Source organism: Cucumis sativus, chromosome 3, assembly GCF_000004075.3.
Source record: "Cucumis sativus cultivar 9930 chromosome 3, Cucumber_9930_V3, whole genome shotgun sequence".
Classification (NCBI taxonomy): domain Eukaryota; kingdom Viridiplantae; phylum Streptophyta; class Magnoliopsida; order Cucurbitales; family Cucurbitaceae; genus Cucumis; species Cucumis sativus.
In genome coordinates this window covers 30,431,772-30,500,037 of record NC_026657.2, presented here as the reverse complement: position 1 = coordinate 30,500,037, position 68,266 = coordinate 30,431,772, and the positions used below count along the sequence as shown (strand labels likewise).

At 34.6% G+C, this 68,266-nt stretch overlaps 11 protein-coding genes across 14 annotated transcripts; 4 read left to right on the top strand and 7 right to left on the bottom strand.

The window, feature by feature from the left end:
- Window positions 1-484: 484 nt before the first annotated feature.
- LOC101208938 (ribosome production factor 2 homolog) lies at window positions 485-2,912 on the top strand. The gene is made up of 6 exons (XM_004137824.3): window positions 485-725; window positions 858-1,061; window positions 1,595-1,840; window positions 1,921-2,163; window positions 2,248-2,313; window positions 2,513-2,912. Exons 1-6 carry the CDS (start codon window positions 657-659, stop codon window positions 2,651-2,653), a joined length of 969 nt encoding a protein of 322 aa, XP_004137872.1. The 5' UTR covers window positions 485-656; the 3' UTR covers window positions 2,654-2,912.
- Window positions 2,913-4,483: 1,571 nt separating this feature from the next.
- Window positions 4,484-8,151, bottom strand: LOC101208693 (heat stress transcription factor A-3). 2 transcript variants are annotated; one of them, XM_031882400.1, is made up of 3 exons: window positions 7,162-8,151; window positions 5,292-6,322; window positions 4,484-4,938 (listed from the first exon to the last, which is right to left on the bottom strand). In XM_031882400.1, exons 1-3 carry the CDS (start codon window positions 7,732-7,734, stop codon window positions 4,878-4,880), a joined length of 1,665 nt encoding a protein of 554 aa, XP_031738260.1. In that variant the 5' UTR covers window positions 7,735-8,151; the 3' UTR covers window positions 4,484-4,877. The 2 variants fall into 2 exon arrangements, with proteins under 2 accessions (XP_031738260.1, XP_011651989.1); XM_011653687.2 differs by lacking the exon at window positions 4,484-4,938 and having other exon boundaries at window positions 5,051-6,322; window positions 7,162-8,150.
- A 2,447-nt stretch (window positions 8,152-10,598) lies between these two features.
- Window positions 10,599-20,055, bottom strand: LOC101208452 (serine/threonine-protein kinase CTR1). Its single transcript, XM_004137822.3, has 15 exons — window positions 19,257-20,055; window positions 17,976-18,277; window positions 17,755-17,896; window positions 17,414-17,517; window positions 16,554-16,774; window positions 15,121-15,564; window positions 14,939-14,979; window positions 14,344-14,412; window positions 14,152-14,252; window positions 13,936-14,017; window positions 13,715-13,813; window positions 13,058-13,126; window positions 12,831-12,962; window positions 11,347-11,441; window positions 10,599-11,262 (listed from the first exon to the last, which is right to left on the bottom strand). Exons 1-15 carry the CDS (start codon window positions 19,857-19,859, stop codon window positions 11,154-11,156), a joined length of 2,613 nt encoding a protein of 870 aa, XP_004137870.1. The 5' UTR covers window positions 19,860-20,055; the 3' UTR covers window positions 10,599-11,153.
- Window positions 20,056-24,009: 3,954 nt separating this feature from the next.
- Window positions 24,010-35,037, bottom strand: LOC101222935 (transcriptional activator DEMETER). Its single transcript, XM_011653686.2, has 20 exons — window positions 34,421-35,037; window positions 33,376-34,008; window positions 31,250-32,938; window positions 30,761-31,153; window positions 29,719-29,809; window positions 28,264-29,623; window positions 28,096-28,175; window positions 27,882-27,966; window positions 27,708-27,799; window positions 27,260-27,328; window positions 27,101-27,137; window positions 26,937-27,019; window positions 26,192-26,665; window positions 25,968-26,004; window positions 25,798-25,861; window positions 25,522-25,661; window positions 25,356-25,421; window positions 25,162-25,276; window positions 25,057-25,095; window positions 24,010-24,737 (listed from the first exon to the last, which is right to left on the bottom strand). The coding sequence occupies exons 2-20, from the start codon at window positions 33,896-33,898 to the stop codon at window positions 24,619-24,621; spliced, it is 5,556 nt and encodes a 1,851-aa protein (XP_011651988.1). The 5' UTR covers window positions 33,899-34,008; window positions 34,421-35,037; the 3' UTR covers window positions 24,010-24,618.
- A 4,290-nt stretch (window positions 35,038-39,327) lies between these two features.
- Window positions 39,328-45,055, bottom strand: LOC101207322 (delta(14)-sterol reductase). 2 transcript variants are annotated; one of them, XM_004137819.2, is made up of 13 exons: window positions 44,727-45,055; window positions 44,506-44,623; window positions 44,312-44,382; window positions 44,111-44,167; window positions 43,079-43,170; window positions 42,123-42,170; window positions 41,715-41,835; window positions 41,580-41,626; window positions 40,802-40,883; window positions 40,409-40,485; window positions 40,196-40,315; window positions 39,835-39,909; window positions 39,328-39,750 (listed from the first exon to the last, which is right to left on the bottom strand). In XM_004137819.2, exons 1-13 carry the CDS (start codon window positions 44,772-44,774, stop codon window positions 39,597-39,599), a joined length of 1,110 nt encoding a protein of 369 aa, XP_004137867.1. In that variant the 5' UTR covers window positions 44,775-45,055; the 3' UTR covers window positions 39,328-39,596. The 2 variants fall into 2 exon arrangements, with proteins under 2 accessions (XP_004137867.1, XP_011651987.1); XM_011653685.1 differs by lacking the exon at window positions 44,727-45,055 and having other exon boundaries at window positions 44,489-44,623.
- A 294-nt stretch (window positions 45,056-45,349) lies between these two features.
- On the top strand, window positions 45,350-50,049 carry LOC101207572 (histone deacetylase HDT1). 2 transcript variants are annotated; one of them, XM_031882491.1, is made up of 10 exons: window positions 45,350-45,620; window positions 46,447-46,517; window positions 46,594-46,805; window positions 47,224-47,237; window positions 47,333-47,377; window positions 47,459-47,640; window positions 48,756-48,881; window positions 49,039-49,129; window positions 49,370-49,508; window positions 49,579-49,720. In XM_031882491.1, the coding sequence occupies exons 1-10, from the start codon at window positions 45,608-45,610 to the stop codon at window positions 49,592-49,594; spliced, it is 909 nt and encodes a 302-aa protein (XP_031738351.1). In that variant the 5' UTR covers window positions 45,350-45,607; the 3' UTR covers window positions 49,595-49,720. The 2 variants fall into 2 exon arrangements, with proteins under 2 accessions (XP_031738351.1, XP_004137868.1); XM_004137820.3 differs by having other exon boundaries at window positions 45,352-45,620; window positions 49,601-50,049.
- Window positions 50,050-51,978: 1,929 nt separating this feature from the next.
- Window positions 51,979-53,105, top strand: LOC101207816 (peroxiredoxin-2E-2, chloroplastic). Its single transcript, XM_004137821.3, has one exon. It carries the CDS (start codon window positions 52,079-52,081, stop codon window positions 52,766-52,768), a length of 690 nt encoding a protein of 229 aa, XP_004137869.1. The 5' UTR covers window positions 51,979-52,078; the 3' UTR covers window positions 52,769-53,105.
- A 363-nt stretch (window positions 53,106-53,468) lies between these two features.
- LOC101206598 (glucomannan 4-beta-mannosyltransferase 9) lies at window positions 53,469-57,092 on the bottom strand. The gene is made up of 9 exons (XM_004137816.3): window positions 56,436-57,092; window positions 56,251-56,349; window positions 55,910-56,162; window positions 55,203-55,313; window positions 54,980-55,116; window positions 54,756-54,869; window positions 54,465-54,664; window positions 54,169-54,363; window positions 53,469-54,006 (listed from the first exon to the last, which is right to left on the bottom strand). The coding sequence occupies exons 1-9, from the start codon at window positions 56,763-56,765 to the stop codon at window positions 53,847-53,849; spliced, it is 1,599 nt and encodes a 532-aa protein (XP_004137864.1). The 5' UTR covers window positions 56,766-57,092; the 3' UTR covers window positions 53,469-53,846.
- A 186-nt stretch (window positions 57,093-57,278) lies between these two features.
- LOC101207081 lies at window positions 57,279-58,268 on the bottom strand. The gene has a single exon (XM_004137818.3). The coding sequence runs from the start codon at window positions 57,988-57,990 to the stop codon at window positions 57,556-57,558; it is 435 nt and encodes a 144-aa protein (XP_004137866.1). The 5' UTR covers window positions 57,991-58,268; the 3' UTR covers window positions 57,279-57,555.
- A 2,066-nt stretch (window positions 58,269-60,334) lies between these two features.
- Window positions 60,335-62,020, top strand: LOC105435128. Its single transcript, XM_011654548.1, has one exon. It carries the CDS (start codon window positions 60,335-60,337, stop codon window positions 62,018-62,020), a length of 1,686 nt encoding a protein of 561 aa, XP_011652850.1.
- A 937-nt stretch (window positions 62,021-62,957) lies between these two features.
- Window positions 62,958-66,096, bottom strand: LOC101222700 (iridoid oxidase). Its single transcript, XM_004137957.3, has 2 exons — window positions 65,032-66,096; window positions 62,958-63,828 (listed from the first exon to the last, which is right to left on the bottom strand). Exons 1-2 carry the CDS (start codon window positions 65,968-65,970, stop codon window positions 63,196-63,198), a joined length of 1,572 nt encoding a protein of 523 aa, XP_004138005.1. The 5' UTR covers window positions 65,971-66,096; the 3' UTR covers window positions 62,958-63,195.
- Window positions 66,097-68,266: the final 2,170 nt, after the last annotated feature.

Below are 68,266 nucleotides of genomic sequence, written 5' to 3'. Positions count from 1 at the left end.
AATTTAAAAAAAAAAAAAACTTTTAGATTTAGTAAAATTCCTCTTTTTCCAAGTTCTTATCTGCTGCGGTGGTGACTATGGGGAGCAATGGAGCACTTAAATGAAGAAATTGAGAAGTGGCGGCGTGGCGGGCAATAGGTAAAGCTTTTTATGCTCTTTATTCCATTGGCCCATTTATTTACTTATCAATATATATATATATTTATTTATTTATTTATATGAATCCCTTTTTATTTTATTTTTTATTATTGATAAAATAAAATATTAAATATTTTCAACTATTTACATCAATTTCTCTCTAATTTTCTATTTCTTTCGTTTTTAGGATAGTTTTAGATTTCTCATTCAACTCTACCTTGAAAACATGTAAATATCACTAAATCAAATTATTTGAGAAAATAAAAGGTAGAAAAGAGAAAAAGATGTGGGTGACAAAAATGTATTTTTTACAATAATTTAAATAGGAGGATTACGTGGCTTTATGAGTTTTGGCAAACCCCCACTTGATCCCAAAACCCTAACGTTAAAGACGCCCATCCTTCAAAGCCCTACAAAATCGGCGTCGGCTTGCATTCGCCGGAAGTGTATCGATTTTCCTCTGCTACTTCAGCAACCAAACCCTAAATCTCATCTCCTTCATCCCCTTGTCCTCCACCATGTTGCAGATTAGAACTCCCAAGAATCGGAAAGTCAAGCGAGAGCTTGAGAAACGTGCTCCCAAACTTGTAAGTGCTTCCAGTCCCCTGTAAAGCGTTTATGTTTGTTGATTAAACGCATTTCATAGAAGTGTATGTGGGTTTTGGATTATTATCTGTTTTGTGCATTGATGGATTTGGTTATCGATTTGGATATTGTAGGTTGAGACGGGGAAGAAGACGCTGATACTTCATGGAACTAAAACGAGTGGCGTGCTGAATGAAGTACTGACGGAACTTTATCACCTGAAGAAAGAGAGTGCCGTGAAGTATTCTCGTAAGAATGATGGAATTAAACCATTTGAAAGTGGCGGTGATGCGTCTTTAGAATTCTTCTCTCTCAAGACTGACTGTAGTATTATCCTGGTGAGTAAAGTTATGAATGCTTAATAATCTAGGTGTATTTGGTTGTTTATTTCGCTTAATTTATTGGAGCACTGCAGTGAGTACCTCTTTATGGTTTGTATTTGATAGTTCAACTTAGTTTTCCCATCGGATGCACTTTGTTTACCTTGCAATCACAACGAACCATTTGATATAAAATTAATTAGAGCCATGTAACGCTTCGCTTTAGGTTTGATTCATTTGGATGAGTGCTTCTAGTTTTCTTTAAATGGGTTTTAGATATCTCAAATGATCGAAGAACTAAGCAGTTCTCAAACGGATGAACCCATGTAGATAAACATAGTCATGATTTGCATTCTTTTGGGTAAGTTAAGTCACTAAGAGTTTCGAGAACGTCAGTTCAGGAGGTACACTGCTTTGTTTATATGCAAACACCGCTACGGTTGGGTTCTAGCTTTGTTTATCTTTTCCTTTGTTATTATGAAATAGTAAACAGCTTCTTACTTCTATGTCTCCAGTTGTTTATTGATGTAATTATTGCACCTTTTTTGCAGTATGGTTCTCACTCAAAGAAACGACCCAATAACCTTGTTATAGCAAGAACCTACAATCAGCACATCTATGACATGGTTGAGGTTGGGATTGAGAATTTCAAGTCAATGCATTCTTTCGCGTACGATAAGAAACTATCTCCACGGGTGGGATCAAAGCCTTTCATTACTTTCATTGGGGAAGGATTTGAGAATGTGGAAGAGCTAAAGCATTTAAAGGAAGTCTTGCTTGATTTCTTCCGAGGAGAGGTAAAAACCCTGCAGCTTTAGTTGACTTGAGTGTAACTGTTCAGGGTGTAGATATAAAAGATATCTATGGTATTTTGCAGGTTGTAGAGAATTTAAATCTTTCAGGATTGGACCGTGTATATGTATGTACAGCCATCTCACCGAATAAAGTATTTCTCACTCATTGTGCATTGCGATTGAAGAAATCAGGTTCAGTAGTTCCAAGAATGGAACTAGTTGAAGTTGGTCCTTCAATGGATATGGTGATTCGTCGCCACCGACTTCCTACTGATGGGCTAAGGAAAGAAGCCATGAAAACAGCCAAGGATAAGGCTAAGAAGAAGGTTTAATGAACTATCTTTTTAATGAATACACTTCAATTTTTTCATTAAGCTGTTTGTCCTAATTTTGATGTTTACTTCTCCCAGGAGAAAAATGTTAGCAAAGATATTATTCAGGGCAAGATTGGAAGGATATATATTCCTGATCAAAAGGTGTGTGCACATCTCTCCCTCTCTCTGTCTGTCTATCTGTTTTCTTGTTAGAGAATCATGACTGTCAAAGATACCGCAGGGACTGGAAGTGGTTCATGTTATTGAACTCTTCCCTTGCCATGTTTATCACCGAAGTAGCGTTTTCATCACAAATTGTATGTCATTCAAATAATTTGCTTTACTCAAATTTGACTCATAGGTTGGAGATATGGCTATAGTCGACAAATCAAAGGGAGTGAAGAGAGAACGGCGGGAAGCAAAAATGAAAAATAGAGATGATGGGCCAGCCTCTAAAAAACCAAAGGAAGATTCTGAAAAACCAAAGGAAGATTCGGAATAGTTCAATTAGTGTAACACTATTTGATTCAATCCTCCTCTTGTTAACTTGTGTTATGAGTGAAATGCATAGTATTAGCATGACAATTATGTGGAGAGAGCAGACAAATTATTTACTTGGTTTTATACAATTTTGTTTTTTGGCCCTCAATCTGATTCTTTGCATGTTAAGCCTACCTTTTTATCATCTTAACTAGGACACAAAGTTGTAGAAACAGATTGTTCCTTCAAGATTAATTGTGGTAAAGATAATTAAATGTGTATTATTTCTGTTTTTTTTTTTTTGTCACACTACTAAGCTCGGCATGGTTTGAAAAACTAGATTTGTATTTATGTGTATGATTGTGTTAGGGATTGTGTTAGGGATGCGTAGTAAGCCGATCTCTGCCCTTGATTTGAATTGATGGGTACAAAGCACACCTAGATCCCAGTAATTTCTTTGGGACAGAGGAAGTCACATGTCTTGACTTCTTTATTTAATTTACGCTACCCGTGGTTTGAATCTCTCCAACTCAGATGTACTGAATTTTTTTCATATATGAAACAAACATCAAAACCCAAAGCATCTAAAGATGATTACAAAACGGGCATCAATTGTTGATCAATGAAAATCGATAAGCTAAAGTTCTTGTCTAGTTTTGCACCAATAAAAGACGTGGATAAATACCATGTCAAAGAAAGAACTAAAAGATGAAAAGAGTCTCAAAGTCGCCTATTACGTTTGCTCCATGAAGTCCAAAAGAAAGTCCAAGAAGAAGAGTCAGCCAAATAACCTTCTTGCAACATTAGAAAATTGAGGATGTCTGAAATTCATTGGACAAAGCAGTAGATCAAGTAAAAATCTTCTAAACGAAATCCTAGAATTGTTGAGTGTAAGGACAATGAATAAAAAGATGGGCAAGATTCAACATTAGCACAACACATCAAGAAGGAGAAAGAGACATAAGGCATATGACATTGGAGATGACCAATAGTGTTTATAGATTTATGACTAAGTTCCCAAATAAATTTTTTAATAGCAGATAAAGCTACTCATTTCTGAGTTTCATCATCAGTCAAATTACAACAAAAATATCAAGAGTACGAGAGAGAGACAAAACAAATCAGAAAAAATCACAAAAAGAATACCACAATATGTCATCGATCTTTTCAGAAAGAGATAGTGTCACTCATACCAAGGCAATGTTGAAGGAAATTGGTAAAAGTAGCACACTTTTGATTTTTGTTTTCAAGAACAACACATTTTTTAAAACTTGTAAAACTGTTTTTCTTAGTCAATCTCGAGTGAGATCGACCATCGATATTTCCCTAAAATATTAAAAAATTTCAACTTTTGATTGTTTTGGGTTTTTCTTGTGCATGTCACTACACAATTGAATCGAGATTCTTCAAAAAAAAATTATCATTTCAAAAAAGTTATTCAAACATTCCCAAATCTTAACTATTTTTTTTGCTACTTTTGTCCATTTCCTCAAATATTTCATTTAAATTGTTATTTTTTCTTTCCCTAATTGTCTACCAAGATGAATAGAAAAATCAAGAATAATCAATAAGTGAAAAATTTTAACATTTTAGAAAAATCACGATGGTCAATCTCGTCCGAGATTGACAGAAAAAAATAGTTTTACAAGTTTTAGAAAAATATGCTACTTTTGTAAACAAAAATCAAAAGTGTGCTATTTTCGCCAATGTTGTAACGTAGGTTGTGTTTGGACTAATTTTCAAGGATTAACAAATAAAGATTTATATTTTTTGTTTTTTAAAAAATTATCTACGGAAACTGATATTTCCTGACGGTTTTTCAAAATTATGAGATTTTATAATACAGCAAATGGAAGTATGAAAAGGCAAACATTTACCTTAAAGAAAGAAAAAATTATGTTAATCACAGTTGAGCTTTAAACAAAAAAATAATCGACTTGATAACATATGTCTAAACTTGTTCTGCCAACGGAAATTCAATCGAAAAGGATTTAGAATGGTAATTTTGACAAACTAAACCAGCCAGCAGACCATTAGACCATACGAACCCTCACTTCTTGAGGCTTCAAGCTCTTCTCACTCCATGATGCCATTACGGCTTCTTCACTCAACCATCCCCCCAGAGCTCCTCAAATCCAAGACCCCATTGCCGATTTAATTCCTCCATTTCTTGCAATGGTTGCCAAGTTCTCTTCCACGACAAAACCATCAAAGCTGGAAAAGAAAATCACAGTGGATCAAGGCTCTTACTTCCAATCTTCCATGAACTCCGGCTTCTTGTTGAATAGATGTCCAATGATTTCATGCCTGCAACTTAATGTATATGTTAGCAACAGAAATTACTATAACATTGCAGGTGAAAGGCAAACACAACCCAACCTATATAACTACCTGCATTTTGTATATGGAAGTTGGAGAATGAAATAAAGGAAGATCCTGAATTTTAAGATAGAATGGAAGTGAATAATCAATTCATTTTCTAAGTAAATAAATGACTCGATCCATAGTTCTTTCAACTAGATATATAACTAGGATTCATAGTGGCTGCATGCAGCAGTAGTAGGTAATCAAGTCTCTACGATTATTTATCATCTGATTCATCTGCATTTTTGGGATAAGCTTGATTGTCTGGATCGTCAAATGGGAAACCAGAAGCTAACCACTTATCTGTGCTCGAATCTCCGGCCTGCTGGGAGTCGAAATCCCAAATTGGTGATTGTTCGCTGGAGATTTGCAAAAATGGATCCTCGAAGCATTCTGGATTGCTCCACAATTTGGTGCTTGAACCGGATGGACTGACATCGGCATTCAAATATGCATCCCAAATTTTTTCTGGTTTAATGACGCCTCGAGTTCCATGATGTGAGGACTGAAGAATACCCTCTGCCAAAGAGAGAAAATAGTCGGGATTGGATTCCTCTGGGGGACTCTCAATAGCCTTTCCCTTGAAATGTTGATCATCCATTGATTTGTTTGAAGCCTCCACCCTCAGCTCCTCTGTTGGCTTTACTACTCCATGATGGAATACAAATTCCTCAGACGCAATTACATCGCTTGATGAAGCGTTCTTAAATTGAAAATTAGGCATGCCTTCTGGAATTGATCCCAATTCTCCAAATACTCCCTGCAGAAGGTAAGCAAAAGGTCCTTCAAGCAGACTTGGATTCAAATCCGGTGTGGTTGAAGATCTGGCTAGATTTTCCCAATCAGGTTGGTATTTAACAATCTGCCCTTCCACGGAAGGTGTAAAACCATCTTCATGTTTATGCTGCTTAACAAATCTCCGTTTCGTTCTTGAGGAATCAATATCTTTCTGTTCCTTCTTTTTCTGCAAGCAAACTAAGAATTCTGGATTCTGAAGCAACTTTGCCAAGAAAGAAATCATCTGCTTCTGCCTCTGCTCTGCTGACTGGAGGCGTTGGTTCACCGTATTCACATGCTGAGCAGTTCCCTTCTGTTGCTGCTGCAATTCCACAACCTCCTGCATTAACATGCTCCTCTCTTTCTTTAACCTTCCAATCTCATCTTTTAATCCAGACTTCCCTCCTCCAGTAGATGGCCCTATTAAACTTCCAATCTGCTGAGAATGAGATGATTTCCGCCTCTGAATGTTCTTTAGTAAGTGTTTCTTCCCACGTTGAAAATCTTCATTCGCAAACTCCCACTTGTCCGTATCGATCTTGCGGAATCCCTGAATTCAATTCCCAAGAGTTATTCAAATCATTGAAGACAAAATCAGGAGTATAGCAACGTACCTAAGATGTTCCTATTAACAAACATCAGCATACATCGACTTACGTATTTAAACAAAAATTAACACACAACACAATAGGTAGTCGAAAGTTTTCTTTTATAGGGGAAGCTCCATCACCTTTGTAATCTCTGATCAGTAAGAAAACTAATAAATTTGTTTCTGCTGACATAGACAGAAAGGTAAGTAAACATAGTAACACAGTCAATTTGACCTGATTCTACGTGGTGAAGATGGAAGTCCTCAATCCCCTTCAAACACTAGGGAAGTATTTCCTCAGGCCTGCAATATCAAGCAGGAAAGAGTGGCCTAGCAACTCTTACATTACTTAAGAACAAATTGTACAAAATCGATGACAAGGTACATAAAATAACACTAATTATACACAATAGTTTAAAACTGACATAAATACACCAATCCCATTACAGAGAAGCAACCAGTAAAAATATGAATGGAAAGATCTTATACAGAAGCGTGAGGAGTAAAGTTCGATACATCCCAAGAAATATTCCAAAAGTACAAAAATGAGTCAATTACATTGAGATTGAGGGGGGAAACCCCATCCCCGTCTCCCAGCAACGGTCTTTGTCAAGGAATTACAGAGAGAAGAAAATAACAAATCAAAAAATTGAAAAAGAAAACAAACCTAGAGGCAAAAAAACAAGCATAAAAGTACAAAGAAATCAAGATAATTACAAAAAGAGCAGAAAACAAAAGGTGGAACAAAAAATTTACATACAGACCACAGTAGCCATTAGAGGCTGTACTGCAATACCCACATAAGTATTTAGCTGTCTGACAAAACTGGAGAAGTTGTTGTGCTTGAAATTAGAAGGAAGAATCACTTTAGAAAACTCCACGGGATCCCAAACCACAAAGCTCTGCCCTGCCGAACCCCAAGATACAATAGAATCAAGCACAGGATCCTCAACAATATCGAAAGTCTTCCACAGAAATGGCGGAACAAACTGACCATGAAGGGATTCTAGCGGTTGAGGCACATCACTCTCCATACACGGCACCACAAATGGATCCAAAGTTCTTTTATCTGGTTCAAGCATTACGTCGAACATGTGGTGTGCAGCAGAAGATGGCATTGGGTTTTCACCCAAAAATCCCCCTGTAGATGGAGACGAAGAAAAACCAATACTAACCATTGAAAGCCCTGCTGCCGCGTCTTCAAGAAAAGACCCACAAGGAGAAAACGATTCAGAACCCATTAAAGGCCGCGAAAAGGGCAATAACATAGATTCAGGGTCCGAAGAAAACCCAGCAGCATCAAACTCCGATTGACCAGAAGAAGAAGATACGGCAATAGGAGTAACTGAATCACCCTCCTTAATGGGTTTCATCTGTCAAACTCAAACCCCAATACACACAGTTCCGAAATTTGAAAAAGTAAAGAAAACCCAGTTATGAATTCGTGTAAATGGAGCAGAGTATATATAAGACAGCAAAAAAGGAGTATACGCCGACAAAGTGTGGGATAAAAATCTGGGGAAAGAAATTCAAAGGCGGTGGAGACAGTGACTATGAATGGAGTCGTAGCTCTACAGTGAAGTTGTTGCTCGTGCCGGGACCCCATTAAGAAATTGCCAAAAAGTGGAAGGATTTGGGTTCTCTACAAATTGGAAGGGAAGGAATAGCAAAAGAAGAACCGACCTTCGTTTACGAGATCGTTTTCGCAGAAGCTGCGGTGTTTGGGAAGGCCGGTATTGTGGTTGGGGGAAACTGGCCACACCTAACGGGAGGATCTTTCAACGCGGGATTTTACATATTTTTTGACCGTACGGTTTTAGTCTGAAAGCGACCGTTTTGGACCGGGCCTTGCTTAAGGAGGAAGTTAGCACTAAATCTCCACTCACCAATAGGATTTTTAAGGTCTCTCTCAATTAGATTTTTAATATACAATACTACTTGGAATTAAAAAAGAAAAAAACAACAACAACAACACTTATTCAAATAACTTAATTATATTTAATATAAAAGTATTCATTTATTTTATTTTAATTGATTAAATGTTAATATCATAAATTAAAGGATGCTAATTTGACTGATGACTACATCATTTGTTCTCTTTTATTTAGTTGAGTAATAATCACTTTGATTCTACATCCAAAATGGGATCCTTTTTAAAAATGACGTAAAATTTAATATATAAAAAATAGGGTGGGTGCAAAACTATTTTGAAAAATAGGTGATTTTAGGTACACGACTTCTATGCAGTGGATCCTACATATTATATTTTTTTCTTATTTTTATATTTATACTACACTAAGCTCCACATTATTTTATTTTCTCATTATTTCTATACGTGGGTCCCACACACTTCACTTTTTCTCATTATTTATATATACATACACACATATAATATAATATATACATTAAACACTCAAATTCTAAAAATATCTTTCTTTATTAAATTAATTTATTTTTTTATTTTTTCTTTATATATATTTAAATATCACAATCTTCAATCTTCAATTTTTCTTATTAAATTCATTTTTCTAATTTAATTTAATTCTTTTCTAATCAAAATTATACATATATTTTTTCCAATTTTCAATTTTTTAGAAAAATCCCATATATTAACAAAACATGTTATTAAAAATATATTAAACAAATTAAAATAGTAATAATAATAATTGAGATAAGTTAAAATTACTAAAAGAAATAATAATAATAACACTTGAAGCCACTAACGCACATTGGTAATTGAATAAAAAAAAATTCATGTTTATGGCAAAAAGAAAAAAACAAAAATTGGTTAGATTACAAATTAAATTTAGAATCTTAATGGATAATTTTCAATTGCAAATTTATTGTTATTATTATTTTTAGAGTAAGTTTCAACTTCTTTCAATTATTATTATTTTTTTATTTGTTTAATGTATTTTTTAATAACATATTTGGTTAATATATGTGTTTTTTTAAAAAAATTAAAAATGGAAAAAAAGATGTGTAATTTTGATTAAGAAAAAATTAAATTACAGTAGAAAAATGAATTTAATAAGAAAAATTGAAGATTGAAAATTGTGATATTTAAATGTATATAAAGAAAAAAAATTAATTTAATAAAAAAAGATATTTTTAGAATTTGAATGTTTAATATATATATATATTATATTATATGTGAGTATGTATATATAAATAATGAGAAAAAGTGAAATGTGCGGGACCCACATATATAAATAATGAGAAAATAAAAAAGTAGGGCCCAGTGTAGTATAAATATAAAAATAAGAAAAAAATCGCGGATCAAAGCAGCTAAAAGAATGATCGAAATGAGTTCAAATGGAAAAAAAAATATGTTGATAAATAAATTCCAATTTGTTGACTATTACTTATTAAATCTTGCTCTAGAATCTGCATGGAAGTCGTATACGGTACATGACTTCACCTTAAATCATCTATTTTTAAAAATAATTTTGCATCTATCCTATTTTTGATATATGTTTCAAATTTTACATTATTTTTAAAAAAGATCATTCAAAATGGGCACATTTAATATATATATTTAGCGATAAATTAAGGATTATGCATATCCAAATAAATACATTAGTGATTCCAAATATTTATGTAAGACCTTCAAAAACTCAAATATTTGATATTTATATCCTTGAAAGTCTATATACGATCCAAATGAGTCCAAAATGATTTGAATTTTTGCTATAAATAGAGAAGCAATTACTTTAATCCTATTTTTCTCATATCAAGATCATTAGGCAATATTTTTTTTACCACAGATATTTTGTTTCATGATCTCAATTGTCCACTTTTATTCACAAGTAGAATGATTCCAAATGTAAAATTGAGCAGTTCTTTCCATGTCTGTTCTTGATATTTAGAAAATGACACTCGATTGTATTGTTATGATGATCTTTAATCATCATGAATATATGATTGGTTTTAGTACCAATTGAGCTGTCTCATTGTGTATTTTCTATAGCTTTCTCGTGACCACATAGTTTGTATGATCAAATCTTAAATAAATAAAATAACACGTACCTGACCCAACTGAAGTTTTTCATTTAGAAATAAAGGCAAATTGATACCAAGTTTCACTATTATTTTAAAGAAAATTCCACCCTGATATGATTGGTTAAGCCTTATTTTTTGTCAAAACCCTAACACTTTCTAATATAAACTCCCCGGCCTCTTAAAGAGAAGAAGAAAAAAAATGAACCCTCCCCTTTTTTGGGCCTTTCACTTCCCATTTTCAGGACCTAAAATAATAGACTCAGTGAATATTAATTGAATGTTTGAAGTGGCTGTTAAATAACAATGGTATTTTCCTAGCAAACACCAAGTCTGACTGAAGACATGATTGCATCCAGCCACGACTAATCACTAGTATGTACAAAATTAGTTCCTGGTCCAGTCCTCAACAAAGGTAAGACCAATAGATATACAAACAAATAATCTGTGAAGTGAAATAGGGTGACATGGAGTTGAAGCTTCTTCATCACCATATCAAAAAGGTAGAAACTTCCTTGATTGTGGACTATGAAGTGATCCACATTTTTATAATCTCTCTACATTTTGATGATTATGAACTGAGAATAAATTTGATGGGATCGTCTAGCAGTTGAAGTTTTCCAACACTTCCCCATCCCTTCACGAAAACTTGAGCGAAGCAAGGTACAAGGATCTTAGCTTGAAAATTGTAACAACTAGCAATGGAGTATGGTTTTAAACCCGCCAGACATCTCCTGAAGGATACCGTACCTAGCCCTCTAAAACGTCAGGCATTCCTACATTACACAGATTGTCACATAACTGAGAGTGTGTCTGTACGACTTTGTTGAGGTGGTGCTTGTTTAGTCATTGGTTTCAAGGTTTCCATTATGCTGGAAAAAGATGGACGTTTCCACGGCTCACTGCAATTTTATCAGTTAGAAGTACTAATTGAGAAACAAAAATTCAAAAGAGCCCAAGATTAGAACTAAGTTAGAATAACTCACTCGGCCCAGCAAGCCACTATTAAGGAAGCCAATTTGGGATTTACATCACGTGGGATGTCAAGCCTTTTGCCCTTAAATCCAACAGCTGCGACAACCTATTCAACAAAGAACTATTATTACAAATCTAGCTACACATATGCAAATCCTACACATCATACAAGCGAAAGGTGCAGGAAGAAAAGAAGAAAAAAGAACAAATCATTGAAGTTCTTTTATGAATTTTATTATGTTACAGAGATGCTCCTGGTAGGATTCAGTAACTGAGCTCCCACCAAATCCCTTCTCTACTAATTTAGGAAAAGATTCTGCAGTCATGTTTTAAGACTTCTTTCTTGTCTTTTTCCTTCATCTAATTCTCGTGATTTATATAAATTACTAAGGCTGTTAACATTGGTAGTCAACTGGTTTTCTTTTTCTAAAAGGAAACGTTGCAAAACACTTGAGAACGGCTATTCCATCCTGATTTTTGGCTTGTATACTAACATATTCTGGTGTTCGTAGAAAATTGCAATGGGCGGTCTCTTTGTGCAAGCAAAATGAAGCCAGGTCTTAGTCTCTTTCAGTCTGACCGTCCCATTGGACAAAAAGATTTCCTCAAACCTCCAATCCCTCTTCTTATTCTTCTTCTCCTTTGTGTGTGCGAGTGTATTTCATTACATTGACTAAGTTTTATTTATTGAGAGAGAGAGCAATTTATATTTTTGTTAAATCACCAATTGAACCAAAAAAATGATCCAAAAAGTTCATGAGTTATGGTGAATTCAATCATATAAACATTTAATACTCCACTCACTTATGGGTTTGAATATTTGTAGAAAATTCAACAATTAAAAATCAAAATTAATTGGAAAGTAAATAACATTACAATTGTATGTACACATGAACTTTTGCTTAGATACTGTGTTAAATCACCGACTAACCCAAAAGCCTAAGTTAATGGGATATTGTTAGGATACTAACAATAATTTAGACTGAAAGGACTGTATAAATGGCTTAAACAGAGGCGGTACTCTGGTTTACTTTATTTATATATAAAGCCAAATGATCCAGATTCACAAGATGAAAAGAAATAACAAGAAACAACAAGGAAAAATGCAGAAAAGATCATACCAGCCTCTTGGTTTTAAGAGACCCTGGTGGCTGCTGTAGCCCTACCTCCTAAAAGTTAAAAATACCCTAGCTACTCCAACCTAATAATCCTATTTATAGACTCACATATTCCTCAGCCCAGTGGGCCCTACCACTCAGAACGTCCTTCCAATCATTTCTCCATAATAATTCCCTGTGCAGTTACTTTTCTACCCTTCCTCCTATAAGTATGGATAATTGGGGGTCTTACAGATATCAACACTTTAACAATTTCAAACTAGGAAGATTGATCTAGAAGACTTACCAACGATTAAAAGTTAAAGAGAACATTTGCTTTTAATAACAATGCAACTTTCTTATCTTGACAGCATTACTATAAGAAGGGAGAAAAAAACCTGAGCTGGGTTTAGATTACACCATGGCTGTTGCAAAGTTGCCAACTCCCACAAAATCACTCCAAAGCTATAAACATCTGACTTTTCATTTGATGGTTCATCACGTAGTACTTCTGGTGCCATCCATTCAGGCTAATAAATTGAATAGTTAAAAGTTACAAATTTTAAGGACATCTTGCATGCATAGTAACAGTGGGTGATATGTTCATAAAAAGCCAAGGACTTACCGTTCCAGCTGCAGATTTGGATGAAAGAAATGTGCGTGCCTTTAAACGGGAGAGACCAAAATCACAAACCTGAACAGAGATAAAGTGAGCTCTGTTTTATCTAAATTTTAATCGTAAAGAAAGTGTGTCCTTTCAGGTTAAAAATGTTTCTTTTCAATATATATAATCACCAGAAAAAAAATCTCAAATGATTCCTTCTGGACTTCAACTTTGAGCCCTGTTTTGTCAAGCATATTATCATATAGCATGACACTTTATTTTGTTATCAATGTTGAAAATCGATGTTCCCCCTCCCTCCTTGAAGTTTAAAAGTTGGAACTTGTGCTTACAAGTTTTGGAACATTCACTATCATTTATTACCATGTTTGAAAGCTGAAAAGTAAATTCCAGATAATTACCCTTGAAGGTTGAAACATGTTATTTATATATAATATTCCAACAATTCAGTTCAAGTCGTGTTGCTTAGGAGTTGCAAGTTTATCAACAGTGATAACAAGCAGATGACATACTGTGAGAGTCTAAAGTACAGTTTTGAAAGACCAAAAAGAAAAGTGAGGGTTCATGCCAGCAAAAAGTCGACTTAACAAGAGATAAAAGCAGTAAAATAGTGTCCCCTAGAAGAAACCTTTTAAAGCTGGAAGTCTAGAACTTATCTACCTTTACTGTATACTTCTTGTCAACTAAAAGATTTGGTGATTTTAAATCACGATGAACAATTGGAGGATCACGTCTGTGGAGATAGTTCATTCCCTTTGCCTGTACGAAAACAAATTATCAAGTTCTTTAACAAAAGATAGACAACATCAAAATTGGATAACAACCCAGCAAAAGATAAAACCCCGGGGTTGACAGTCGGTGAGTCATTAAAATATACATACCACATCAAAAGCCATATTTATCCGACGTGTTTCATCTATGTCTTTGACACCTGACTTGTGCAAAAGCCTATACAAGCTACCTCTGCAAATAAAACCAATTCTTCAACTTTCGATCATTTTCTATCTGTTTTCTTTTATACCTAGCACAAAGTTTGCAAAATATTTGGGCTAACTTTTTCAAAATTAATTAGAAGAAAGAAGATGGTAAAAGAAAACCTCGATAGATATTCGGTTACAATGGACAGGTTTGGTGGCTTGGTCACCGCACCCATAAACAGTACAATATTAGGATGTCGTAGAGATTTCATGATAGCAACCTATCATGCAAAAATAAAGAAACAAAACCAGAGTCAACAAAATAAGATGTCCCCTAGATCACATATAATTGAGATTTTCGCCACTGAGTACCTCTCTCAGAAACTCATTAACACGTTCAGGATGGAAGTCCTGTTCTGTGAGGATCTTCACAGCAACTTCCTGACACGCCCATGATAAATTCTTAGAAATAATGGTGGGGAAGACAATGTACTGATATTAAAAAGATAATGAAAAAGCGCCATTTGAATTGAGGCATAAAGACAAAATCTTCAATTACTCAATAACTGCAAAAGTATAGCTAGATAAGTAGGACAAGACAGGGTTTCCATTCACATCCAGAGGAACTGCAACATATAAAAATGTTCCCTACAATGACGCATAATCACATTGCATCATAATAATATCTTCTAATACAATGGGAAAAGGCAAGTGCATTGACGGGAAAGTAAGATAGGAATCATACTATAAGAATTTGTACAAGAGATGTTCATGTATCAAGTAAAATATAAGAATAATCTGGTGGTTATATGTCTCCAATATCAGACTCACAAAAGAGTTAAACGTCACATTAAACAAGAATTGTGTGCATCACAACATTGACTCAAAATAAAGTAAAAGCCACATGCTCGCATAATAGACTGATTTCGTAAAATAACAATCATCAACCATTTCTTGCATGACTCACCGATCCATGCCAATCAGCACGATGCACAGTTCCAAAGGAACCTGAAATTCCAATAATATGCTCAGAATGGCCTTATAAGTTTAACTGAAATGAATTCTACAGACAGATTTACATCATTGCATTACGAGCCAATTATCATATTTAAAAATCCATATTCTTTTTCAAATTTGCAGGACCTATACCTGCTCCTATTCTTTCTTTTAAAACAAGATCACCCCATGGAATGTCCAAATCCTCCGCACCAAGGGGAAGTGTATTACTTCGATTGCTTGGTATTAGCTGACCTCCCGCTGCAAACCTTACATCCATAGTAGAATCCATCCTTGGCTGGGACATATCCAAAAGTGACTGCATGCTTCCACGGTTATTATGTGGAATGTACTTCAGTGGGATTGAATCCTCAACCAGGACAGTTGGTTGAATAACACTATGAGAATTATCACGTGGTTTATACAGTTGGAAATCTCTGTCATGGGAGTTAGGCTGTGAAGTTTTTGGATGCAGTAAAATGGATTTTTCATCACTATCACCAGTGACAAGCATTTGGTTGCTTCTGTTTGTGAATTTCCTATCAAACTGCTTTGGATACAATGGAAGTGCGCCATCTTCTCCATCCACAGTAATTTCTGTGATGATAACTAACAAACCTTGTCAGCGAAAACAAATAATACAAAGGGAATGCTTGCAAGATTAAGCATGATGGAAATTTCGAGAAATGTAAATGCAAGGCATAACAAGAATTATACAATCTGATGATATTGAATACTAACTGCAGCCTTTGTAAATCCTTTCTTAGCTACAAATCTACCATATTGGAAGATCCATAACAAGAAAAAATTTCCCAGCTACCTCAACCTCCACCTTACTATAGCTTTTCACATCGCACAAGTCTATTTCTTATCATTTCCCGTGTTCGTCAGCCAACTTTTCACAAAATATCAAAGCATGGGGTGCAAAATTACTGGACTTTCTAAAATTGAAGTTTGATTAGATGGTTAAAAATGTATACAGCTCTGCCTGGTTGCACCACCCTTTTCCCTTAGATACCAAATCAGTACTCAAAGCAAGTGCTTACTAACTAAGACAACCAAAATCATAAACTTGAGGTTACTAATATCAGAAATACATTTGAACAGTTTTCCATCAAAAAATTCACCTACAACTACAAAAAAACTAGAGAGCAATACTTGGATACAGCCCATGTTGCACCCACTTCCATACATCCCTTTCAATAACAAAGAGAAAAAAAAAAACATTTTTAAAAAGTGAAAAGAAAAAAAAAAAGAAAAGGTGCACAGGCTGACTTGTGATTGGGCATGCAGGTGAACTGCACAAAAATGGACGCGCCCACGTATTTTGCAAAACTAAATGCTGAAAACAGCCAAAGTAATGCCACTGCATAATGTCATCCATAGATGAACTGACAGATCCTAAGCACCCATGTCATCTATTGATGAACAGACAGATCCTAAGCACCCAATGTAATTTTCAGGAACATTAGAAAATAGCTCAGTTTATAACTTACAACATTGCTGCAAAGAGGAAATTGCAAAATGAAATAATAAAATATGATTTGCAAATTCCTAAATTAATGTCTCAAGAACCCAATAATTACCTGAATGATTACATGAAGAAGCTTCATCGAAAACAACATTGAGCAACTGGCAATCTGAAAAGTACTGTTTAGCCAGTAACCTGAAATCGGTGGCAGGCTCTACTGGATTTAGACGTGGAAATCGCAATGGTGAGGAGATCAAAATGGAGGATGGACCATTGAGTAAAGAATCAGGCTCATATAAGCAACCAGGATTGCCAATTAAATCAACCAGATACTCCCTAAAAAGAAATTAACCACGGCACATATAACTGTATTAATACAATGAGGAACAATAATCAGTTCTACAACCCTTCCTCCAACATCCATACCCACAAAAGATCTAAATAGATGCAAAAAATTATTACTAAAAGTTTGAATCAGCAAGGGAAAATGAGAGCCAGTCAATCTGAGGAGGGTTGGCACTGTTAAAGTGCACAAGACACATTTAAAATTTAAAGAGGAGCTATGTTAATAATTGCACAAAATAGACAGACATAGGCATAGAAAAGAATATAAGTGACATGACAATGTCGAAACCAAATATTTCAAAGGAGATTTAAACCAATAAAAAAATAACTTATTAACTCTTGCCTCTTAAAGTCTTTTTGCGATATAGATCTCAGTCCATTTTGAGATTTTTCAACGTGATGTTGTTTATAACCCATTTTTATCAGAATTGGATACCTATGCTCTTCCAGTATCCTATATAATTTTTTCTCTCGAATGACGATTAAGATTGTAATAATTATTGAATTGCATTATTATACGTCAATTAACAGCAGGCAGCAGCTTAAATTATATAGTTATCTGAGCTGCATATTCGACGATTGGCATTTTAGAACTCTTTTGAATCAAGTAGTATTGCAGAGAGAGCATACTTGTCAAGCCCAAACTGAACTAGACAAGAAGAAGAATCATGGCATGAGCAATATTTACACCCCTTGGCTACACGACAGGGTAAATCAATTGTGTCAGCTAACACCTGCAAATACCATAGTTTGGATAAGCGAACCTTGAACTATATCAATTCACTTGATAAACTAAAAGGTAATCTGTATCAAATAGTAGCTATGCAAATTGAAGGTCCAAGAATACTAAATTTCAAGTTTCCCAGAAGCCATGTGCAAAAAATAATATAAGAAATTGGTGAGGATAAAGTAATGCAGGAATAACAAATTATTTAAAGAGTCAATCGATGTGCTTCAAAACTGGATCTCACTTTGAAAAGAAGAGCACGATGCCGGCAGAGTCCTACAGAAAGTCCACCAAGAGGAATAACCACTGAGCCTAAGGTCTCCTTCAAGTTATCACTGCACTCCTTCCAGATGGACACCAACGCGTCTTCTCCAGAAACTGAGCCACTATTGATACCAATAGAAAGGAAGTTATTGGTGTTGAATGAAATAGACAAGTTTCCAAATGCTAGTGTGAATGTCTCACCCCAAACTCCTGCAGACAAGTTTTGCAAGCTGGTCTACAACCTCTTCTGTAGTTATAGAGCTGCAAGAAATGTTTTGGACCCAAATTTGGAGGTCTTTTAAGTTGGGATCAGTGCACCGATCAATCAGAACAACTTCAATTGACGAATCTGTACTGGGATCAACAGACTTTAGAGATTCAATTGATGGCATGTGATCATTGTCAGGCAGGCTAGTGCACACAGTCCATACATACGGATCCACTCCATGGATTAGATAAAACCCATCAGGGACTTTGTCTAAGTACGATAGACAGCCATTCACCTGATACATATGACCACACAACATAACATCAATTCAGAAAAATGGTACTTCGTTTTGCTAGACCTACGAATATGTTTCTCGATGCATTCTCGGTGGCATTACAATAAATCAAAGAAAAAATGTCAAATCTTCAATATTGATGACATAGTAAATATCCCAATAACTATATTTCCATATTGAAGTGGCATGCTTATTCAAATATAAGGTTCTTTTTTAATCTTTCATGGCTAGCAGTAGAATCCAACCAACTTAAATGAAATAAGAACTAATTGACCTATTGACAAACAGTTACACTTACGGTGTCAACTACTACAATGGATATAGTCCATAACTAACTTTCACTCGCAAATAAATATTGGCATAACAAAGCTCATATGGTTAGAACTGTCCATTTAGCGCATCTACTGTAATATGCTAACCACAAAAATAGGAGAGAAAGTTAGCAAAACATGGATCCTAAACTCATATCCATTTTCCAACCCTATATTTTGTTTGGACCGTAGTACTCTAACTTAGACAACATCGTTGCCCCCAGGAAAATGTCCCTGATGTACATGCCAAGGACCCAATGTGACTGTGATGTTAAAACAATAAACCAAACTCGTGTTTTCTTCATCTGTTGCGACATCCTAGATGAACAATCCCCTTTCTACTCTTCATTGGCCATAAGCCTTCACCAAGCACACCTTCGTGAGTATAGATATAAACCCAAACACGGACTATCATCAGAGATCTACGACATGTCCTACAATTCCTCGTTAACAGTTTTGTAGATTAATACTAAATTGATGTCATGTCAATCCTTTATCGGGTAATCGGGAATTTGCTCAAATAATGGGCAGATAACAAACTGATTGCTGTCTAGACTAGCAATGCCAGGAAAAAAAAACAGGACGAGAATTGGCATGGCCACTGAAGTCAACTCAATAAAACCATAAGCACGAATCAGAACGTATGCTAGATGGAAAACAGTTTCTACCCAAAATCGATGTGACACACTCTCAGCAGAACCTATCAGCCTCCTCAAAGCTGAATCATCATGAAATGGATTCAAGAAATTGGGATCATCAGCACAAGTCGCCACAGATGAAAGCCGTAGCGCCAATGCCAACTGCAGCTGATAACTCTCCTCCGTCTGTTGGGCCCAGGTCTTAGCAGAAGAACCTCCAGCCCCAGCGGCCATCTCGCCTGCCTGTGCTCTCGAATCTCCTCCAACTCTAAGCACATCATCGTGCGTACAACCAAATACATCTGTCTCGTTAGCCACCGTAGTAGATGGTGTCGGTGCATAGTATTCCCCGGATATCGAGCTCTCTCCAAAGCTGCTTCCACTGGACTGCCTCTGCAAACCAAACGCCGAGTACATATTGCCGATCCAATTAACCTGCTGCTGCTGGCCCGCCCTATGATCACCAGCAACTTCCCAATCCAATCCTCTTTCTAACTTCCTCCTATCGTTCTTCCCCTCTCCCGATGACGTTTCTATGAAAGATGTCGAAGCTCCGGCAACGCCGCCACTGTATTGGTCGTCTGGAATTTGACTTAGAAGCGTATAGTTCAACCTCCTGCCGGGCATTTCCATCGAGCTTCTGAGAATTCCGATCAGTTGGAATCCGTTTGGACCCTAAAATCCACCATCGAATCGATGAAGAATTCCCCTCTCTTCGATTTTTCACCTTTACGGTGTGTCTCTTTCTGGAATTCGATTGTCGGAGAGAGAAACTGAGAACCATACAGAACTGACTTTTTAGGCGTAGTGGCGTTTTCGTAATATTCTATCGTCCAATAAATTCTTAATTAATTTATTTCGCCCAATATCAGATATTAAAAATAAAAATCAAATTCGCAGTTGGCTCCATCGCCCTTTAAATAGGCCCACTAAGCTTATTCGAGACGACGCAGCTCATTTCCCTTCCACCTCCTCTGACACGTGCGCATAATTTTCACCCCTTGTGTAATAAATTGGGTGGTTCAATTACCATTCTACTCCATCCCTTTCTCTTTTCTTTTTTTAGTTATTTAAAAGCATTTTTAAAATATAACCAAACCAAAAAATATTAGCATTCCATACATCATTTTCAAAAACAAAAAATCCTATAATATAAAATATAAAGAATGTTCCTCTCAAATATTTGATTTCCTTATTCTACTTCATAGTTTAGATTTACCAATTTTTTCCGGATCCACTACTAAACCAAATAATACAATATTTATAAACAAAATACGATGAAAAAGAATAACAAATGTGAAATCTTTTTTAATTTTATTCCATGGTCCATAAATATGTTAACAATTTCGTTTATTTATAAAAACTAACTTATATAAAATATGATATTTTAGTTTATTTTTTAATATATGAACAAAATTGACTAGTAATTCAAATATGTTAGAATGGATAGTTGATTCTTACAAAGGTGTGAAAATTTGAGTTGGAAACTATGACATATCAAACACGCCTAAAAACAATAAATTAAATGGTTGTTAAAAACTATCTACATTGAATGTGTTCATTACCTTTTTAACCGACTATGAATTAGAAAATGTGCATGCATTTGTTGCTATTGTCATTATTGTTACCAAAGCACGAAATAAAACCTATCTACTTTTTATCGACAGACAGTGTTAGAAGATAAAACTTTTGACTTTTAAGTTTGTGACAAAGTTAATGCAAGTAAAATTATACATGTGACACCAACAATCGTAATTTGACAAGTGAATTGTGTCTACGATATAAATTTCATATCAATTGGGTAGGCCATACCTACGTAAATGAGATAATGTATCACGTTGTTGTTTTTAAAAAAAACAGAAAATGTCTTTGCTTGTCTAAACATGTATTCATAAGTTGGATTGTATACAATATTGACATCACATGCAAGTGCAAGAAAAAATACGAACCATAAACAAGTTTAAGGAAAATTTTGCGAGGTAAAGATTAGTCTCCGTATATCATTTTATATATAGTTTAGATACGTATATTCACACCATAAATCAAATAAACCACACTCAACAAGTCAATTTTTAGAGTTCTTGCAACTGGCAAGTACACAAAATTTAAACTAAAAATTGAAAATTAATGGACCAATTAAAGTAGGAGACTCCAACTTACTAATAATTGATAAATCTATTTTGTTGGTCTAAACATAGTTTGAACCATTTATTACAAAACGAGTGAATGAATACTAAACCTTAAGTTTTAGTCATCTAAAGGAAGTGGAAGGGAATCACGTCAATTGCCATTCAACCAAGAGAGAAAATAAATAATAAGCAAAGGAGAAGGAAGTCAAGTTTAAATTAAATTCCCCAAACCCAACTAAAAATGAAAAACTTATTATTAAAGGAAAATTTTAAAATTAAAAAGAAAAGGAAAATTATTTTAAAGCATATAAAATTTTAAAATATTTACAATATAATAAAGTGTAATAATTTATGGGTGAATCACGGGAGACTATAAACTTATTTATCATAATACAAACAAGGGCGGATTTTTTAAAGAATTAGAGAGCGCATACTTCCTCATATTATTGATTTTTGTATTTTAATATTAATTTTGAAGTGTTAGATTATAATATATATTAAATTTAGCTTAATTTTGCATAATTTAATCTACTACAATTATTTTTACAAAATAGTTTTTTTTTCCAAATATCAATAATTTTATTTTTATAAATATCAAATTTATTCATAAATTTCAACGATTTCCGAAAAGGAAGATAATTTGATTTCTTAAAATGTATTATTATTTATTCTATTTTTTTGTATGCAAATTCTAAATTTACATATTTACATTAAAAAATCATGTAAAAATTTCACGTATTTATTTATTGTTACAAATGTAATGAATGTTATTGGATAATAAGTGAAACGTAAAGATGTTTTTTTAATATTTTTAGTGTGTTTATTATATAGTGCACGATGTCCTTTTATGTAAAATTGATGGATTCACCACTTAATACAAACATATATAAATAGCTATCGATTATTTAAAATATATCATGATGTATTTTAAATATGTTAGATGAAAGTTGTTATATATAAAAACAACTATTATTATTATAATTGTTTAAAAAAGACGATTATTTATTAAAGAAAAAACGAAAACCTAAAATCAATGGAGCTGGGCGGGAAAGGTACAAAAATTGGCGGCTAAGCGGAAAAGACAGCCATTTTTCTCCCATTTACCCCTCCCACCATCTTCATTCCCGCTTTCTCACATGTTTGGCTCTTCACTACTCTCCTCAGTACGATCTCCATCCTCGATTCGATCTCTCTTTGCTCATTCGCTCGCATCATACACTCGCAACCAAGGTACGTTTCTTTACCTGTAAGAGTAGTCTCTACCGACGGTTCAAGTTCTAGTTGAACTTAGTCAGATACCAGTCTATATTATAACTGCATCATGCTTCGTCCAATTTAATTCAGTTTATCACATTATCTGTAATTTGCGCAAGATTTGTTTATTTACTACATAATCGACTACTTTTATATTGTTTATCGTCAAGGACTGGTTATCCTTTGATCTCAATCTGTTATTTTCTCTTCAGATCGGTATTCCTCTGGGGTCCGATTTCCGCCAGCACGGGCACTTGGTTCATATTGCGGACTCAAGGTATGTTTTCTGCTCTGAAATAGCAGTTTTATAAAGATGTTTCAAGTGCGAGTTGAACTTAGCCGGAGATCAGTTTATTTGATGAATATGTTCTGCTTTGTTAAATCCAATTTATTTCTCCCATTTTTTGTTGCAATTAATACGGTGCCTCTGGCACTTCAACAAGATCGCCAATGCCTAACAGCTTAAGATTTTAGAATCGTTTGTGGTTAAGTCAGGAGCAGTGCACTACTATATAACTCGACTACTTTTATTTTGTTTATTTTTATTAGTTGATTAATGGTAACCGTCTTAGCTCATTTTGATTTCTCTTCAGTTCGATCTCACGCTGCGCTTCGGTTTCCATCTATGGCTTCACTCGAATGATACAAGGTACACGTTTTCATCCAATATAGTGGTCTTGTAATTAACTATATTTCGAGTTCGAGTAAAAATTGGCCGGAGATCAATTTATCTTGACGATCATATCGTGCTTTTTTCAGTCCAATTAACTTTCTTTCATTATTTGCTAAATATTTGATGTCTGTGCCTTTGAGTAGATTTTAATCCAGCCGAACTTAAGATTTTTGAATGAAGGGTGATTTAGGAAGTTGCGCAAGACATTGTTCATTTCTATATACCTTACTACAGTTATTTGTTTCATGCTCAATGACTGGTAGTCTGTGCTCAATCTATATTTTCCAGTATACGAAATTCAGGAGATAACTGTGAGTCGCTAGATTTTTGCTATAGTTCGAACGAACTGGACTAAGCTAATTTATATAGCAGCTCTTTGGAGGATTTAACCTTTTTTTTCACGAGCATATTGGCAGATTTCTATGCTTTCGCGATTGTATTCTGAAGTGATCTGGCTTGCTTCGCCTTCAATTTTTTTTGGGATAAATTTTGTCGGTGTGTGTGTCTTTCCTTCTCTCCATATAGATAGATATACTGAATGTCTCAAAATAGATGAACTCATGAGTGAAGTTCTTAAAAGTCGAGCCGTTTTTGCATAACGACGGTATTCCATGGAGTCCTTACAATGGTTTGAACGAAAATTTTTAATATATTCCTTTTCCAATAAAATTTCAGTTCAAGAGTACTTGTATTATTTTTTTTGGCTTCTTTAATAACCAAGTATTCCTTTTCCTCGAAATTGTAGAATAGTATTTTCAAACATAAAATTACTCAAAAGTTTGTTTTTAAATGCATTTTCAAATTTCTATATCTAGATATATATATATTCTTCTATACAGCTCCCAAACTACCTCCTAACTTTCGGATTCACACAGGAGTCATATTTTGTTTCACACCGACAAGCCACTAAACACTGCCTCCAAATTTGATACTCTTGTCTTTTGCATCTCTACGCCCATCTCTGTCTCTAATAATTTATCTGACTGAAAAAAAAAAAAACACGACTTTCTTCTCAACACTCAGCTAAATTTCTGATGATCGCTAGTTTGACGTGCTGTAATCTTCCGTTTGCTGGTATGCAACTGGCATCTCACATCTTGGATAGAGAAATTAATAAGCATCTCATGGCTAGTGTCGGACGCTAGTTTTTTTTTATGAGTGATTCAGACTTGAGCTTGAAATGACTAATTCTAATGCTGTTAATCACGTGTCAAACAGGAATTTACAATGGATATTAACTTATTTGTGACGGGTTGGAAGCTGTCTTACCAAATGTTCTTTTCTTACTGCTATGTTATTTGGGCTGTCCTGGTTTGGGCTTCATCTCCTCGCTCTCTTATTGATCCTCTGTTTTGCCTCTTCCTCTGTTCAATTTGCTGGCTGGAAAATGAAGCCTAGCCATCAATGGTCGGGGTGCTCTTGTTTTTTGATCAAAACCTCTTACACAGACGAATCCTGCATGTTGTGAATACATTTGAGTGAAAGTAGAGAATGATAAGGTTGAGAGATTTATGATGATCGTTTAATGTTTACTCGAAGTCATTGGTTGGTGCAAACACAGGGCCAGTAAATCAAATTTTGTTTAACTGTTAGTCTGTTACCATTATTCTCACATTTTTAACATTGTTTGTAAATGTTACACCTGTTCTTATGTCATCTGCAATCACACATACATACATATACATACACAGACACACACACACACACACATAGCAAACATTTTTCTCAATGGCGCATATAAATGATAGGAAAATAGTAATTTAAGAATAGGTACCTCTCCAGAAACAGTGTTGGATGCCTTGTGTTGATAAACCTGGTGGACAAGAACTGTTATTATTTAATCAATCACACAATAAGAGGTATATGTTCTATGAGGAACCTTTGAATATTGTTGGTATGGAGGTCCCAAAATACACTGTGCGTCTAGGTAGATTCCATATCCAGTCCCTTGGAACATCTATTGGGTTGAGGCTTGATTCGTGATCTGCAAACACCTACAAATAAAATATTTATAGTAAGTTGTGGCACTAAGCGTTGAAGAACAAAGACAGTACATATCCCGTTTAACTTTACCTCATTGACTTGAAAGTAAGTGCCATTCAGCGGAAAGCTTCCTCTCATTGCTGTTCGACATGGTATCTGTTTTTTTAAGAGGGGGCGGTGTATTAAGTATTTATCAGGATTCGGTATACTAAGTATATTTGAGCATAACAACGTAGTTGACAAGACAATATCTCACCAAAAGAGTCCCTCGAACCATGAAGGAGTTGGCTTCTCTGACACTGTTGCACGAGAGGCACTCCTCCTCACAACACAATTGATGGTGTTCTTGACTACTGCATCTTTTTTCTGGTAGTTGGATGGAATTTGCTGTTTCACCTGGGTAGCATAAAAAATATAATTTATTACAGAATTCATGAGCAAACATACTTCAAAAACTAATACTTCGAATTTTAGTTTAGACTTCTGTCCTTTAATTAGATAGAGATTTGTAATGTTTTGGAGATACATCTACCTGGTGTCCATATAGCCAAAAGGTATGAGGAAGGATCATCTGGCTCTCTTCTATCCAACTTCAACTGATAAGAATTACCACACGGTCATAATTCTCCACATTCCCCATAAATGAAAAACTCTCCAAAAGAAAGTAAAATTGTTAATTCTTTAGATGCAAGAATCACTCACCTTCTCAAGAAGAGGGTGGTTATCTGGAAGTTCATAGCTGCAAAAGGGGAAAAAAAATTAGCATGCAAGTAAGAAATTTTATTTGAAATGTGATAGCTATAGCCGTTGACGTTGGACATACAATGGGCAAACAATTTCTGAACCATTAAATTATATCATGTAGTGCCATCTATTTGGAAATGCGAAAGATCTTGATGAGTAAGGGTAGCAAATGTTTTGCTTACACTTGATGCTCTGTTCGCAGCCGGCTGACATTTTTTAGTTTGGGCGTGGGAATTGATGCGGCTTCTGGGGTTAATGCAATTAAGGCTTTTGACATGTCACCTTCTTGAAGTTCCATATTCTTTTGAACGTAGTTCTGCAAGTTCTGTGAGAACTCCTCAATGTTTAGTTTTATTGTAGGAATTTCATCAGGGTCTTCGTAGAAGGCATCCTCAATGTCGATTATTGCATCTTGGGTGGCGGTTTCTTGCTCTGGTGTTGCTGGTTCTTCAATAATGGGTACACATGCACCAGCTGTAGTCTTACCATCAGATTGATGGCTTTCTGATGGCTTGATCTCTACAGATGATATTGTCGATGGAGGGAGAGACAGCATTGGTTGGTCAATTGTTCTGGGTTGGTTATTGTCTGGTTCTCTGCACTCAGTAGTACTGACTATTCTTTTATCTTCTGGTGCTGGAAGGCCGAGCCTTGCACTGGATATGTAAGAAGCATGTCTATTAGTTACCCCACTTATCCATAATTAAAGATTGCTGTCTTTATGAGAATTGCTGCAGGAATTAAGCTTTAAAGTATCTGTGCCCTTGACATGTGATTAGTGACATTCTAAAAGAATTGAACTCAAAATAGTTGCTATTAGTTGGGGCCTAAATCACGTTGCTTATACGCACATACTCTTGTAAAAAAAGATAGGAAATAAAGAAAAAGAGATTGGGAAAGAAAGACTGCATGAACTGATGGCCAGACCTTGCAAATGCGCTTGCAAAATGCCTACATTCTCCTCTCATTGGACAAGCATTACAATTTGGTTTGCTTTTGGTACAAAAGACCTGCACCATACATTCCTGTCAAGATCGTATATAAGTTGGCTTATGCCATAACCAAAATTTCAAATTTCCAAGTAAAACTACCTTTCCAAATGTAATCATTTGGTAGTGCAGCTCATACCTGCATCCGATATATAGCCAATTGGTGGGCAATTAGTTTGGATTCCCTTAATTACGACAACAAAATGATAAAAATAATAAAATGCATCCATTTCTAGGCCTACAAGTGGAAAACATGCTCACAGTGTTCTTTGGTCAAGCTTGCAAAGCCGAGGCCATAGATACTTTTGGATTGACTCCAGCACAGGGTACCTTTGAGGGGGAGCAAGAAAACGTTCAAAGAGTGATATTATTCTTCCTTCCCCAGATAGTGTTCTAGTGTTTCTATACCATCATGAAAATTGATTGTTGAATTTTCTGTTTTTCATGCAAATTATTGATAAGCTATGTTTATATTGCAGTTATACTTGTTTAATATATATATATATATATATATATTTATATATTGCAGCGATACAATTGGAAATAATTTATACCGTTAATCAATCAAAGTATATTAACTAAAAGATTGTCCTTGTTTAAATTTTTAAACATTTAATATTGGAAGATGGATGTCTGAATATTTTCTTGACATATTTTTATATGGTAAAGAAGTATGGATTTTGCTAACATATAGACTTGTCATACTCACAATTCTAGAAGATGCAACTGTAGGGACTCTGGTAGTGGTTGAAGAGGTACCCATCCTAGTCGTACAGCTATACGCCCAACATTTGTATCAACCTGTTGAAGGTCCAAGTGATAATCACATATACACATATATATGATCTATCTGATTTCATGTTGATGCTTCATTTGGACTTACTGGAAAGGCAAGATGATGGAGAGTAAGAAGTCGCACACACTCCACACTTTTCAGTCCCAATCCTCTTATGCTTAGTAGATATTCTCTGCATATTTTACATTTGCGTGTAAAACCCAATGGACAAATCATGCAATTTTGGTGGATGCAATATATTCTCTAGTGTAGAAGATAGCATTTTCAAGAATTTGATATTTAAGTTCTCAAGTAATCTTACTTTGCCTGGTCTGGTTCCACATCTCTTAACCATTCGAGATCAATGCTCCCATGATCTTTCACCAGACGGTTTAGAAAATCCTGTACAAATTACTCATACAGTACTCAGCTAGTGCTAGGGACTGATTAGAATTTTAGATCATGTATGAAATTAACGAGATAATGATACCTTGATTCGTTCAGCAAGCATGTTGTTCATGCCCCGTTCTCTGATGGCATGTGCAATCTCATTCACATCTGCACATCTTATAGCCTCCCAATCCAATGAATCCATCGTATCTTCAGTTCTCTGCCGTGTCTTTCCATTGGTTTCTGTCCGTTTTCGTAAGTTGTCCCAATTAATGTTATCTTTTTCCTTTGCAACTTGCTTACTCTGAGATCTTGAAGAGGCAGGTTTCAACTCTTTAAACTCATTACTAAGTAGATTACACTCCTTTGGATTTGGCTTTGTTGCTATTTCTGTAGCATTTGGTGGAATTTCATGCACAGTATTTGTACATTCTGCTGGTGACTCCACATTTTGAGGGTCTTCAATCACACTGCTTTGAGACTGTAAGGTCAAACATGGCTCCTTTGCATTGATGCTTAATTCACTACTTGACGATGGTGCTTCAACGATATCTACTATGAGCTCCATCTCAACAATAGCATGATTGTCAGATTCTACAGTCAGTGTACTTTGTTCAGTATGAAATTGTTCGTCCTTGTTTTGGCAATCATTAGAAGTTTGAACTCCATTGCTTGTCTGACAGCAGTCAACCTCCAATGATTTTGAGGTCTGGTTTTGCTGCGTTTGGTAACCACTCAAATGATAAACAGAATTTTTTAAGGATATTTCAGGATCAACTGGTTGGGAAGTGTCATCTATTCTATTGTCACACTTATTTTCTACTAATTTGTTGGTGATGGTATTTTCTGACTGTTCAACGCAAGTATCAATGGTAAAATTAGCATTTAAAGTATTTAGTCCAGTCATCTGAGTAAGCTCCTCTGATGAAGAGTCAATGTGTGCCTCTGTGGACCAGCTTGGTAGATCTTCTGAGTTTCCTTCCGAGGATGGTTCAACACTCTCATTGGTTTGAGGAATTGATGAATCCAAACAGTCTTGAGATGAAAATGAATCATACGTTTCTTTCTCTCCGGAGAGACATGCTTGCATTGAGCTGGTTTCAGTCAATGATATTTCTCCCACAGAATTGCTACATGTCTCAAGAATGTTATGAGATGAACTAAAACTTTTCTTTTCTGGTTCTTTGTTTGAGCTCCCATCCTCTACATTACTTCCAGACGATTCATTGTTTTCAACAATTATTCGTCCTTCACCTTTTTCCATTTCATCTTTCATCAACAAGTCCTCTTCACTTATTTGCTGATGTATTATCTGTTTGTTCAATTTCATGCTATCCTCTAAATTGAACATGCATGCTTCTTCGGGCTCATCTAATTCTATAATTGGCTCTTGAGAGCATGATGCTTGGCGACACTTTGACTTAGGAGGAAAGCGTGCAGCAAGAGACATGAAGGCAGAACTGCAAACATCAGGAGGATTTAATAAAAAAGGGTGAAAATGGAGATTACTTTGAATTACACTTTTTAGCTCACACCATTTAACAATCTAGCTTACCTAGAAAGGTGATCTGAGACATTCTGAGTTAGGAATACTCCAACCACAGAGTCCACGACTGATCCCTTCCATTGAGAGAAACGCCTATCTCCTGGAGAAATGATGTCAAGTTACTGCTTAGACAGATCAGCAAAATAGTTGCTATAGTAAGGATGCCAACTACTAGGCCTAGACTAATCGTGCAAGTTAAATTTTCATTTGTGTTTTTATGGAGCACATTGCCGACAAATACATACATATGTAGAGAAGCACTTGACTTCTAAGCCTAAGAACTTAATTTACTGTTTAAGCAGATCTGTTCCAAAAAGGGATATACAAGAGGTATGCAGAAGCACTAGGCTTCTAAAGACATGTTTGGGAGTGATTTTAAACTAGTTAAAGTCACTTTTGTTATTTGTTAAAAATCATTCTGACACATGTTTTTTACCTTTTCTTTTTTTGGAATGGAGACATTCTTTATTAATAAAAACTCATAGTACAAGAGAATTATACAATGAGAGTAATAAAGAAGCTTAAAAGAGGGAACCAGTGGGGATTAGGTGGTGCACCGAGACATCACATCAAAACATGTTTTTAACCATTGAAATCAACTTTGATATGAAAATCGATTTTGAATGTTGAACAACATATTTTGATGTGATTTTGAAAATGTCAAAAATAATTTTAACCACATCATCTTCACCCTGGAACATGTCCTAAGCCTAGGAATTTGATTTTTCTTGTTTAATTTCTACAAGAAGGTATGCCAAAGGTGTTATTGTTCTATAAACCCTCTTGTTGCTGTTTCTTTCCCTCGTTTCTCATATAGATTGATTTTACTGCATCAATGTCTTCTTAGAACTCAACGACACAGTTGTACAACCTATAGAACATATTTTGCTCAAGTAAGGTCGTTTTGCTGAATTAACTTCATACTCCAGAACTCTTAAACCCAATTGTCTAATGAACTTCACTGAATTTTGTTATTTATTTGATGTACATGGAATTCTAGAAGTAACTCTTTGGTAGCAGTGGGTTAAAAATTGGATAGTTTATTTTGTACCTTGAACAAGATGCATCCGAGCAATAAATGAATCTGCTCGTCCTTGAAACACCTTCCTCTCTTCTTCCCACCATTTGATATTTTCTTCATCTGTTCCATCAATGCCTTTACTATTTATATTTCCCATCAGAAGCTTCCATACTCTACCAGTCTCTTCATCAAGCTCGACTTTCGGTCGTGGCCGTCGTTTCTTTATAGGATTAAATGGTACAATAGTTCCATCTCTTCCATAAACGACAATAGCATTGTGCTCCTGATTTTGCATGTTATAGGGTATAAGTGCTTGCTCTCTATATCCCAAATTGTTGCTTTCCTTGTTGATGTCTAAATGCTTTAATTGTTCAGCTATGAGATCAATAAAGCATATTTGATTACCATGTTCTGAATCAGTGCCTGTATAGATAAAGGAAAGGGGTAAAAAGTAAGAAAAAAAATCTTTAAATGGGTAAACATCTTCAGCATTGATAAAGAAACTTTCAATTTTGGTACCTAATGTCTTGGGAAAGAATTGCCAGGGACTGAAGGATACAAATCTGCGGTCCTGAAGATCTTTATTTATATTGAGAAGTGCTGAGTTTGAAGGTTTCTTCTTTGTTCTTTTCTTCTTTGCCACAGTTGCATGCATTATCTCGAATAGTCCATTTATACATGTTCCCGATGTATTGATATTTTTTGCAGAACCTGCTGGGGGAGGGTGATTAGTAGGATATATTGGCTGCTTCTCCCAATGACTAATTCTTTCTGGACGAGCCGAGCTAGAAAGTCGTTTGGCTGTTCTAGGTTTCTTTTTTGTTCTCCCAGTCTGACCCAAGCCCACGATTCCTCCACATGTTTGCAACTTATCCTGAAGATTGTTTCCTTCATGCCCAGCTACAGTTTTACTTTTACAAATATTAAACTGAGGACCAGGTATCCAGGTGTTGAATTTTGATACCACGTGATCTCTTTGGGGGTCATTGAAAGAGCATGCACTTTCTGGCCTTGTGAAATTTGTAGCCGTAGCAAATGCACTTGAGGGAATAGGGTTCTGCCCCTTCTCAGTTCTTTTTTTTTTGTAAATGTGGGGAAAATGCATCCAGGACATCGACTGATATGCAGATAATGTATTATAATGGGCTCCTGTTAAATTTATGCTTCCAGTATGTGCTTGTTTGATGGCCCGAGGACGTTTCCTAAGGCAACAAGTTGCTTGCTCTATTGATGTCAATGGTGGGTTCTTGCAGAAGATAAGACCATGTGAGTTTCCTGGTAATGAATGATTCTCATCATTTAGGATGGTCTCAACTGTGTTTTCTTTATCAGAACTGGAAATCACTTTACCATTTTGTTCTGTATCGTTCTCCTTTTGGCTTTTTGAAGGCTGTGTCTGCTCAGAAGAATCATTTTCAGCTGAAAGTTCGGTGGGTGGGGCTTCTTTCTCAGATAGAGACTCGTATTTTTTCAGCATTTGATTCATGGACCAATTTGGATCAGTGGAAGAGCCTACCTCTTCAATCCTCACTTCCTCTAGTCCTGTAGTTGATTGAATGTTTTGTGTGAGTGAACCTTGTTCCAATGGCCCTAAATCGAGGGATTCATCTCTCGTTTGGGCCTGTGAATCAAAAGTTATGGCTCTTCTGCATGACTTTCTTCTATGCTTGACTATTTCTTGTTCTGAGGTTTCACCTGTTACTTCTATTGAGGGAGTTGCTGAAGGCTTAGCAAGTCCACTTTTCCTGACACGCTTTCTCACACTTGGATTGGAACTAGGTGTCTTCAAATTTTGTTTTGTTCTGTTAGTCTTTCCTTCGACTATGACCTTAGGCCTATGTTTTCTCCTTCTCTGTCTTGATGCTGGTGTTTTATTAAGGTCACCATCGTTCTTGCCTTCCTTTCCATCTGGGGTACAATTAATTGTTGAGTGCATTGCAGGTTCAAGAAGTTCTTGATTTTGTCTCAGGTTTTCACCATCAACCGTTATTGAAGTATTACAGTTATGGTTCAGTTCTCTCTCATCTTGGCTGTTCTCAGTTGGTATCTGCTGTAGTTCCATCCCTCTTTCGGTATATTTAATCTTGCCCATGTCTGGTGTAAGAGGGGCAAATTGGGAGGTTACTCTAATACCAGCTGCATCCGACTCTGTCCTCGATGGAAAATTGAGGTCATGGGCATGCTGGCTGCCATGGTCAGATGTTTCATCTGTAAATTTGGAAATAATTTCAGAACAATGGATGTCAACAACGATGGACTTCAAGAGATTTGTCACATTAGTTATTATAGGAACCCATTAGAACTTTTTTCTTCACATAACGTAGGCAGAAGAAATATTAAACTAATTAAAGCATGTGGCAGCAGCCAAAAAATAAAGCCAGAACTTCACAGGAAACAAAAATGGGAAATAAAGCCATGAATAATTCTCCATTTTCAATCAGTTTTCTCGTACTAATTCCCTTTTCTATTAGATTGTCTCAATTTCCCCAAAGAGCAATACTTTTAATACTATAGTGCTGCTTTTAACACATCAGCTCGTATTTTTTCTAACGATTCTTGCACTAAATGTTAATAGAGCATTATCAATTATACCACATTTAAGAATCTAAAGTGCAATTAACTTTATTTAAATTAGCTGGACTTACACTCTTTTGCTTCAGGTATGCAGCTGCCACTGAGACGATCCTTCATAGAGCTAGACTCCAATTCAATTTGATAGCTGGAGCCAGAATCGAACAAGTCGCTTGCATTTCCACCCAATGCAGCATCAGCACCCACAATAGAAGCCGCATCTGCCAAAGCCATTAGCTGCAAAAATGGAATGCCGCCTAGTGCATCCATGGAATGTATCGTCACTGTTCCATTATCGTTACAGGCCACTTGAAACTGCCTAGCCTGAGCTGCTTCCCAGTCGTTAGAACCATTAGCTGTCATGGAATTAGCTCCACCGTAACATGCAACTCCACTGCTAGTCTCAGCCTCCTTGTCAGAATTTGAGAACAGTCTCTCTGGTCCCAACCAGTATGGTCGTGGCTGATTCCGGTCCATCCTTGCATAGATCAGTGGCTGCAGCGGCGGTTTTGGTAGAATGGGCTTCATGGGTGTCGCTGGAATCCAAGAACTACCTTGGACATCGGCCTTATTTCCCTCAGGTTGGCCGGAATCCATTTGATTGGTTTCCACCACTCAAGCAGAAGAGCCGATTTTTGCCCTCTTGTTCCAGAAATCCCAGCTTCCTTTCCTTGCAAAGGTACGCCTTCGTTTCTTAATCTAATTCTCTGTTCACGGTGAGAAAACGCGATAAATTTAGAAAATTCATGGAGTATCTGTGAAACCCCCACTCGCCCCCCCCAAAAAAAGAGGAAAAAAAACTAGTTTTATGTTTCAGCTCAAACAGATCGTAGCTGAAATTTAGTACAAAATTATACTCAACAATTAAAAGCCCATCTGAATTAAAGATCTCCCTTGTAAAACCCTGCTGCTCTTTCATGGCAGCATAAACACCCAGCTTTCAAAAATGGGGGAAAGTAGATGAAAGTAGAGAACAACCCAGTCTTTAGCTTCAATGATCATTGGAATAGAAGAGGAAGATGGAAAAAAAACCCTAACAAGCCATAAAATTATCCCCTTCCCTTCCATCACAAAATTAATTAAGCTGAAAAATTAGCATAATTTCAGGGGAATAGTTACCGGAGGACTGAGTCAATGTCGGCAAGATCTGAGTTGTTACCACTCACCGGAAGGCCAATAAATCTCTATCTTTCTTCAACCCTCCCTAATACTCTTTTTCCCTTATCTCATTTCCTCTGTTGTCGGATTATATTGCCGCCACCTCGGTCCGGCGAACTGTATCATTGTTTCCACACCTTCCTCCTAAACTTTGTTGTATGCCTTCTAATCAACAAAAAGGCCTATTTTTTGAAGAATCATTTAGATCCCCCGTTGTTCTGGATTTGGGATAACTGGCATAAGTGAAGAGAAGATGATGACTTGAAGTGATTTTTTCTAAGAGGAAAAAGAAAAATTAATAGAAGGAAGAAAGAGAGATGGACAGAATTGAAAATGGATGGGAAAAGAGCGAGGGGGAGTGAAGAGAAAAGAGGACGACGGCGGTGGTGGAGATGTTCATTGAAAATGGACGTGGCACCTGCAAACCTTGCTCGGGGAGGGGAAGGGAATGAGAAAGTGGTTAAAAAGGAAGAAGATTTTAATTTTGAGCGATACTTGAGTGCATGCATGGCCTGCATGTACTTTAACTACCACAACTGAAATTTTTTAAAAGATGAGTGTAACTTAAGATACATTTAAATATTATATATTTTTTAAAAATATCTTTATACATGTGACTATTATATCTACGTCATATTTTCGTTAGAAGTAACTCAACTATCAAAGTTTATTTTTAAAATTTCATCCACTAAAATATAAATTGTTTGATAATTATTTTTACTTTCTTTTTTAATTTTTTAATTTATCTTTTTTAGTTTTAAATTTATAATAAAAATGATAAATTTTTTAAAAATTATTGTAAACAACAGAGTTAAAATATTTACTAAATATTTTTGTTCATTTATTACCTTTAAAATCACCAAAAACAAATTAATTTCCAAACTTTTCTTTCAGACATAATCTTTAATTAGTTAAAACACATTTTACCGAAATAAAATTAACAGAAAATAAAGAAATTTTTTATGTTAAACTTTTTTGAGGAATTGGGGGGAGAGCGTGTTAACCGTAGTATTTAACGGCAACCTGGTTGAACACGGCGGCCAAACAAAACAAACCCGTTTCATCAGCTAACGGTGCCATGCCGTCCGTGAATACCTCCTCCGTTAGTCTTGACCCCGAGGGAATCTTATAATTTATCCTTCTTTTAATCTATTTTACATTTTAATTCAATTCCTCCCTCTCTTCTTGAAGATGTGATAACTTGACCCTACAGATCACCACAAACTGCGTGCTTCTCTTGTTCATGATGGACACGTGTAGTTAGATAACAAAGGACACTGCATGGCCGCCTTTAATTTTTCGACCCTCTCGTTGCATTGGCCACACCTCTTTGTCTTATCTGCCAAAAATCCACCAGGGTTGTTAAATTAGGTTAATAAACACTTTTTTTTGGTGAGTTTAAAAGTTGGGTTGATAATTATTATGGTTGAAGAGTGAGTGTGGAACTAAACCATGAGTTAGTTTTTTTACTCATGTAATAATAGATACTTATAATTTAGTCTCTATTTTATAATCAATCAATTCTTTTATTTTGAAATTTATTAAAGTTTAATGTCCTAACTTTTATTACATAATAACATAGGATAGCATTGACTTCTATGTTTAATTCTTTTTTATTAAGTTTTATAGGATTTTGTCACTGGTGACTTAGCATCAAAATGATTGTAAACGCAAAATTGTTAAAAATATTGATTTCATATAACAAAATTTTGTATTCTATTAAGGATAGATGTCGATCATTAATAAAATATAAACTTTTATAAATAGCTCAATTTAGTGTTCAGATTATCTTTTGAAGTGTTTAAATTTGAAAAATAAATTATTCTAAAAAAAGTGAAGAGTTCAGTCAATTTTCAAGGTGCATTTTTACAAAATGATGTTGATCCATTTTAAAGAAAACACTTCTAACTAAATTTGAAATATACTTTAAAAAATTCTAGCCAAATGTAAGTGTTTAAATTTTGAATGTATTTTTAAAAAACATTTTTTTCGATAGATAATCTAAACACTCGTAGTATAAAGAAATTATTTTAAATAACATAATATTTACACATCACCAAATTTTATTTATTATTTATGATAGGTCCATATAAATTAAATTGTTATTTATTTATTGAAAACTAAATTATTCCACATTTCAAAATTTTAACAAGTTTTTATAGATGTGTTGAGACAAGAATGTTATTAACCTTAATTTACCATTATTCATTACACATGTGATATATTTCTTGCACTTTTACTTTCTCATTTTCCAGTCACATTTAAACCTCAAGAACATGAGTAGATAGGTTGATATCCCTTTTCTTTTTTATGGATGTGTTAACTTATCAAATTGGATCTAGATTTTTTTGGGTTACAATTGAATTTATGTAAGTTCAATTAATTAACTTTTTAAGTATTAAACTTTAGTTTTGGTTCTTTCATAAAATATTAAATTGAGTCACTTTAGGTTATATTTTTTCTTGTCTCAATTGAACTAAATGATAATACGATTTTTTAGGTAAAGATATATAATGCGAATAAAATTGAATCACCTTTATCAATTTAAATGTTAAAATTAAAGATAATTTTTTTTTTTTGCAAAGGTATTGTAATAAATGTTAGAGTGAGGATTTGAACTCAAGACTTCTTATTCATATCAACATACATGTGTCAGTTGAGTTATACTCATGTTGGTTCTTGGTTTGATAAGTATTTTTCTTACTTCAAATATTTGTTAAAAAAAAGAAAAAGTATGTTTTCATGTGTTTAATGAATCATCAATTAATATATAGGGTATGAAATTGATGCAAAAGTTAAAATGAATGATTGAGAGAGGGTGATTTAAAAAGACAAATTGCCTAACTTTTAAAAAGAAAAGTAATGATTTAAAAATTGAATCAAACTTATTAAATACTTCTCTTATCTTTTATTTTAAAAAAAAGAACTGTTAAAAATATTTAGAATTATATTAAGATGTATTTATTTAGATAGAAAATTAATATATGGTTTGTAATATTATATGTATTTTTGTCTGAGAAGCATTAAATATGATTTGATTCACATGATATTTTAGTATAAGATGTGGGCATGTAATTTGGATAAGATAGGACACGCAAAATTATAAAGACCTTTTTGTGTCCTACAAACCAAAAAGGAAAAAGAAAAAAAAAAGAAGAATTACTAAAATAATATCTTCTTTTACTAAATGGATTCGTGGGACCCACAAACTACCTTCTTATAACGATTTAAAGATTTTTCTAAGAAACTTCCGAGTTAACTTATTTTATTTTAATTATTAATATTGTGATATTTTGTTATATTTAAATATATTTTTAATAATTTTGTTAATTAATTTAAAAACATTTTTTAATTATAAATTGATGTTTGAAATAGAAAATTGTTTTGAGCTTAATCATGAATTTGAATTTTAAAATCTAGAGTTAATTTGATTTAAGTTGACATTTGAAATGGTAAATTGAGTTGAGTTAAAATTAAATTGAGTTATTAGGTTGAAGATCTCTGGTGTAATTTAATTTTTTTAATACAAGGAAGTTGGATTCTAATTGGAACATTTTTTATACTTTGGAATTTTCCACACTCAATGGAGAAGTCAACTTAAAAACCTTAAATATATTTAGAGTTTTATGCATGTAACCATTTGATTGGAGGTGAATAAATTACTCATTTCATACCTGCAGTGAAATTACAGTATGTTTTCATATTAGTAGAATGAAAGAGTGGAATATGCAAAATAATAATAATAGAACGAGCTACGACATCATGGAGTTTAGTGTTGTTTAATAGGTGGGTTTATTGTGCATGTATGTTGGTTGGTTTAAAGCATTTGTATTAGCCACACGAACAACACTTGATATAGAAGAAAATGACAACAATCAAATGAAACGATGGGTGTTTTTGGTATTGAATTCTATTTGAATGTCACCAAAACTTTCAGAAAGTGAAAAAAAACCTGATGAACACACTATGATAAAAGTGATTACGTTATTAAGAATAAATCATTTTTATATGAAATTGATGTTATATGATTTGTAATCTATTAATTTAATTGGATATGTGAGCTTTGAATTTTATAAAATTAAAAATAAGTTTAAAGTATCCTGACTTCAAAATTTAAAATCTGCATAATTAGGCATTATTTTGTTCTTTTATTAAAAAAGAAAACACTATTACATTATTTTAAAATATTATTTTATTTATTCAATTGTGTAAAATGAAATTTGAATATAACAAAAAGAAGAAAAAGAGTGATGGATGGATGGATGGATGGATGGAAGTTGGAAGCATTTCAAGGAAGGAATCAATGCAGCCTTTTGCTTTTTGGAAGACAGAGAATCCCTGTCATTGATTAAAATTTCCACTCATAATTTTTCTTTGAAGGAATAAATTCCTTGAAATGCAATTCATAATAATTATGATATATATTTTTTGTTTCCCTTTTTGGTAAAAAAACATCATTTTGCATTTATTTGAACATTTCAAATAGACCTCTATTTATCACTTGCTATGCCATCAAAAGTCTATCATCAAATTTACATCAGCAAATTAAATATAGTAACTTTGAAATGTTTCACTCTCATTTTCAATTGATAATTGTTTACATTCCCATTTTTCATAGATTTACAACATATACTCAATATTTGAAACCTTTAAAATATTGATATATAGTACTAACCTTGTTACTTTAAACAAATATAACACTCTTTAAACTATCAAATATCGAATATCGAATCATCTTTCTAGTATTCAAATCTCTTGCTTCTTGATTGAGAATATACCTAACTAATGCTAAGATTGAAATGTTACGAGTTGATTCTATTAATTTTCATCACAACTAAGACAGTCAACAGATAAAGGGAGGAGGGAAAGAAGAAGAAAAAAGGAGAGCATATTTATATTGATAATAATTTCCCCAAAATTTTCTATGAATTGTAGAAGATAAAGTGTTGGGTTGGCCAAGTTGACACAAAATGAGAAGACAATAAATAACTAAACAGACCTCACAAAATGCAGAGAATCCATGAACATGGAAAACATATGAAAATTGTGTCTTGGAGAAGAAGAGAGGTACCAGACAAGAAGACTAACGTCTCAACGACAAGTGTTACATATTTGTGCACGTAACCACATCTTGATGCTAATAAACATAAGGCAATATTCTCCAAGGGACGAGTTTGGTGTACTCTGCCCAAATATCTTTATATTTCTCGGCACAACGAGCTTCGTCTCGTCTCTCTCTCCATATTAGCAGAATGAGAAGATACATGGGATAAAAATATGGAACTGGAGAGCTGCAAAAAAGAAGGGAGATTTCTCTTCATGGGTTTGGTTTTAGTTTTTCTTTGGCTGCAAAGACAGAGGTACCAAAGAATTACCTTATCCCACATGGCAAGCTGAAAGAAAGTGCAAGCAACAAGTCTCCAAGGTAATTGCAGTGCCGTGCAATTCCCCTACTCAAGAACAAGTATTAGGAAACTATGTCCAAACAATACCCAATAGGATCTCAACGAGGTTCATATTTGAAGATTGAAAAATTACAAGGTTTTGGTAACATTCTTGTCTCTTGTTCCTCTTTCTTATTCAGTCTTTGTGAGATGTATGCATTTGGTGATCATCCTAATGATTTCTTTGTATTCTTTCAGTTTTTAAAAGAAGCATTCCTAGAGAAATTGAAGTTTCAACTGAATGGATGCTATGCACATGGTAACAAGTAGACTAAATAGATGATAATCTTACCAATAACCAGAAGCAAGCAACTTTCCTCCAACAACTTTCGGAGGCTTACCCCATATAAGCGCTTTGTTGTTCTTTTTAAACATGTGTTTTTGCTTGTTAGATCCTCTAAACACAAGATATCTGCCCAAATTAGTACACAAAAAACACACATTCAGCAAACCTTATAACCGAGTGGAGAAAGTGTCAATTATAAGTTCGTGTCATGGTAGCTACCCAATTAAAAAAACTAAGCAATTAGCAATGGTAGCAGCTGTTGTTAGCTCCACCTTGTTTGTCAAAAGCCACCAACCCTATAACAAGAGCAACACAAACAACCTTTTATAGAATCTCTTATAGAAGCCATGTCTTTCAAAGGTTGTGTACATCACTGGACAAATAGGTAAATAAATTACTATGCTTACCAATGTGCATATAGAAAAGGAAACATAGCTGCATTACGCTCTAAAAGATAAGTTGAAGAATGACGACAATGTTTCAGAGTTTATGGTAGTCAAATGTGCAAGACAATCCAAAATCATAAGGGTGAGGTCTTAAATCTTAAGCATTGATGGGTAACTTGGATTACAACATGAAATGATGGAAGAAAAAAACTACTTCCTTACTTACCTGAATGCTAAAGGTAAAAGGAATCCAAACAAGATCTCCAAATACCAGCATGAATCCTAATCTCTCAGCAATTATGTCCCATCTACAAAAGATAAACCATCCACTAAAATTCCGTCTAAATGCACAAATCGCAAAGAATGATGCATTGTTCCATGCTTAAAATACATAACGAGCACGATTCATGTGCAGACACAATTACAAATTCATGAGGGCACAAAATCGAACAGAAACTACTTCCAACATTCAAGAAGAGGTATAGTTTATTGCTTAACAGAAACTAGTCTTTTGAAATAACATGTTTTTGGTATTATATTTCACTCTTTGATTAGCGTGTTGGTGAAGTGCAGAACTAGACTCACGACTGTCTCCAAGTAACCCATTAGGCTACTCAAGGTATGAGAAATTGGCTTATATGGACAAGGATTCAGAGATTTAAACATGACCGAGATTCAATAAGAAAAAATATCCTAGTGCGGGAACATACTTCAGTCCTTAGAACACTAGGAAATTTTTAAGGATGCCATTCACTTTTTTGTTTCCCTGGTGCCCAAGGGATTGGTGAGGGTTTGTCCATTACTTGCAATTGGCGTCTTATTTGCGTTCAAGAACTTTGGCTCTTATACAATCAAGAGCCAACGATACGTGACTATCAAGAGTCAGTGATACATGACAATCAAACATGAAACTCACCGATATTAGCTCTACTTGCTCTTATATTGGAAAGGAGCATTCTCCAAAAGCATTACAATAGGAAAGAAGGATCTGAAAATGTACTTACGTGGAGGTCATATACTCCTCGTGAACAAAGTAGTCCAGGACATATATCTGAATTAACATTTTAGACCAAATATTCTATTATTTGGTGCCTTCCAAATATAACAAAAATGAATGAATTCTTTGAAGTATCAGTTACCGCACAAAATGTCTGGTAGAGGATCATCGATTGGCTCAAGGTGGCGTTCAAAACACTTCTAGCAAGAACTGATAGATTAATAAGTAGCCAACCCATCATTCCAGCTCTAACAAAGAAAAATCTACGAGAGAAAATTCAAGATTTTTGTCAATGTATGTAATAATGCCACCAATTTGATGGGCTAGCTATTTATTAACAAGTGGATCAACATATCTTATATGAATTAGTAATGATAAGAAATCATGTTAAAAGGTCCACCTATTAGTGAAGACAATAAGAGGATTGCACCAGAGGACCGAAAATCAATAAAGGTAAGCGGTCTTGGGCATCATCGTATGGGAAGTGGTGATTAAACTAATAACATTATTACTGAATGGCGCATGACAGAGTTCAAAACAAGTAACATACTTGAGGTCAATGCCCAAAAAGTGGGGATTCAACTGCATACCAAACCACCTGTTAAGCAACATGGAAACTGACATTTAGACAAGTGGTCAAATCAGACTTCAAGAATTTAGCAAACAAAAAAAATTAGATCCCGATTGATAACCATTTGAATATTTGTTTTAGAAAGTTTGTTTTCTCACAACTTGATAACCATTTCATTCACAGTGATTTTTATTTCCTGTAAATAAACTTTGCCCTTTGTGGGGGAATAAAACAAACTTTCACTGAGATGAAAGAATTACAAGCGCAACATACAAAGAGACGTGTCCAACAGGGAGCTTAGGATAGACTACATAAAAGGGCTCTAATCCAATAAAATTAAACAAAGATCCGAATTATGAAAAGACCTAATAACAAATAACCAGAGTGAAAAGACCTAGCAACATGACCTCTCGAATTGTCTTGTCTAAAAATCCTGTTATTAAGCTAAAGTCAAAACTCAAAATGTGTTTTACAGCAAACGATAAAACTGGAAAGCTCCATGATATATGACCATGTAATGCTAGTAGGCATTCAGCTAAAGAACAAACTAAAAGTCCTAAAGTCATACACAGTACGGCTCGATATTTAGTTCTAGCCTTTGCATTTAACATATTCCTCAACACTAAGCAAGATTTGCTGTTCGTGTATGTTATGCAATATGTACAATAGCTAGTAAGTTCACATTTGTCACCACCTCTTTCTCAAAGGGTGGTGATAAAACAAAAAAACCTCAAAACCAATCGTTCTTTTACATCTGTAATGAGACGTGACAATTTTAATGAGTAGAGAAGTCAAACCATAGATTTCTTAACATCATGTGCCCAATTCCTAACTTGATCTAAACATCTCAGCCAAACAAACACACCACAAAATGAGAATTGATGACACTAATACATATACGAAAAAAAAAAAAAGAACCAAAATTGCGTAAGTACCAATCATGAATAAAATTTCTTGTGATATGAGGCTTTAGAGAAGCACTTTGACTACTTGAGCTGTAGCCAGCAACACATAGTAAAAATGTTGCCTGAAAGTGTGACATTTAAGAAGAAGGTTAAGAACGGAGTTAAACTAGTAATTGATAATAGAAGGCCAAAAGATTCAAAGACCAAACTTGATGAACAATGAAAAAACATGTTATTATGAATAACCTCTTAGCATGAGAATCGCAATAATGGTATTATGTTTTAATGCTTGAAATCAAATAATCATCAAATTCTTGTATGATGGTTCACGATTTGTAGCTACACAAACAAGCTTATTGATGGACAGTGTAGGAAATCTTCCAAATTACAAACCTTCAAAGTTACAAAGCTACAAATAGAAAAAATCTCCTTGAAATCTTCTTTTAAGATAGAAAAATATAAAAGACCCTTACAGAATTAAAGTTGGATACCATAAGAAACTAACAAACATATTCTAACATTAACCGACTAGTGACTATTTTATCACTAAGCGACAAGAAGTTGTGTGTTGAGGCACATAATAGTTATTTCCTGCCAGTAGGCCCCTGGCAATTAATGTGATCATAGAAAGAGAATGAGAGAAGCGAGAAATGATGTATAATTTTCTTTCTAAAAAAATAATACCTGTGAGGATTTTGTATGGGGGGACATTTGATGGGTATGATATACTCCTGACTAAGTATGAAAATTGAGGAAGTATACAAATACAAAGCTTTGGCTTAGAGCGATATCTTCTTGGTTAGGCTTAGTTATGGTTCCAAAAACAGGAACTCTCAAAATCTCCCTCGGTTTTTACCTCTCTGTTATCAATAATAATTGGTCTCTATCACCACCATTCAAATCTCAAAAGGAAAAAAGGTAAGCATGAAAAGTCAACAATGATGTTGATATGCAAAAATCCGTTGCAGAAAAATGTCAGTGATATCAATAATATGCCAAAGGAGACGACGGTCAGCTCTATCACAAATGTAGTTCAGATATTCAACTTGAAATTTCACGTACCAGGACACTAAACCAGAAGGTTGCAGATAGCAGTTCCAGTCCTCTATCTGCAATAGCCTACATATACGTTATATTATAAGCTTCTAATAATAACAATTACCAACAGCAGGGAAGGAAAATCTGTACAAAATTACCATGAAATAAAGGTCTACGGAACCAGTAGAATGATCAAATACATAATGAGAAGCAGTGAACACTTACAGTGGGAGAAATGTAATTCATCTTAACACCAACCCCAAGAAGGGCAACGAGCACCAGAAGAGACAGTAGACCTACAGGAGCAGTAAAAACCCCAGAGGAAGAGAAAACCAAATTTCAATACTCGTCTGCAAAGAAATTATAATCTCAGTAGCACAGAACTTAACAAACTGCAATTACGTATGAGAGAACAAAACCATTGCAGCGATATTGAAGCCTAGAACGGTCTGACAAAATCACTCCAGGAATAACTCTTCCAGGTAGAACAGATCCAGCAATGGCCAAGTAAAAGAAGAAGATGAAGAGGATAGCCACCTGATGGCCCAGCAACAAAACAACAGGAGAATCTCAAACACATTGATAAATAAATTATACTTATAACAAATACCGATTCACAGGAATAGAATCAAACACTTACAGCTTCCCAAGAGGGAATTGAAGCTTGAAGAAGAAAACCCAGATCCATAATCCTCAAAGACTCGATTCTTGATGACTTGCAGGAAATTTCTCGCTCGACCCACTTGATTACCCTCTAGTATAGTGATGAGTTGCAACAAAAATGAGGGTAATGTCTTCTCGTGATTGTCTAAATTCAACTTTGGCTGCTGCTTTAGCTCGAGCCCCGAGTCTCAGTTCATTCCTACTCCTATATCCGCGGGGGCTGGTTGAACTGCTAGCTTGTAAATCTCTCCACAGGGCGGGAACGAGAACCTTTCTGCCTTGGCTGGTTTTTCCAAAACGACAATACTTAGGTGCTGCCTGCCTCGACAGCCAACTTTTCCTGCAGTCCAAATAATTGCTCAATAAACGCCTGCCACGTGGCAAGTATAATTAATTTTTATTGAATTGTTTTTATCTTTTCTTTGTGGGTAAAAAAGAGAAAATTCAAATGTCGAGGTTAGGTGAGTTTAAAAATTAGCAATTTATTTAATAATTGTTCAATTTAATTTTGGGTTGGTCATTTTCTTTTAATATAAAACCACAAGTGGGAGAATGATGTATTAGACATAATATTAGCAACAAAATCATATTTTGAGAAGTGATTCATAGTTAATTACGTATTAAAAGAAAGGGTGTGGAGAAATTGCGGTGTTACGCGCAACACTTGATCGTCTACAAAAACTCCATCTCCGCTTCTTCCCCATTTCATTTCATAAAGACATAAACTCACAATTCTCTTAATCACACAACACACTTTTTGCCATTTGCGAATTCAATCCTTCGTCTTCGTTCACATAACAAAAGAAAAAAGCAAAAACCCTAAACCTTCGACTTCCCACTGATCTCTGCTCTTCACCAATGGAGTTTTGGGGTAACTTTCTCTCTTCCCTTTCCCCTCCCCCCTCTTTCTTCAGTATTTATGCTTCTTCGTCATTGGCGCCTCTTTAGGTATTCATACGGTAGAAAAACAGTAGAACAGTGCATTAGCTTAAGCATCGGGTAGGTTTTTTCATCTTCTTCCTAGAAGTGTCTGGGTCTCGGTTACCTGTTCATGCTGCAGTGTGCTTTTGCTATCATATATTTGTTAATGCCGTCTTTGCATTTCGTTGCTAAGTGAAATATAGGAGCAAATTCGGTTTTAACTGATATTGTGTTTTATTAAGTTCGTCCCAGTTGAATTTTTAATGTATCTGGCGTGAATTTGAATGTTACGATACTGAATGGAAACAGTACTTGAACAATTGTAGAGTCGCTTCTTTTTACAGATACGTGATCTTGAACTTGGGTTGTTTGAATTTTGACGTGCATGGTTAATTTACATGGGTTCTGTGTTTAAGATTGCTTATGTGCAGCCGTTTTGGTAATCTCTCTTATTTTGGCTAATTCACGAGTTTCTACTTGATCTTATCATGTGCGCGCGTGTGTTTTGAACTAATAGTTTGGGAAAAAGGATTATTGCCTGATGATTTCGAACTTTCCAAATTGTTCTTAATTGTTTGTTGTTAATAACTATCTTGCTGGAGATGAGGGATCAAGAAAACAATTTCTGCTGGAAACCAAGAGTTGTTTTATATGTTGGAAGTATGACTTGGTTCTATTACATGTCTACTAACTTAATTGAAGCATGTTAGTATACGGTCAATTATGTTGTGATTCTATGTTTTTCCTAAAATTAGTGTTATTGTTATGTTTTGCAGGTGCTGAGGTTAAAGTTGGAGAACCTCTCTTGGTGAGTCCTGGAGAGGAGAAGATACTGCATCTGTCGCAGGTATCATTTGTGCTAATTTGTTGATCTGTTCTTAAGAAATCTGTAGGGCAGTAGTTGAGTTATGTATTCTCCACAGGCCTGTCTTGGAGAGTCCAAGAGCAAAGGAAGTGAACCGGTTGTCCTATATGTCAAGGTTGGCAATCAAAAGCTTGTTCTGGGGACACTATCCTCGGAGAAATTCCCACAAGTGTCTTTTGATCTTGTGTTTGACAAAGAATTTGAGCTATCTCATAATTGGAAAAACGGAAGTGTGCACTTTACAGGATATACATCTCTCCTTCCAGAAGAATATCCTTTATCTGAATTCTTAAGGCTCTTCTCGATTTTGGTTTTTGGTTTTTTATTTTTGAAAATTAAGCTTATAAATATTACTTCTATACATCAATTTTAATGTATGGTTATCCCTTCAAAGTTTCGACTAGTGTTTTCAAGTACCTAGCCAAGTTTTGTTTTTGTTTTTAGATTTTGAATAGGAAGCAGGAGCTCGAGTTTTTCTTTAAGAAAGGTGAAACCCCTAATTGAGAAATTAGGAAGAAACAAGCATAAATTTAATAAACAAAATTCTAAAGACGAAATTATTGTCAAGCGGGGCCTAAATCATTTTAGTTTTATTTTTTAAACTTATTTTCATACTATTTTGTTTAATTGCTTGATTTGCATTTTCTATGTTGTTTTCTTGACTAGTTTGAGTTTTTTCCATTTCCACGGAGGAATCTACTTGTAAGTTGTTTCTCAACTTGCTGTCATTAGTACTTCCTTTTTATTTCTTTTAAACCAATGATTAAGTGTTCTGGATTGCTATTTTTCAATTTCAGATACTGATTCTGAAGAGGATTTTCCTCTAGCTGTCACGGACAATGGTGATGTTTACTCTCTAGACTTTCTTGTACATGTGTCATTTAACTAAACTTAGTGACATAGGCTATTATACTTTGGTGCAGGAAAGCCAGAGCCAGAGCCAGAGCCTAAGAAAGATGCAAAGCCTGATACTTCTGGAACCAAGAAAAAAGTGCAGATTGTAGAACCAAGCAAAGTTGCCTCTAATTCAAATATTGACAGTAAGAAGAATAAAGACAGTTCTGATGAAGATGATGACGAGGATGAGGAGAGCACAGATAATGAGGTACTCTTAGATGCCATTTTACATTATACTTCCAAGTGTGAAAATTTATTTTTGAAAGAAGATTCATGACAAGGAAGGGAGCAAACTTAATTAATTTAGCTCTCCTCATTTTCTTTGTTCGTGGCAATATAACGGCCTAAAATCAACAGCATTTTGGCAGAATAGGGTAAATTACCGGTCAATAATTCCTTCACATCCAAACCATATTAATAGTGTAAATTATTTAGAAAAACTTGCTGCATGGGTCCTCTTTTTCTACAAAATAATAGTAGTATAGCTAACTTATTAAAAACAACTTGCTACTTGCTACTATCCGGGTCCTCTCTTTTCACAAATTTGGTATATTCCTTTACGTGGAGGCAAACATCATACCTCCAAGCACCGACAGATTTAGTATAGGCCCGACGGGCCGGCCCCCCCTCAACTTTATTGTCTTTATATGATATGTATAAACAAAATTAATTAATGTTCAATATTTGTAGGAAGTTTAGTGGTAACTATGCTTGTCAGCCCCTCTTCCATCCAAAGTTCAAGTCTTCTCTATGTAATTTTTTTTCCAGATTTTTATTTTTTCTCTAAGTTACAACTCGAAGCCCCCCTGTCAATAAATTTTTTGGATCCACCACTGCCTCCAAGACAGGTCACTGGTTCTCGGCACCATACACAGTAGAGCTCCATGCCTTCCATGGCGAGAAATTTTTAAATCTTGATTGAATTTGGCTGTTCTTAAAACAATTTTATTTTATGCTTCTAATTTTTGGGGTTGCATTAATTTGAAACCCAAATAATAGTATTTTCAATTTTAGAAACCCAATAATAATATTATCAATTTTAGAAACCCAAATAATAATATTATCAATTTACTTTCATAAGTTAATCAATTTAAACCTTCCCATTTATAACTTTTCACCTCATGTCAAGTGTGATAATTTGACGTCTTTCAATATTTACCATGTACAATGGTCATAAATATAATCACTGGAGCATTGTTCGTTCTGAGCTACTTGATATTAGCAATGATCTGAAGCATATGAGGAAATTTTGTACCATAATATTTACTCTACCAATATGGCCAATTAATTTCAACTTTCTTCATCTTCATTTGTTTCCTTTAGAATGAAAATGGAGGTGAAGAAGATGATAGCGATGATGATGAAAATGAGTCTTCTGGAGTCGATAGTGAAGACTCTGATGAGGACTCGGATGACAGTTTGGAAGAGGATGAGCAGACACCAAAAAAGGTATGAGGCTGCCATCTTTCCCTCATTGTTATTATTACTTTTGGGTAAGAAACCAAATTTTAATGGTGAGAAATGAAGTCAATTGATTGGGTTAAGTTAGATATTCTTTTCCTTTATTTGCTATTTCTTAATCAAATAATTATTGAAACCATTGAAGGCTGAAGCAAGCAAGAAGAGACCTTTAGATTCTGCTAATAAAACGCCTGCTCCCGATAAGAAGGCAAAACTCGTCACTCCTCAGAAAACTGGTTTGTTTCTTCTCTATTGCCCCTTTATATTGCTACTGTAGATGTGAAGTTGACCTGTGTTTCTTATCATATTAGTACTTTTTGCTTGGAATTCATGTTGTTTCATTCTTGTACGGTTGGGGATGGACTTCAAATTCTTGAACTCTTAAACAAATTGCTAAGATGGGGTTTTGTATTTTAAATTTTGAATTTGATTTTTCTTTGTGTATATATATATATTATATATATATAATTTTGCAGATGGCAAGAAAGGGGTTGCTCATGTAGCTACTCCTCATCCTTCAAAGAAGGCCGGGAAAATGGCCGCTGCTAATGACAAAAATAAACAGCAGACTCCCAAATCAGCAAATGCCGCATTCTCTTGCAAAACTTGCAACAGGTAACTCATGCTGCCTATTTTCCTAACTCCATGGAGAGAATTAAGATTGTTAACAACTTCAATTTAATAGTGAAAATAAACTTTAATTGAAGGACATTCGGCTCAGAAACTGCGTTACAATCCCACACAAAAGCCAAGCACACAGCCGATAAGTGATCAGGTTATTGTTTTAGGAGGAATATGGTGCATGGATCAGCTCAACCTGACCAGTATATCAAATCAGAATCACGATACTGGATGGTTGTGAATTTTCTACCCCCATCCTTTTGAGGTTCATTTTCTAAATATTCAGGTGTGATTTCAAATCTTATTACTATCGTAAGCTCTAGTTACTTGTGAATGGCTCGTTTTGGACGTTGTGTGTGCTGTAGAATTTTTTTAGATCCAGTAGAATATTGTTTAATATTACTTAGCTGGAGCCTGGAGTTATCTTTATTATTATTGCCTTCTCTCCTGTCTTTTTTTCCTTTTATTTTTGGGTTGACATTGGACATGAAAGATGAAGAAGATGAAATAACCATTAGCTCTTGGTCTTGGTTAACTTGTTGACAACTTTGTTGATAGAAAGCTGGGTAGTTTTATCTGGTTAATTTTCTTAGGTGTTGTTTGGAAGATAGGGGGGCTTTTGAAGACCGGTAACATTACCGGAATGGTTAGTAACATGGTATCGAAGGATGTCATGTTCAAACCGGTTTTTAGTGTCATTTCTTCTTCGATTAACAATGATTCACCTGTTGGATATTCTACAAATTTTTAATTGGTTCAAGTGTTTGGGTCAACTAGTGATTTAACTAGAATCAAGTAAAAGTCATTCTCAATTTTGACTAACCGAATACATTTGTATATTTTGTTTTTAAAATTTAAAGAACGTTGAGAACTCTTGAACTTTGTCTAACCACGCTCTCTCAACTTTGTCTTCATCTTCTTGGGCCTACGAGGTTCTGGGAAATTTGTAGTCTTTCTGTTGTTTGCATGTTTTCTTTCAAAAATAAATTAAAAGGAATGATCAAATAATAGGTGGTTAGGTTCAACTTTTGTCTGGACATAATATTCATTGTGAGTTATAGGCTCAATTCTTCTCTTCTAATTCTTTCTCGTGTGGTTAGTCTTCTCCATCTACTACGCCAATGTTGAGATTTATTATTATTTAATGTGATAATTTACTCTCCAAAATTTGAAAAAAAAATAGTTGTATCATAGAAGTTTAGAAGTCAATTTTTTATAACAAAATTTTGTTTAATTACTCACTAATATTTTTACGTTTTTGTTAGTTTTGATCTCTTACAATTATTTTTTTGTTCAATTTAATATTCACATTTTTTAAAAAAGGATCATTTTAGTCCATTTGTCATTTTTCTTAATTCCTTTTGATTAAAATGTTGGCATAATTCTCTGAATTTGTTAAAAAAATTGTCAAATAGTACTTAAAATTTTGACTGTTAGAGGATGGAAACTGGAAACTAAACAAACTTTTCGAAAGTACAAAGTAAGATTAACAAAAGTTCCTTTTAAGAAATAAAGTTAAAAGTTTATAACCAAAAAGGTACAGAATTGTTTGTGCTTTATGCTTTGTTTATTTTTTCTTACGTAAAGTATCATTGTTAGGAGAAGCTAGTGCGTGACAAGTAGGAGCATTCATATTTAAATTCTTGTTGGAAATGTTTTGATTTGACCCTTTAGTTAAACTAGGTTTAAATAGATTAGGAAAAAAAAAAAATATATATATATATATATATATATATATATATATATATATATATATATATATATATAACAATAGAGGTAAAATAACTTGAACTAGGAGTGAAAGTTGAACAAAACCAATGTGTCGATTTTAATTCGGTTTGGCTTTCTGTTTTAAGCATTTTTTTTTTCTTCTAAATTTTTATTCTTATTCACTTTTGTTTTGAATGTATCTTTTTGCCATCACTTTCTTCACTTATAAATTAAAAGTAGACACTTTTGTTTTCTATTGACACTTTTCCAAATAGAAAATATACACAGGTATCTTTTTTTCCTAAACAATAAATATATACACCATAATTGTTAAAAGAAAAACTAAAAGATATCTAATCTTACAGAGGTTCAATTTAATTTTGATTAATTTTTTCAATAAAAGAAATTGATACGAGCCTATACTTTTTGGTTTTGTACTTACAAATCAAGATCAATTTGGTTTCTGATGCTCCTAATTTGAAACTCCAATTTTAAAGAAAAATACATTTCAATTATTATAAAAGTATCATTAAAAATGTGTATACATGTGTAAATATGAAGTTTCATGTAGATAAATTATTAGAATTATAACCCCCATGAATATATAATTAATTAATAATAATAATAATAATAATAGTTAAAGAAGGTCTAAAAAAGAATGCATTAAAGAAAAAGAAAGAAAAATCGGGCGGGCCGGGGAATTGAATCGGGCGGGCGGGCCGGCGATCCCTATATTTATTGTGATATTTCATTACGTTGTAGTTTCCGCCTGAAAAGTGTTGTCTTCTTTTTAAGTTACCAAAATCAAAACCACTCGAAGCTCATCTCTCTCCTCTCCTCTCCTCTCCTCAACAATGGCGGTCTCTTTCTCCATCTCAAGGCTCTCTCTTTCCTTCTCCTCTTCTTCTTCTTCTTTTGCTACTACTTCTCTCTTTCCCTCCGCCAGACCCACCGCCCTCTCTTTCTCTTCCCTTCCTTTCAATTCCCTCCGCCGCCTCTCCCCCAAACCTCTCCGATTTTCCTCTTCTCCCGCCTCCAAATCCACCATCTCCGCCACCATTTCCGTCGGTGACAAGCTTCCTGAATCCACATTTTCCTACTTAGACTCCGCCGGCGAGCTCCAAACCACCACTGTTTCCGACCTCACCAAGGGAAAGAAAGCTGTCTTCTTCGCTGTACCTGGTGCTTTCACCCCCACTTGCTCTCAGAAGCACCTTCCCGGTTTCGTCGAGAAATCAGCTGATCTTAAGGCCAAAGGAGTTGATACTATCGCTTGTATTTCAGTCAATGATGCTTTTGTGATGAAGGCGTGGAAGGATAACCTTAATATCAAGGATGAGGTTCTGTTGTTGTCTGATGGGAATGGGGATTTCACTAGGGCTATTGGGTGCGAGTTGGATTTGAGCGACAAGCCTGTTGGATTGGGTGTTAGGTCGAGACGTTATGCGCTCCTTGCTGAGGATGGAGTTGTGAAGATCTTGAATTTGGAGGAAGGAGGTGCGTTTACCTTCAGTAGTGCCGAGGACATCCTTAAAGCTCTTTGAATGGGATGAGATAAGAATAAGATAAGGTGGTTCCTTTCGTTTTTCTATTGGTCTCTATCATTTTCCTTCTTGTTTGTTTGTTGGTTTACTCATAGGGTAGCAATTTCAGTTTTGGCGAATAATTGAGATCAAATCCTTATGTTAGAATAAATTTCTCAGTTCGTTCATCTTCATGGTTCTGGATTTACATTGGTTTCTCTTTTTTTCTGATTTGGGTTTTATGCTTCCATGTTCTGTAATGAGAAAGAATGATTAATTTGGGGCGCCTGTAATGTGTTCGCCCAAAAGCCTGAGAGAATGAACTTCTGACGTGACTTCCTCTGCCTTTTAACTTTAACTAAATATATCATTGCCTCGGTTAAGTTTATAACGTCTTTTAATTTCATCTCTAAAATTTTAAATATTTTAATCAAATCACTATTTAATCCTTTGGTTATGTCTTATTGGGTTCAGTTAGGACTTGGCAACGAGAGAGACATTAGTTTTAGGTATTCATATTGAATTAGCAACTTCAATTGCGTCAGGGAAGTTTATATCATCTTTTAGTTTCATCTCCAAATTTCAAAATGCTTTTATTCATCAAATCCCTATTCGCTTCTTGATGCTATTGAAGTTGTTGATATTTAATCCTTTGATTGTGACTTCTTATGTTCAGTTAGCACTTAGCTATGAGACAATAGTATTAGATATTCATACTGAATTAACAACTAAGCGTACTTGTATTCATAGTTGTTCAAAATTGGGTTAAAAGTCTGAACCCATGCATACATTGGTGGGAAGAATCGGTCAGTGAAGAGATGAAGGTTTCATTCTTGTCTAACAACTAAGAAGAAAATGAAACGCTTAACAAGAACAAGCAGAGCCAAAAAAGAAAAGGAAGATTTCAGCTCCACCCGGAGTCAAGTATCCATAGTCTAATCTACATCTTTTGCAATCTCTGTTCCTTTCTTTTTCTTCTATATTCACAAGCTAGCTTCCTTTCAGCCTTTTTGCTTCCACGCGTGCTTTCGTTGACCAAAAGAGCTTCCAGGAAAACTTTGCTAAAACAAGGACTAAAACTACATCGTGGTTTAGGTACCTAGCTGGGTACAATGGTACCAATGTACCCAAATCCGACGATGAAAAATGAAATTGCTTGAACAAGAAGGAAAACGAAGAAATAGTTCTCCCCATAGAGCATATTGTAGCATCCACAAAAGAAAAGATACGCTCCAACCCCAAGTTCAGTAATATGAATTCTGTTGACACACAAAATGCAAAGCTCAGGTTAGATGATAATATAATCATTTTCTATAAGAAGACAATAGTTGTAGACCATGGAGTGATAAAAGAAATGTTGTCGAGTCGTGATAATATTTATTTGGCTATTTGTAGTTATTAGGGAAGAAGGCGAAAAGTACCTATCACCAATTCTGAATATTGGTTTCTTGGTAGCTTTTGAAGCTGTTTTCCCCTTCAGAATATCTCCTAACTTCTCAGTGACAACCCATTCGTTTGCTCGACTACCCTCCAATAAGCCAATGATGGTGGCCTTGGCTCTGTGCAATGACATTACATTTTCAAACATGATCCAGAAAATCGTCAAGTGGAATGACCTGAAACAACAACCCAGTTAAATTTAGGATTTTGGAATGGCGTTACAAAACAATCCAACTTGTGAAAAGGGATATCCATTGAAGTTTGAGAAGAAATGTACTTTGGAGTCCCGATCGCATTAATAATTGTAGTTGCTGTAGGAATATAGACACCTCCCCATGTTGGAATTTCGACTTCAGGCACCACAACAGTCGCCGGCAAAGCAATACAGAAGAAAAGAAAGTTGTTGATGTGGGCTATGATCTTTCTAACGAAGAAGAAGCTATAAATCACATACACCTTCTTCCACAATGTCACTCTCTGCAATAAGAAATGCCCATATTCAGTCTGTTTCAATATTAATTTGATTCAGAAAGCAAAACTCGAGCAACATTGACACATTTGGGGATACCTTATTTTTTGCTATCTCCATGACCATTTTCCTGAAAAGGTTTGCAGGGCCACAAGACCATCTGTGCTGCTGGAAACGAAAGGCCTTGAAAGTGCTTGGCAATTCATTTTTAACCTTGAGGTATAAAATAGTTCCATTAGATATGAGAGATATGACAATAGAACAGTAAACATTAATGTTTGAATTGGAACATTCTAAAAAATTGTTAGAAGTTAGAAGGTTACCTGAAGGTCACCGAGGTACAGGAATTTCCAGCCCTTGAGACTGGCTCGCACAGCCAAATCCATGTCCTCCACCGTGGTTCGATCCTTCCATCCTCCGGCCTCATCGATTGCGGCAATTCTCCAAATTCCTGCCGTGCCTAGTGTTGATCGAATATCAAGCAACAATTTTAGAATGAGAAATTCTGAGCTAATCAGATGGGAGACATAGATAGTTTGTACAAACCATTGAAGCCAAAGAAGGCATGGGTGGAGGAGCCAACTTCTTGCTCAACCGTGAAATGGTAGTCCAACGACATTTCTTGAAGTCTCGTCATCATACACTCATCAGAGTTCACTGCAAAAACATACCTGGAAATTCAGCCGCCCTTTGTTGCCCATAGCACAGCTCTTCCGACCAAACCAAAAGCAATTTCTACTGTTGATTTGGTCGGAGAGATTGGATGGTGGTGTGTGAAATAGAGGATAAATGACCATGAAGAATCACGTTCATTTCACGTAATGGAATGTAATTTGTACAAAAGGAGATGAAATTAACAATGCAATTCCAAAACATGCCTCTCTTAATTTCAAAGGAAATGGTATATAAGACATACAAGTAATAAGATTATATACCAATTTGATTAGAAATGAGTGGAGAGTATACCATTTTACTTGACATTTATCTAACTTAAACAAGTGTTGCAATTTCTCTCGTCCACCAACGAGCATTTGAGAAAAAAAAAAAAAAAAAACCAAATAGTCGTAAACGGTTGGATGGGACCCATTACCTACCAACCCAACCATTCTAAAACGGGAAAGCAGAGGATGTCGCCTTACTAGTTACTACCAAAGTTTCCATTTCTAGTTGAACCAATACAACTATGACTTACACCAAAATGAACAAATATCATCAAACATGGAATTGGACACAGAAAGAAAGAGAAGTGTTACCAAATATCCATCGAGCTTGAATCAGGGCAAGTTGAGGATTATGGATGAGATAAGGAATAGATCGATGAAGAAAATCAGATTCAGGTTGAAAATCAGCATCAAATATTACAACATAATCACAATCTTTTGCATAGCTTCGTTTCATCCCTTCTTTCAAAGCTCCTGCTTTGTATCCTGTACGATTATCTCTTACTTCATACTTTATATCTATTCCTTTGCTTGCCCATTTCTTGCATTCCAGCTCCACCATATTCTGAGATTCGACCATTTTTTTTTCTTTTGTTCATTCTAAAACTTATAAAAAAGCTAAACAAAAACAAAAGCAAAGGAAAACTCTGTACCTTGATTGCTGGGATTGTTGAATCATCTAAGACTTGAATTATCATTCGATCGGACGGCCAAGAAAGCCCACAAGCAGCTCTGATTGACATTTGATAAACCTAAAGATCAAATGAAGATTACTTGACGATGTCAGTATGAGAGATCAAGAAGACAGAGGATTCAAACGGGAGAAAAACAGAGGCACCTCTTTTTCATTAAACATGGGGATTTGAATAAGAACCATAGGGTAAGCAGAGTTTCCGAGCTCGCTATCATCTTTAATGGGTTCCCATTTATATCGTTTTTCAGGTGTTCGACGAAGCAGTTTCACTGCAACGATCACGACACCCATATAAATCCTCTCTACGAACTGCATTATCGACAATGCAGAGCAGATCACCATTATAACTCTAAGAAGGGGGGCTATTAATGGTGCTCTAACGACGTCCCAAACAAAAAGGAGCAGAGCCGGAATGCCATCTCCGGGCGTTGGGAATGCTCCAGGGAAAAGCGCCGATGTGGAGAGCTGCTCCATTTCCGTGAGTTTTGAGTGTGTGTGTGGTTGGAAATCGGAGCAGAAAGTAGGGGAAAAGAAAAAAGAAAAAAGGGATAGTCTGCTTCTGCAAGTATGGCAGAAGCAGATTAGACAATGAATGAAGAAAGTTTTGATGGGAAGAGAGTGGGGAGGGAGAGGAATTTAAAGGAAAGAAAATTGAAGAGAGGGATTTTTGGATCAAAAGAAATTTGCTATAATCTCTCATATAACAACAAGTGGTTTGTCCTAATTGATTGTGAGGCCATTTGAATTGGTAATTAATAGGAACATGGGCTTACAACCCTCCAAAAATGGGCGATAGAGGAAGGGAGGATTCGAACCTTGTAACTATGAATTAAACATATCTCTAACTTTAACATATATACCCTCTTCTTTTATTGAGATTTGAGATTAAACAAACTAAGTCGTGAATTTTTGTTTGAATAGGTTTCTAAACTTTTGATGTTGTTGCAACGGATTTTAAGTTTCATGATCTATATACACACCATAATAGATGATAATTACCATCACAATTGATTTGATTTAATAAAATGTAGAGCTCATACTAACTACACCAACCATCCACTTAATTATACAATTTAGAAGAATAATTTTTCCATCTTATATATGGTACAAATTATCCTCTTATATTTATTTTATTGATATGATTTAATCCACAATGAAAAAGTGAAGTTTGTAAAGTTTGTTTTCTAAAATCTCACACACAACAAAAGAAAAAAGAAGAAAGAAAGACCCAAAGCCCAAACATCAAACACACAGCTCCTCCATTTCATTGCAATTGAAGCTGAGGATCCACCTCTACTCTCGAAACTCCCTCCGGCGCCGCTGCTGGTACCTCCACTTCTCCAACCACCAATCCAGCCACCTCCTCCTCCTCCTCTTCATCTACGTAGTTCGGATCCTTCTCATCAATGGCAGGCGGAGCAGGCGAGAGCTCATTCTCAATCGCATCGCCAGGTCCTTCCCAAGTGAACTTTCCGCCACGGCCAGACTTGGGAGGCGGCTGGCCGATTCCAGTGTGGCCGTGAACCGGATGGCGTTCAAGCCGCTGAATTCCCTTGTCGATGAGCTTCTTCTCAATGTATTTGATGGTGTCGATGTTGTGAGATTCGATTTCAGCTTTTTCGACATGTTTCTTCCCTTCCTCATCCCGGCTAACAGCTCGAATCGTAACTTTGTCCTTCTTGTCGTCGATTGGCTTCATGGTTTTTCAGATGATGGTGGTGATTGAGTTGCTGCAGACGGCTGAATAAACTGAGATTGATGAAATTTGGAAGTGGGAATCAGGGTTTTAAAGGGAGAGAGAGGAAGAAGAAAAGTGGAAGATACTAGAAAAGTGTGGATACTGCTTTATGCATGGCGGGTGCTGGAATGTTCTAAGTACCAACACGTCTTCTAAACAATAATAATGTATGAAAAGTTAACACATGCATGTATACTTAGAAGAAGAAAAAAACTATATTTTTATGCCTAACATATTAACTTGAAGATAAATATGATTGAACGAATCAAGATTTGTTCCATAGGTTATGATGAAAGTACAAATTTATTAGTATTATAATATGCAAATATATTTAATGATGGAATTGGGAAAGTGTTATGAATTGCTTTCGATGGGTTTCGTAGAGATTGCTTTGTGTATCCAAATATTTGGACTGTTCTGTAAACATTCACATCATTATCTTTTCATATTTTCCTTTTTTGTTTTAGAAAAAATAAAAAACAAAGTATTTGATAATCATTTAACTTTCTTATTCTCAACGAAATGAAATTATTGTAGGCTAGCTGTATATATATACATTCAACCAATATGAATTAGATACATAAAACACACCTAAGATTATGATCTATACAATTCTTAATTTAAAAATAACAATAATATAATAGCATCCTAATGTATGATCTTAATATTAAAAATTACTCATTTTTAAAAATATTAAAAAATATAGCCTACTTTAAATTTTAGCTTTTTTATTTTCTCACAAAATATTATTCTTATGCCTTAAACATAACTTTATTATTATATTTATAAATTATCTTTTTCGTAATTTAAATTACAAAGTTATCAATTGCATTCTTTTTTAAGAAATTGAATCTCTAACTTTGAGATTAATATATAGTATGAACATTACTTGTTGACGGATGTTGATGTCGGCATAGTGATAAGTACATAGATTGAGATGAATTTTTTTATGGGCAGTGGTTTTTCCAAAAGGTCACAAGGCAGGATGTTGGGAAGGTAAAGAATATGCTGTTCTTCAAACATTCCTCTTAGCAAACATCGGCAAATCAAAAGCATTAATATATATATTCAAAACAAACACATTTTGATTTCTTTCTTACATAAAGGTTGTTGTTTTGTTTTGTTTTGTTAAAGGGAAAATGATTTGTGATGGATCTTCCAAAGCTCTTTTCTTTAATTAAAGCAAACAAAATGGGCTTTGTTCATTTTTGGCATTTTTTTCACTTTCACACTCAAAGGAAAAATGAGCTCGAGTCGTCGAGGCGTCGCGTACGTTCATTTTGAGGTGCTTTTCTTTTATATTTATACCTCTTTTTCTTCCCTTTTTTCCCATTCATTCATTCATTCATGATTTTTCTCACCTTAGCTTCTTCTTTTTCCTTCTCTCTTACCTTTTACTTCTTCTTCATTGTTTAAAGCTATGGTTTTGATAGTTGTCCACTTTCTTATTTCTTAGCTTAGCCTCAAACAGGTATTTATTGATTCTTTTCGTATTCTTTTCTATTCTTTACCATTCTCTTTTAGTACAATTTAGTGTGAAAATTACAAACCCCTTAATCATTAATAAGTGTGTATTATATGTTAATTAAATTACGTTTGATTTAATTTGAACTTATGATTAGCTATTGTTTATTGATTATGTTTTTCTTTTTTTAAAATAATCTATTCTTTTTGTGGTTGAATTGCTTAAATTTTAAAATAACTATAGTAACCATTTAAATCATCTAATTTTTTTAGAAGGGTTTAGGGTTTAATTAAAAGCAAAATATAATGGGAAAATTGTGAAATTTATATTAGGTTTTTTTTTTTTTTTTTTTTTTTGCTTTTTAATTGAAAATGTTAGAGAACACAAAATTACTAAATATATTTTTGTTTTTGATTTTCAACTTCTTCAACAAAATAGCCTAATAGTTAAAGCTAATTGTTTTTTACTTTCACTTTTTAAAGAAACAATATAAACTTATTCCATGTTTCTTTTTTTCTTATTTTTAGAAAACATTTACAAAATTGCATATAAAATTTAAAAACTACATAACCTAACTTCTTATTTCTTGTTAAGAATTACTACATAAATAAAACTATAGTTAATATCGTTTTCTTAATATATGAAATGTTTTTATCTGCTTACAAAGTAGATTAGTATTAATTAATGGTTAATATTTTATTACAAAAGACAACAAATTTCTTTGTAAATTTTTTAATTTTTCCAAATATAAAATTTCACCCAACAAGAAAAAGAAAAAAAGTTAACCAAATACATTTTAAAAACCCAAACTTTTGTTTTCTTCTAACATTGAGAGATTCGATGACGATTAATTTTGCTAAATTCCTCTCAGGGCATTGGTTTTCGGAATTAATTCGAAGCCCATCGCAGGAAATGATGGCAAAAGAACGGAAATCCAAAAGAAGTTCAACATTTCGATGGATTTCCCGGAAAGTTATGCACCTGGAGACGGAGCCGTCGGTGATCGGTTTCTTATCATTGGAAATCTCAGCTCTAATGGCAAAGCTTGTTCAGATATGGAATCGATTAGAAGACGATGAATTCAGAAGAGCAAAACAAAATCTTTCAAACTCAATAGGAATCGGAAAATTAATTTCAAACGATGAATCATTTCTAATGGAACTTTTCATGAAAGAAATCGTTGAAGATCTTCAATACATAGCGAAATCAATCGTGAGATTCGGGGATAAATGTTCTGACCCTGTTCTTCATGAATTCGAAAAGTTCGTCAAAGATCCACTGAAGAACGAATTCAATTGGTTCGGATGGCAGTACAAATGGAAAAAAATGGATAGAAGAGTGAAGAAAATGCAGAGATTTGTTGTTCTTACGGTGGAGCTGTGGAGAGAAATAGAAATTCTAGCGGAGGTTGAACAGAATTTAAAGAGGACGACGACAATTTTTTCATTCTCCGGCGGCGCAGGAAAATCGTTCAAGTTCAGGAAGAAAATTTCATGGCACCGCCGCCGTGCTCAGAGTTTGAAATTGATGACTCCTTGGAACAGAACATTCAATTACATTCTCAGACTTTTCATGAGATCGATGGTTACAATTATTGAACGAATAAAAATTGTTTTTGAGGTTAAGGAAATGCGGCGGTCGGAGGACAGCAGAGATAAATCGGCCGAGCGCCGTGGCACGGAATTAGAAGAGCAGAGGAAAAAACAAAATTATAATCAGAGTCCGACATCGATGAAGATTTCTTCAGAGAGTAAAATATTTACTCAATTTCCCCATTTCCGCTCACTCAGAGACCACAAGAACAGAGAAGTTGGATCACCACAGCCGTCGCTACGGAAAACGTCGTCGTTGAATTTGGAAAACAGCGCAGTTGAAAACAGAGCATCATCGTCACCGAAACGAATCGATGGTGGACATTATTCAATCTCATCGTTCTTTATCAAAGAAAATCTATCAGACCCACCTCAGAATTCCCTTGGCGCCGCCGCCTTATCGATTCATTACGGCAAAATTGTGATTTTGATCGAGAATTTAGCGTCAGCACCTCACTTGATCGGTAGAGAGGAACGTGACGATTTGTTCAAAATGTTGCCGACGAGTATAGTGAAAGCTCTGAGATCGCGGCTGAGAAAGACAAAGAAAGTTCGGCAGTCGTCACCGTACGATCCAGTTGTGGCGGCTGAGTGGAAATCGGCAATGGCGGAGATATTGCAGTGGTTGTCTCCAATGGCTCATGACATGAACATTTGGCATTCGGCACAGGGCTTCGAGAAGCAGCCGGATAGAGGTGGTGACAGTGGCATCGGAGGCTATGGTTTGAGGTCAAATGTGTTGCTGCTGCAGACGCTTCATTATGCAGACAAGGAGAAAACAGAGGGAGCCATTGTTGAGTTGCTTGTGGCTTTGAGCAATATTTGTTGTTCAAATGAAGTTTGTGAGAAGAGACTGTTAAACCCACTTGGAGTTGAAGCTCACAGGAATTACTCCATTATGAACGATGGGTTTTCCTATTTTGGTATTGTGTGATTATTTGTCGTATAGAAGGATTTCAACTTTGGGACCCCAACACAAATGAGTATACGATCATATTTATATATGAGTTAGTGCAATAAAATAAGAAACCATATGAACTCAACTTCTTCCAACTTATTATTTGTATTTTTTATATATATAAAATGAGAAAAATAAATTAGGAGATTGAGTTTATATGGTTTAGAGATAAATGAAGTTGATATTTAAGGTAAATAATACTAAAAAGTACATTCTCAACCATACTTATCTGTTTAATTTCACATAAGCTCAAATCACAATGTACAATATGGGCAATTAGCATGTTGTTAGTACCTTCTAATATTGGTGGAACAAACATTACTAAGTCATCAAAATTAAGATCGTTTGTGAAAAAAAATCTTACTAAATGTCAAGACCAGAGATGACAATAAGTTAAAGACATAGTTGAGGGATAGTCTTCATATGCCTTTCTCATAAAATTTTAATCTTACCCTAACTCAATGGTAGAGTTGGGAGTTCTACGTCAAGGCTCAATCATGGGAGGTTATTTATTTGATTTTCTTTTATATCAGTTGAATTGTTTTGGTTTGTTGAGGAGTGAATTGCTAAAATCATTCCTTTGTGGTAGCACTTACGATTATACCAAATTTGAGGCCTCACACTTATACGAGTGTTAAAATCATACTATCAAACTTGCATAATTATAGTTTTTACTACACAACTCCATCATTTTCTGCCATTTCCCTAGTTGGTTTAGTCTAAAATAATAGAGATCCATTCAATGGGGTTAGACCCATTTCCACAAAGCCCAATTAAACAAAAGCAAAACACAATTGTTTGGTAGGAATTAGATTCGTAAATAGCAAGGTCTTTAAAAATAATAAATATAGCAAAATTTTAAATGAATAATCTGTTTTTTTTTTTTTTTTTGTTGGTTTTAATTAATACAAAGTAAACAATGAAAGTGCACTATATAAAAATACGTTTGCACGTTCTTATTTTTACAAAAGTATTAATTATTACAACTACGATTGAGTTTTTTTTTAAGCATAGCGAACTTTCTAATGTATTTGATGACAATGGTTTTACAAATAACTTGCCTATACCTGTATTTAGACAGATATATAATATTCACCAACTTTTTTGGCATATATATGTACACACACACCAAATAAAAACCTGAATTTTTTTTAATCAAAACGACGTCGTTTGTGAGGAGTCGGAATAGCCTTCAAAGGAACCTTCTTTCGTAGAGTAATTCCCATTTGCTCCGACATGTCCATCTCCTTCGGCGAAACTCCGTCCGGCAAAGCCCAATCAAACGATAAAATCAACGACCCCAAAGCCATAGGAAGAACTCTCGATGCCAGTGGCACCGCCGGGCACATACGGCGCCCGGAGCCAAAAGGAATGAAGTCAAAGTGTTGACCTTTGAAATCCTTGCTGCCGGAGGAGGGATCAAAGAATCTCTCCGGCGAGAAAACTAAAGCATCTTTCCAGTTTTTGGGGTCACGTCCGATGGCCCAAAAGTTGACTAAGACTTGGGTTTCAGCCGGAATACGATAGCCGAGGATGTTGCAAGGCTTCATGGCCATTCTCGGAAAGAGGAACGGCAGCGGCGGGTGGAGGCGAAGGGTTTCTTTGACGACGGCGTCCAGATATGGGAGATTTTGGAGATGGGTTTCTTCGAGATTGTCGTTCGGCGCAATGGTGGCTCGTAGCTCCGCCTGAAGTTTCTGCAGCGACGCTGGGTTGTGGAGGAGCTCCGCCATTGCCCACTCTAATGTACTGGTGGTTGTGTCTGTCCCTGCCGTGAACATTTCCTTTACAAAATACAAAAATGAAATTATTTGAATTAAATGTATTGTTTTGTTGGTTTAAATTACAGAGAAATATTTAGATATATTTAGTTATATCTGTATCTCTCATGGATTTAATATGATCGTGTGATTCCATAGCTAAGCTCTTTGTATTACATACATATAAATTAAAATAAAATAACATAAATCATATCTATTTATGATGATTAGAATGATATTGCAAAACACTATACTACAAAAGTATGGTTTATAATTTATTAAAAAAAGAAAAGTATGATTTAAACAATAGTGTCGACCCGAAATTTAAAAGAATTTAAATTCTTAAAAGAAGAGAAAGAAACAAAACATAAATCCGATTCTGCAATCTTCATCAAACCTACTTCTCATACAATCTGATATGTTTCAACAATATTATAAACTAATCAATTTACTATTGCTACGGATTATTATTATTTGTATAATAATTTCTTAGTTAGTCATAGCACCTGAGATGCACTATCTCTCATATTCTAACAAACCTCATACTTCATTCTCTTATTTTTCATTATTTTTTCTCCCATTAAATTTTCAATTTTAAACATAGCTGGTTGGAAATTGTGTTAAACACTTAGTTAATGTTAAAAAAAATCACCATAAACTATGATATTATTTGGCCAGTTTTTGTATTCATTTCAACTTTTTGAATTAAGTATGTTTCTCCTCTTTTTCTAAAAACAAATTCTTTTTTACTTTTTAAAACTTGGCTGGTTCTTTTTTAATTAAAATGTAAACAACAAATTAAAAAAAAAAAAACTAGAAGGAAATAGAAAGGTGTTTCTAAGTTTAATTTTAAAAATTAATAACGTGATCATCTTAGCTATTTGTTATGAAAGTCTACTTATAATTTTACTCAATATAATTACAATAGTTTTGATTCGACATCTTACTTCATTGATGCCTTTCGAAAACAAAAACATCTTAAAATCTTTTTGTTTTTATATTTAAATTTGAAAACATTACGAAAAAGTCAACATAATTTTTTTTTACAAGTAACCCTTGATAATAATTAGTTCATAGATGAGATAAACAAATCCTTCGTGCCTATTATTCGAACAAGTTATCTTTTCGATCTTTTTTTTTAGGTTTAATTTATTATTTCAATCAAAACCCCAATTATGAAATGAGAACAAAATTCAAAATAATATTTGAAACAAAAAATTAGCTTACGAGGACGATAACGTTGATGATCCAAGAGGAGAAACGAGAAGGCTCCTCAACTCCATCGCCACGAAACTCCAAAAGCACATCCAAGTAATCTTTTTTCCCACTTTCTTCTTTTTTCTCATCATCATCATCATTAATAATATCCCTTTTTTCCCTTATTAATAATCTCTCCTTTATAAATTCCCCAGCAATTTCAAACGCTTTATTCACATGAAATTGCGTCTTCCTCCTTATCCCTTGCGGATCCAACCACCGTAACGCCGGCAAAAAGTCCGCCACATTCGGCTTTCCGGCCATCTCCATTACCTTTCTCGTATGGTAATAAAATTCCTTTCCCCTCTTCGAGTTTGCCTCCAATAAATCTTTCGAAAATATCAAATTCCCAATTAAGTTAAAGCCCATTACGAACACGAATTTCCCCACGTCCAACGCCGGAGCGTTCCCACACGGGTCGCATCCCTCCTCGACGTGGCGTATCATGGCGTCGATGCAGTGGCGGCGGACATGTTTCATGGATTCGAGCTGGCGGGCAACGAAGAACTCCGATGTGGCAAGTCGTCGTAGCATCCGCCAGTGAGGACCGTATTGGGAAGTGATTAGGGAGCCTTGTGTGCCGTGGTTTCCTTTCATTGCTTCGTATATCATTCGTCCTGAGAGAGGCACGTCGTGTGTTTTGAACATCTCACGCGCCACCGTGCTTGAGGAAACTACCACTGTTTTCATTGATCCGAGTTGGAGGGTCATGATTGGGCCATACTTAGCAGCGAGTTTTGTGAAGGATTCGTGAGCAGAAAAACTTAGTTGGAGCAAATTTCCAACTACCGGCCAACATGGCGGCCCTGGTGGAAGTTGCCGATCGGCCCCCGCTCCACGGCAGCGCCACAGCCATAAACCCCATAAAAATAATAGTAAAATAAACCCTGCAATAATTTCAAGCTCCATATATACCCTTTAATCAATAAGAACAAAAGTGTATACCAAAATAGTGATGTATACCAGTATTAGTGATTCAAGTTTTGCTTTATAAGAAGATCGAGGTTCAACCTTTTAAATATGAAATCAATGGAAAACAATAAGAAAGAAAATCTAGGTTTATCAATAGAGTTAGGTACACTAATAAATTTTACAATAACCTGTGCAGATGAATATTATTGCTAAAGAAAGTCAACCAAGCAAATCGTGTTTGTTTTCTAATATAATAAACCCAAGGGATGGGACCTCAAGCTTTTGTCGTAGCGGAAGAAAATTTATGTCCGTTATTATTCAACTTTGTATTAGGCTCGCTTTAGCCTTTACATTCTTAGAAATTAAAACTAATTAAAAGTATAATTTTTTTAAGAAAAATATGAAAACTTTGAGGAAGAAATTTATTGTGAAAATAACACACATAAATTTGAAAAATAATTAACACAGTCATAATTTGATCACTATCAAAATAAGCTGAAAAATGAGTATTTTTTGTGAAAAAATACTTAAGAGTTAGAAGTGCAATATTAATAAACTTTGGTGAAAAAAAAATATAAAGAAATGATAGGTTTATAACAAAAATGAAAAGTGCAGTTTTAAAGAAATTAAAAAGTGCACGAATTATCCTTATTTATAGTTGTTTAAGAATTATCCTTACTAATAGAAGTTTATTTCTTGTGAATTACTTGCTTCTAAAAAAACAAATGAGTTGTTATATTTTCCTTTTACAGTTTTTTTGTGATCAATGAGTAGTGTCTCAAAATAACTAATGATGTTATGAATATTATTCCTTGTAATGTACAAATTTGTAAGAAATGTAAAAAATATTGTTCTCAAAGCTAGCCCTAAACTATTAATTAAGCTAATATCTCCTTCCAAATTTATGAGATTATTAAGCCTCAAGGCTCAAACACACAACCTTACGTCCACACCTCCCATTTTGTTTCTTTTTTAACAACAATAATAATAATTTTTTATAAGAGAAATATATATATTTTTCTGCTAAAAAAGGAAGAGGACATGAGGACATGGACCATTTAATAAATTAATTTTTTTAAAATTAATATAAGGTACAAATAAATTATATTTAGTGTTAATAATTGTGCCGAGTAATTATAATACATTGGAATGGCAATTCCGTTTGATATTATTATTTGAAAATTTATGAATTTGAAAAAGTGGGGCCAAACCTGAAGATGGCAATTAGGTATTTTCATACAAAATCGTGGGCCTGAGAGGTTGGGCTGGATCTGCCTGGTCCCCGCTTTATTGGGCCCAATTTATTTTTCTATTATAATATAACGTTTTATTTATTATATTATTGAAATTGACAAAATGGTTCGGATTTAGATTTGATATTTTATTGTGGTCCAATATAAGTTCGTATCGTAATGAATATATATATTTGATTTGTGCTTTCCAGACAAATTAATGATATCATTATCAAATTATTTTCCTTATTCTATTCTTTTAATCTACCTGTTCTTCTTCCTTTTCTTTCTTCTTTAAATATAAAGGTAATGTTGATACAAACTCATCAAATAAAAGGCTTAATTTCACAATTTATAATAAATTATGACGTTTTTGTGTTTTTATTTTTAATGAAATCTTTTAGTTTTTGTGTTTGTCTTTTCTACCATTTTTTCCATTATAAATCATTTTTGGACCATACGATATAATTAATCACAATTAAAAAAAATATATCTTAAAATCAACGCATGTGTTTGTCTATTAACTACGATTAGATTAAAATTTTGATACCTAAGTTTCAAGATTATAGTTTTCGACTATTGGTGCAAATTCGAAGATTAGATAGAATGATAGTAAGTGTTTAATTATTACGAGCTTTAAAAAGTTTAAATATAATATTTTCACATTTGAAATGTTGATATTTAAGTTTTATTGACTTAGTGTATATTTTACTTTTAAAAAGCTTTACCATGTAAATCGTCATGAAAATTATAAATATTTGAATCAACTGTCGTGATATGGTATTAAGTCATTATTTTCTTTGTCGTTTTTGATTGATTAATTTAATTGTCTCACCAAAAAAATGGAAATATTTTTATTTATTTATTTTAATAATGTGTATTTAAATATATCACAAAGTTGTATTTTTACCAAATAAACGTAATATATAATTTTTCTTAAAATATAACTTTGTTTCGTGTTTTGTTCTTTTATATATTTTTAATCTGAATTATTATAAATAAATAAATACGTTATATCGTAATACGTACAATCTTTATAATTTTAGTTTGTCCCATTTTCA

Bases quoted from the DNA above. Each gene is read 5' to 3' on its own strand.
- LOC101207816 (XM_004137821.3), top strand. From the start codon at position 52,079: ATGGCGGTCTCTTTCTCCATCTCAAGGCTCTCTCTTTCCTTCTCCTCT.
- LOC105435128 (XM_011654548.1), top strand. From the start codon at position 60,335: ATGACGATTAATTTTGCTAAATTCCTCTCAGGGCATTGGTTTTCGGAA.
- LOC101206598 (XM_004137816.3), bottom strand. From the start codon at position 56,765: ATGGAGCAGCTCTCCACATCGGCGCTTTTCCCTGGAGCATTCCCAACG. The intron at 55,314-55,909 runs GTAACACTTCTC...ATGTTTTTGCAG, and splicing joins TCAAGCTCGATGGATATTTG to TGAACTCTGATGAGTGTATG. The intron at 54,665-54,755 runs GTATCCCCAAAT...TTCTTATTGCAG, and splicing joins TGGAGATAGCAAAAAATAAG to AGAGTGACATTGTGGAAGAA.
- LOC101222700 (XM_004137957.3), bottom strand. From the start codon at position 65,970: ATGGAGCTTGAAATTATTGCAGGGTTTATTTTACTATTATTTTTATGG. The intron at 63,829-65,031 runs GTAAGCTAATTT...TATTTTGTAAAG, and splicing joins TCATCAACGTTATCGTCCTC to GAAATGTTCACGGCAGGGAC.
- LOC101208938 (XM_004137824.3), top strand. From the start codon at position 657: ATGTTGCAGATTAGAACTCCCAAGAATCGGAAAGTCAAGCGAGAGCTT. The intron at 2,164-2,247 runs GTTTAATGAACT...TACTTCTCCCAG, and splicing joins AGGATAAGGCTAAGAAGAAG to GAGAAAAATGTTAGCAAAGA. The intron at 2,314-2,512 runs GTGTGTGCACAT...TTTGACTCATAG, and splicing joins TATATATTCCTGATCAAAAG to GTTGGAGATATGGCTATAGT.
- LOC101207081 (XM_004137818.3), bottom strand. From the start codon at position 57,990: ATGAAGCCAATCGACGACAAGAAGGACAAAGTTACGATTCGAGCTGTT.
- LOC101208452 (XM_004137822.3), bottom strand. From the start codon at position 19,859: ATGGAAATGCCCGGCAGGAGGTTGAACTATACGCTTCTAAGTCAAATT. The intron at 14,018-14,151 runs GTTTTCTTTTAC...TTTTATTTGCAG, and splicing joins GTAACCGAATATCTATCGAG to AGGTAGCTTGTATAGGCTTT. The intron at 12,963-13,057 runs GTAAGTCCTTGG...TCAATTTATTAG, and splicing joins CCAAATCTGCAGCTGGAACG to CCTGAATGGATGGCACCAGA.
- LOC101207572 (XM_004137820.3), top strand. The intron at 48,882-49,038 runs GTATGAGGCTGC...AAACCATTGAAG, and splicing joins ATGAGCAGACACCAAAAAAG to GCTGAAGCAAGCAAGAAGAG. The intron at 49,509-49,600 runs GTAACTCATGCT...CTTTAATTGAAG, and splicing joins TCTTGCAAAACTTGCAACAG to GACATTCGGCTCAGAAACTG.
- LOC101207322 (XM_004137819.2), bottom strand. From the start codon at position 44,774: ATGGATCTGGGTTTTCTTCTTCAAGCTTCAATTCCCTCTTGGGAAGCT. The intron at 40,884-41,579 runs GTAAGTACATTT...TATCTTTTGTAG, and splicing joins GAGGAGTATATGACCTCCAC to ATGGGACATAATTGCTGAGA. The intron at 40,316-40,408 runs GTAGCTACCATG...TAATTTGGGCAG, and splicing joins TGCTTAGTTTTTTTAATTGG to ATATCTTGTGTTTAGAGGAT.
- LOC101222935 (XM_011653686.2), bottom strand. From the start codon at position 33,898: ATGGATTCCGGCCAACCTGAGGGAAATAAGGCCGATGTCCAAGGTAGT. The intron at 29,624-29,718 runs GTAAGCTAGATT...TGATGTTTGCAG, and splicing joins GTCTCAGATCACCTTTCTAG to TTCTGCCTTCATGTCTCTTG. The intron at 24,738-25,056 runs GTACCTATTCTT...CACAACATGCAG, and splicing joins CCAACACTGTTTCTGGAGAG to GATTCGTCTGTGTAAGAGGT.
- LOC101208693 (XM_011653687.2), bottom strand. From the start codon at position 7,734: ATGAAACCCATTAAGGAGGGTGATTCAGTTACTCCTATTGCCGTATCT. The intron at 6,323-7,161 runs GTGGGTATTGCA...AATTGAATTCAG, and splicing joins TCAGACAGCTAAATACTTAT to GGATTCCGCAAGATCGATAC.